This window comes from Passer domesticus, unplaced genomic scaffold, assembly GCF_036417665.1.
Source record: "Passer domesticus isolate bPasDom1 unplaced genomic scaffold, bPasDom1.hap1 HAP1_SCAFFOLD_44, whole genome shotgun sequence".
Taxonomy (NCBI): Eukaryota; Metazoa; Chordata; class Aves; order Passeriformes; family Passeridae; genus Passer; species Passer domesticus.
Window position 1 is genome coordinate 744,003 of NW_026990160.1, and position 69,421 is coordinate 813,423.

Here is a 69,421-nt window from a genome sequence, read left to right on the forward strand (position 1 = left end):
CTCAGGAGAGGAGTGAGGGGATTACATCAAGTGTCTGGGGCCAGTTGGGGTAGGAGGGTGGAGAGGATGGGTCACAAGGGCCAATGGGGCTTCCAGGAGTAGGGGAATTCCAAAGGGGAGTTGCAATCAGGGATTAGCCCAAAGGTTTGGGAACCAAGGGGCTGGGTTGCCTTGACAGGCAGGGAAAGAGCTGGAACAAGGGGTGGGGAAGGGCATGAGGGACAGTTTGGAGCGAGGGTAAAACCCACAGGTAAACCAACTCAGGAAAAACATGGGGGCACAACAGAGCCCTTAAACAAGACTTGAAATGGAATCAATACAATAAATTTGAACTGCAACAATCAAGAGCATCTTGAGGGATGCAGCCTGACCAGCAATGTTAGCAGGCAAAACAAAGTTTTTGCTGAGCAATGGCCCTTTGATGAAGCAAAACATTTACAATCAGGGCAGTCCATTCATGCGGAAGGGCGCACACTCTGGGGGTACAGCTGAGGCCATGAGGTCACAGCAGGGCTTTGGGGTCACAGCAGGTTGAGCTCTCAGCAGGCCCTGAGGTCACAGAGGTGCCAGAGGTGCCAGAGACCCGTGGTTGCACAGCAGCACAAGGAGCCAGCAGTCAGTCCCTGAGCACAACTGTTGCGGCAGCAGCGGCGGTGGCAGCAGCGGTGCTGACGTTGGGACAGCGGTGTCGGGACAGCGGTGGCAGCAAGAGCTGCGGGACTGGCGGAGGACAAGGCACCATGGCCCTTGCTCTGCGCCTCCTACTCCTGCTGCTCCTGGCCGTAGCCCTGCCTGCCAGGGCTGCCCAGGCTGCTCCGCTGCAAGCGCGGCGAGCAGGTGAGCCGGCAGCCTGGCTGCCCTTTCCCGGCACAGCGCTCCCTGCTCCCTGGGAAGCGCTGGGGATGGTTTTGCCCAGGGCTTTAGGGAGGGTTTCCTCTGTGGGAGGGAGAGAGACCCCACGGGCCCTGGGCTACTCCAGCCACCCCTCCAGAGATGTTGCAAAGGGCCTGCAAAGAGGTTGGAGAGTGACCAGGAGCCAGCCCAGAGCTCCCCAGGCCCCTGTGCAGCTTTGGCCATGTCCATTCCCATCTGGCTCCCACAGCCTTACCCAAGACCCCTGCAGTGCCCAGTTCCCTGTGGCAGAAGGGGATCCCAGCACACCATGGAAATGTTTCTGATCTCTGCTCCCTTCTAGACTGGAATTGTGACATGGGTTCTCAGGAAGTCCTGATGAATGATGGTTTGAAGTTCCTAGAGGATGCTGGAGGCAAGTTTTCATTCAGCCTTTCCTGAGTGAATAATCAGGATCAATGCAACAAAAGATCACTTATAAACCATTAATGTTATCATAATCTTAAGGTTGAAAGAATCTGGAAACCTTGCCCTGCTCCCTTCTGGAGGCCTGAGGGCTCCCACAGGATCACTGTCAGTGGGAGGAAGGAGCATTTAGCTTTCAATCTTCCTCCCGTGTGCAATGCCAGTGTGTCCTTCCGTGTGCTCTGTGCAGCCACAGAGAAGAGCAGAAAGAGAAGGGGCTGGGCCGGGGCCAGGGCTGTGCCCCAGGGCTGAGCCTTGTGGGCAGCCTGAGGATCTCCTGCAGTGCCACAGGAGCTCTTCTGTCCTGCCTTTCTTTGCAGCTGAACCTGCCGGTGAAGGTCCCACATCCAGGACTGAGGCTCTGGGAGATGCTGAGGGTAGGTCAAGGCCTTTCCCCTGGGAGAGCTGCCAGCTCAGAGCCCAAACTTGGCCACGGAGGCATTGCTGCAGGTGCCAGCACAGAACCATGCACGTGTGTGCCCTCGCCCTGCACGATCCCCTCACCGCTCCTGCGGCTCAGTGGTGCCCGTGCAGATCAGCAGAGATGGCAGAAGCTTCTGTGGCTGTTGAGTTACAGGTGTGTCTGCAGGGAGGACTTCTCCAGCTCCAGCGCTGGATGCTCAGCCCCAACCCAGCTCCCATGGCAGGGGTGAGTAGTGTGTCCCTGCTGACCACACAAGTTGAGCTCTGCTTTTGTGGGATCCATTCCTGGGAAATGGAAATATTTTTCTCTAAGGTTCTCCGACAGGGAAGATCCAAGACAGAACAGACCAGATATCCCTGGAACCCCCCAAACAGACGAAGCAAGAGCTGAAGGAAATGTGGCAGGGAGGACAAGGTGGGTGCATTTTCCTCATGCTTCCCCTGGGACTCAGCAGCCGGGGGCTTTGGCTACACATCTGGATGAGACTGTCCCGGCACAGCAGGAAGGGATCCATGGCCCATTCCCAATGAGGAATGTTTCCATCTGATCCAGCTGTGCCTTTTCCTTTTTCCAGAAATGAAAGGAGAGCCTGTGCACATGGAAGCATTACCCAGAGGAAGCAGTGGTTCCATGCCAGCCTCTGCTGCAGGAAGGGAGGCCATGACAGACCCAGGCATGGGAGGTAATCGCTGTGCCTCTGGGATTGAGCCCTGCTGAGGCTTGAGCTGCCCTCTCTGCTGCTTGGCAGTGCGGGCACAGCCTGGACTAGAGCGGCACAGCCCAGGGGAATTATCCCCAACAGGCTCAGGGCACTCGGGTACTGAGCAGTCCTGCTGGGGTCCCTCCTTGGGAGACATGTCCTGAAACCTGGCAGCGACTGCACGGGGTGCCCACGGTGGGGAAAGGACAGAGGGGGAGAGCAAGGCTCCAGTGTGTCCTGAGAGGACCTGGCTGTTTGCCCTTGGGATCTGGGAGCTGTCCCAGCAGAAGGAGGGCAGGAGGGAGGGAGGGAGGGAGGGAGGGAGGGAGGGAGGGAGGCATAGCTGTGGCACTGCCTGCTGCAGTTTTCCCCAGGGCTTTAGGGAGGATTTCTTCTGTGTATGAGGGAGAGAGTCCCAGGGCCCTGCATTTCTCCAGCCACCCCTCCCAGGGATGTTGCTGAGGGCAGGGAAAGAGTGTGGAGAGTGATCTGGAGGCAGCCCAGAGCTCCCCAGGCCCCTGTGCACCTTTGGCCATGTCTCTGTTCACATCTGGCTCCCACAGCTTTACCCTTGCAGTGCCCAGTTCCCTGTGGCAGAAGGGGATCCCAGCACACCCTGGAAAGTGTTCTCATCTGTGCTCCGTTCTAGATGAGGTTGCCGGGAAGGCTTCTCCATTAGCTTGGATGAATAAAGTTTCCAAGCCCTTGGAGCCTCCTGCAGGTATGTTCTCAGTGTGCCACCAAGGAAGAATTGTAGACAACTGGGCATGAACCAGGTGACAGAAGCTTCTGTGGCTGTTGTGTTACAGATGTGTCTACAGGGAGGACTTCTCCAGCTCCTACCTTGGAAGCTGCACAAAAGCCCAGCTCCCATCAGAGTGGTGAGTAGTGTGTCCTGCTGACCGCACATGCTGATCCCTGGTTTTGTAGGATCCATTCCTGGGAAATGGAAATATTTTACTCTAAGTTACTCCAACAGGGAAAATCCAAGATACAACAGATAAGATATCCCTGGAACCATCCAAACAGATGAGGCAAGAGCTGAAGGAACTCCTGCAGACAAGACAAGGTGGGTGCATTTCCCTCATGCTGTCCCTGGGACTCAGCAGCCGGGGGCTTTGGCTGCACATCTGGACTCGCCGTGCCCGGCACAGCAGGAAGGGATCCATGGCAGCCTCGCTGCCCCGCTGCTGCTTTCACACCCTGCAGGGTTGTTTCCCAGCCTGGCCTGGCTGCACTTCCTCCCCAGCCTCTGCAGGAAGGAATTTGGCATCAGCTGACAGGCAGCCCAAACTGTAACACACCCTGAGATCCCCCACTATATCCAGCCCTACAGATTAGGAAAGGGTGGCTGTTTGGAGGTGGAAGTGCTCACATCATGCCACTGTAACCTGCCCATTTTCCTGCTCCATAAATTTCACAAATATTACCTCAGATACCACCACCCAACTGGGAACAGCCCCATCTGATGCAGCTGTTTCCCTTCCTTTGTCAAGAGATGGACATAGTGCTTCAGTGGAAGGTGGCATTTCTTGAAGGAAGCACTCCATCTTCAGTGCCAGCCTCTGCTGCAGGAAAGAAGGCAATGCCAGACACGGGCACAGGCACAGCAGGTAATTGCTGTGCTGGGCTCAGCCCTGGCCGGGGCTGTGTGGCAGCAGCTCTTCCCCCAGGGCCTGCCCTTGCCCGGCCCGGCAGCAGCCAAAGCTGGAGGTGCCTGGGCTTCCAGGCCTCAGGAGCTCGTTCAGAGCCCTGGGAAACGGGACTGGTGCAGCAACGTCCCTCGCGCTGCAGCTGCTGCGGAGCTGGCCCTGAGTGCCCAGAGGCCCAAGGCACAGGAGCAGCCCCGAGCAGGAGCCCTGCTGCCAGCCCAGGGCCAGAGCCAGCCCTGGCACACAATGGAAACAGTTCTCATCTTGGTTTTCTTCCAGACTGGGATGCTGGGAAGGATTCTCCATTAGCCTGGCGCTATGAAGTTGTGAAACCCTCTGGGCATTCTGCAGGTATGTTCTCACTGTTCCACCAAGGCGTAATGTTTGACTGGTCAGGACCAGGTGACAGAAGCTTCTGTGGCTGTTGTGTTCCAGATGTGTCTGCAGGGACGACTTCACCAACTCCTACCTTGGATGCTGCACAAAAGGCCAGCTCCCATCACAGGAGTGAGTAGTGTGTCCCTGCTGACCCCTCAGGCTGAGCCCTGCTTTTGTGAGATCCATTCCTGGGAAATTGAACTACTTTCTCTTAAGGTCCTACGATAGGAGAGACCAAAGACATGGCAGGCAAGAAATTCCAGGACCCATTAGAAATCATGTGGCAAATGCTGAAGGAACGTCTGCAGAGAAAGCAAGGTGGGTGCATTTCCCTTGTGCTGTCCCTGGGACTCAGCAGCCATGGGCTTTGGCTGCACATCTGGACACGCTGTGCCCGGCACAGCGGGAAGGGATCCATGGCAGCCTCGCTGCCCCGCTGCTGCTTTCACACCCTGCAGGGCTGTTTCCCAGCCTGGCCTGGCTGCAGCTTCTGCCCAGCCTCTGCAGGAAGGAATTTGGCATCAGCTGATAGGCAGCCCTAATTGCACCATACTCCATGCCCACCCTCAGATCCTCTACAATTTCCTGGTGTCCAGGCAGATCAGATGTTGGAGCTGTTTGATGAAGGAAGCAGCCTTGGGTTGTCCCAAAATCCTGGGTGTTTTCTGATCCTTATCCATTCCTTTCACAAGTGATGCCTCCTGAAATTGTCCCCTACCCCATTTCCAGTGAGGAATGTTTCCATCTGATCCAGCTGTCTCTTTTCCATTCTCCAGAAATGAAAGGAGAGCCTGTGCACATGGAAGCACTTCCCAGAGGAAGCAGTGGTTCCGTGCCAGCCTCTGCTGCAGGAAGGGAGGCTGTACAAGGCACAGGCACAGGAGGTAATTGCTGTGCCTTTGCGCCTGAGCCCTGCTGAGGCTTGAGCTGCCCTCTCTGCTGCTTGGCAGTGCGGGCACAGCCTGGACTAGAGCGGCACAGCCCAGGGGAATTATCCCGAGCAGGCTCAGGGCACTCGGGTACTGAGCAGTCCTGCTGGGGTCCCTCCATGGGAGACATGTCCTGAAACCTGGCAGCGACTGCACGGGGTGCCCACGGTGGGGAAAGGACAGAGGGGGAGAGCAAGGCTCCAGTGTGTCCTGAGAGGACCTGGCTGTTTGCCCTTGGGATCTGGGGGAGCTGTCCCCACAGAAGGAGGGCAGGAGGGACAGAGGGAGGGAGGGATAGCTCTGGCAATGCCTCCTGCCGTTTTCCCCAGGGCTTTAGGGAGGATTTCTTTTGTATGTGAAGGAGAGAGCCCCGGGGCCCTGTGGTGCTCCAGCCACCCCTAGCAGGGATGTTGCTGAGGGCAGGGAAAGAGTGTGGAGAGTGACCAGGAGCCAGCCCAGAGCTCCCTAGGCCCCTGTGCACCTTTGGCCATGTCCATTCCCATCTGGCTCCCATGGCCTTAGCCGACCCCCTGGCAGTGCCCAGTTCCCTGTGGCAGAAGGGGATCCTAGAATGCCACTGATATCGTTCTGATATCTGCTCCCTTCTAGACTGGAATCATGACTTTGATTTTTTTGAAGCCTTGCCGGAAAATGGCTTGAAATTCCTGGAGGATGCTGGAGTCTATTCCTCCATGTGGCTTTCTTGACAGAATAATCAGTGTCAATGAGACAAGAGCTCACTCATAAGCCATTTCCCTTAACATTATGGAAGGGCTGAGGGATTCTGAGAATCTTGCCCTGCTCCCTTCTGGAGCCCTGAGGGATCCCACAGGATTGCTGTCAGTGGGAGGAAGGAGCATTTAGCTTTCAATCTTCTTCCCGTGTGCAATGCCAGTGTGTCCTACCATGTGCTCTATGGAGACACAGAGAAGAGCAGAGAGGGAAGGGGCCGGGCCCAGGGCTGTGCCCCGGGGCTGAGCTTTGTGGGCAGCCTGAGGATCTCCTGCAGTGCCACAGGAGCTCTTCTGTCCTGCCTTTCTTTGCAGCTGAACCTGCTGGTGAAGGCCCCACATCCAGGACGGAGGCTCTGGGAGATGCTGAGGGTAGGTCAAGGCCTTTCCCCTGGGAGAGCTGCCAGCTCAGAGCCCAAACTTGGCCACGGAGGCATTGCTGCAGGTGCCAGCACAGAACCATGCATGTGTGTGCCCTCGCCCTGCACGATCCCCTCACCGCTGCTGCGGCTCAGTGGTGCCCGTGCAGATCAGCAGAGATGGCAGAAGCTTCTGTGGCTGTTGAGTTACAGGTGTGTCTGCAGGGAGGACTTCTTCAGCTCCAGGGCTGGATGCTTGGCCCCAACCCAGCTCCCATGGCAAGGGTGAGTAGTGTGTCCCTGCTGACCCCACAGGCTGAGCCCTCCCCTTGTGGGATCCATTCCTGGGAAATGGAACCACTTTCTCTTAAGGTCCTCCAAAAGGAAAGACCCAAGATACTGCAGCCAAAAAGTCTCATGAGGCAGATGAATTCCTGAGACAAACACAGAAGGAAGCACCCGGAGGACAAGGTGGGTGCATTTCCCTCGTGCTTCCCCTGGGACTCAGCAGCCGGGGGCTTTGGCTGCACATCAGGACACGCCGTGCCCGGCACAGCAGGAAGGGATCCATGGCAGCCTCGCTGCCCCGCTGCTACTTTCACGCCCTGCACGGCTGTTTCCCAGCCTGGCCTGGCTGCAATTCCTCCCCAGCCTCTGCAGGATGGAATTTGGCATCAGCTGATAGGGTGCCCCAACTGTACCGTGGGCCTGAGATCCCCTGCCATTTCCCAGTCTCTGAGAAGATCAGGTGGTGCAGCTGTTTGCACAAGGGAGTGCACTGGCCCAGCCCCAATTACCTGGGCTTTTTCCTGATCTTTACCTGTGACTTAGACAAGCATTGCCTCCTGAAGGTGCCACCTCCCCAGTGGGGAATATTTCCATTTGTTCCTGTTGTCCCTTTTTTCCTTTTTCAAGTGATGGACCAAAAGGCTGTTCAGGAGGAGGAACAGCCAGGGAGAAGCAGTGGCTCATTGGCAGCCCTAGCTGCAGGAAGGAAGGCAATGACAGACACGGGCACAGGCACAGCAGGTAATTGCTGTGCCGGGCTCAGCCCTGGCCGGGGCTGTGTGGCAGCAGCTCTTCCCCCAGGGCCTGCCCTTGCCCGGCCCGGCAGCAGCCAAAGCTGGAGGTGCCTCGGCTTCCAGGCCTCTGGAGCTGGTTCAGAGCCCCGGGGAAACGGGACTGGTGCAGCAACGTCCCTGGCGCTGCAGCTGCTGCGGAGCTGGCCCTGAGTGCCCAGAGGCCCAAGGCACAGGAGCAGCCCCGAGCGGGAGCCCTGCCGCCAGCCCAGGGCCAGAGCCAGCCCTGGCTCCCGACTGGGCAGGGGCTGCGCTGGGTCCTGACAGGGCCTGAGCCTGTCCCCTGGGGCTGGGGGAGCTGTCACGGGGCAGGGAGGGCCAGGGGTGGCAGTGGCTGCTCAGGGATGGCTTTGGCCCGTGTCCCTGGCAGCAGCCACTGCCCAAGCAGCTGCGCTGCCCCCGGGCTCTCCTCCCGGCCTGCTGGGCTTTGTTGGCTGGCACAGCCTGTGCCAAGGGCCGGCAAGGTGCCTGCAGGCCCCAGCTCTGGGGGAAACAGAGAACGTCCTGCCCGTATCCACCGTGCTGCCATCTCAGCAGTGCAGCACAGCACGGGCTCACACTCCCCATCTCTCCCACAGATGCAGCCGGCACCACAAGACCTGTTCCCAATGCCCAGGATGGCCTCAGAAGGGGTTTCTGTCAGGGAACAGGCTGCTGGCTACTGTTACTGGCAAGCGTGCTTTGTTTGGGGCTTGCGTTCATGTTGTACTGCTTTGGAATCGGGTATTCCTGGAAGAGAAAACAGTGAGTGTTTTGTTGCTCTCCCCCTCAAACAGCTTCTTTTGAAAGTCTAACGTGGTCAGGCAACATTCCCATTGAGACTGCAGGGGGTTGTGGCAAGTCCATGATTGTCCAAATAACTCAGCTGAGGGTTCGGCTGCTGCCCAGTGCTTCCATTGGCCTCTCAATTGCTGGGCCTTGTCCTGGGGGCCCCGCTGGGGCTGCAGCCAGTGCTGGCTCCCACTGAGGCTGCCTGGCCAAGAGCAGCCCCAGGGGCACGGGGCAGAGGCAGAGGGTGGTGGGGAGGAGAAAGAGCAGGGCCGAGATTGCCCTTGAAAGGCAGAGGCGCTCTGGGGCCCGCTCCTGGCCAGGGACCCTGCCCAGAGCCGTGCCCTGCTGGCCGGGGCCTTGAGGGGCAGCTGTCCAGTGGGGCCCAGCTGTGCCAGCAGCTCCAGCCGTGCTGGGGAGCCTTGCCAGCTCTGGGCCCTGCTGTGCACGAGGGTCCCTGTGTGCCACTGGCAGCTGGGGCCTCCGCCACCTCCTCTCTGCACAGGAGCACCTCGGGACAGGAGTTGGAAGACGGTGGCTGCACCTCACAGCCAGACAGCGTGAGCAGCTCCTCCAGCAGCAGGAACAGCCTGGACAGCCCTCTCAAGTGTTCTGTGAAGAGGACCCCAGAACAACAGTCTACGAGGAAGCCTCTTATTGCCCCATAGATCCCACTGCCACCTGCTCTCCCCATGGGCCTCCCCAAGCTGCCTTCATCCCTTTTTTTTTCTCTGTCTGTCCCATCCCAGCCAACCCGAGTTCCTCTAGAGACCCCAGGACCAACCCAGCACCTTCCAGCCCTTCCTGAGACCAACACATCCCTTCCTCTGCCCCTGAGCCCTCTGGCCTTGCCCTCTAAGAAACACTGAAGGTGACACCCCACCCCACCCTCCCCGCCCTCCCCCCCCCCGCTTGCAGGGTAGGCAATGGCCAATTCCTCTGTTCAAATAAAGAGACGGATCTGTGTTGTGGTTTGAAAGCAAAACCAGTGAGAGACTCCAAGTCAGAAATACAATTTATTAGGAAAAGGGAAAAAAAACCAAAATACATGCAATAATACAAAAGAAAAACCACTGACAGGCTCAGAATACAGCCTGCTGACACCCTGCTAGTTAGGGTGGTGGTAGCAGTCCAGATGAAATGGACTTTTGGAAGTGGTGATCCTGTAGAAACCATCTTTTAGCTCTCATCCTCTGGAAAAGCAGTGGGTAAGGGCAGATGTTCCTCTGGGAATCCAGTGGAAAGACTGCTTGTTGTGTCCCAAAACCCAGATTATATCCAGCTGGGGATGCTTAGCTCCTCCCCCATGGGCAGAGCATCTCACAGTTGGCTGATATCATTCTGCCTCATGCTGTGGGTCCTTGATTAGCCATGAAACAGAAATGGCTCTGGGAGGGAGTTATCTCTGACTCATGTGGCAAGACATTGATGGGCCCATTAACAGGAGATAAGGAAGAAACAATGCCCCTCCTGGTTTCAGCAGCTGTTGAGGATGGGATTAGAATACATCTTTACACTGCAACCTAGGACAAGCGGTCGCCCCAGTGTCCAGGTGGCAGCAGCAGCAAAGCCCACCCAGCACCAGCACTGACTGAGCTCCATGCCCAGGAGGAGCCGTGGATGCCCACGGTGTGGGCAGGCAGAAGCCAGGCAGGGGTTGCTGTTGAAATGGAGGTTTTGGGGGGTTCAATTAAGTTAGCGATATATGGACTAAGCATTTAAATTTTAAATTGTAGAATTATGTGTTGAATTTTAACCTTTTACTTAAGAAACGTCTGCCATGGTACAAAGGGCATAGGAAAATGCAGATATCTGAAGCTTCTTGCTATGAAGGACAATACCAGCGTAATAAATAGGGCAGGAGATCTTTCTCCTTTATAATGCCTTTATTAAAATATTCAGCTCAGGTTGGGGAGAAACGACAGGTCGCCCGCACCCCCGCTGCTCCCAGGAGTGGCACGAAGGAGGAGGATGATGCAGCTGTGTCCGCTGGTATGCAGGCAGAGCTGGGGCTTCCGTCCTCGAGGGAGTAGTGGGAATTCTGCTTTTTTGGTCTAACATTTCAGGTCCTCTTTCTAGCTGACATCCTTTCAGGTTAGGGTGAGGAGTAAAAAGGATCTTAGCAGATACTGGATTAAGTTCCTCACATTTAGACATTACTTAGGTTTCTTAATTCCATGTTGACTTGTTTTTTTAGGGTTTCTTTTCCTGTAAAATTGCAAACTTTGGTGAAATGCATTCTCATCTGCATACTAGCTCTGACGTCACCCCCTCTACCCTGCTACCTGCAGGCTCTGGTGAAGCAGCAGGGGGACAATTACGCTTGATTTCTAACCATTAACAGGTAATTGAAGAAAAACTATTAATAAGAGGTGATTGCAACATGAAGCTATCAACAAGAAATAGTCAACACTTCAACTCTCAACAACTGGCCCAACCTGTTTAACTTTGCAGCCTTAAAAAAAAAATGGATAATTTGTGGGGGTGAACACACCAGGTGTGGAGACACGAGGCTTGACTCCATTTCAGAAGGTTGATTTATTATATATTCTATTAAAATACTACATTAAAACTACACTAAAAGAACAGAGAGGAAAAAATGACCAGAAGGCTACAAAGAAGAAGAATAGAATGGAATGCATAACAAAAATCTTGTGACTGCTCACAGGCTCAACACAGTTGGCTGTGATTGGTCATCAAGTGAAAACAATGCACATGGACCAATGGAAGATGCACCTGTTGCATTCCACAGCAGCAGCAGATAATTATTGTTTACATTTCTTTCCTGAGGCCCTCAGCTCCTCAGAAGGGGAAAAATCCTAGGAAAGGATTTTTAATAAAATATCATAGCTACAGATGACTTTTTTACTCATAACACCAGGAGAAGACCAGGGAATGCAAGAAGCCTAGACTAAGGAGCTCCTCTGTCTCCAAGCTGATCCAAACCAACAGACGTACTCAGATAAGCACCAAAGGACCACAGTGCACGCACACAGGAGAAAAGTTCAAAAGTTCAGTCATGAGCAAGACCACAGCCTTCGGCCTCAGAGACCACCAAAGACCCCAGTGTGACCACCACAGGAAACAACGTGTGCCCAGAAGGGCGTGGATCTCATCGCCATGTGAGGGGAGGACAGGCGGGGCCAGGGGTTGAATGTGCATGAAGAGATTGTGTAATGCATTGCATATGGAACAGGTTTGTGAACAAAGATGTGGCTCGGACCAGGGCTCGGGGCACAAGTTTTCACAAGAGCCATCTCGCCTGTGCCAGGCCCTGACATGCATCCCCACTTTATAACTACATCAGGTTGTGGAGTGTCACTATAGGACATGAAATAAAACAACACAGACACGCATCTCTCCAAGGTAAAAAAGAGGGCAGTTGAATTTCTGACTCCAACATTTACAGATTTCCAAAAGTGACAGTGGATTGGAGGGTGAAAGTGCCACCTCTCCAATGACACTGGACAAACCAACAGTCCATCAAATTTCTCCTCCTGCAGAAAAGAATGCATAACAATAAGTTATTTACCTAAAGTGCGTGAGAAAGTTTGTTACAAGAATGTAAACATCAGAAGGCTTAGAAGAAGAACTTGTCCTAGGGTGAGGTGATGATGCTTGCATCCCCAGTCGTGTGTTCTGTTAATGCTGGATATCACATACTGTGCCTTCACGACTGGCTCTGAAGAGCAAGGTTTGTTTTGGTTTGTTATCAGCCTGCTCCCCCACGGCTGGCAGGACAGACAGACGGCGCAGTACATAGTGCAGCTTTTGCTTTTTGCTTTGCTTTCTGTTGCTTGCTTTGCTCTTGCTTCTGCTCTGCTCCTGTTTTGCTTTTGCTTTTTGGCTTCTGCTTGTTAGTCAGTTTAGCTAAGCAATCCAGATTTTTCCCTGGACTGTTTTTCCTTTCCCTTTTTGGAACCACTCACACCTGCTCCAGACTGGGACCTGGGAAACACCGAGAGTTTGCATCCTGTGGCTGCAGCAGCTATCCCCAGCGCCGGAGGGAGCGACAACAGAGCCACCACTGCCAGGAAAGACTTTCTGAATTTGTCATCCTTTTCAGATCGGTGAAAGCATTGTCATCTGGTATTGTTCATTTTGTGTGCTGGGGGTGTTTTGCCTGTCAAATAAACAGGTTCTTTCCACTTCTCTCCAAGGAATCCTTCCCGAACCGCTGGGGGGAAGGGGCCATGTGGGTTTCCTTTCTGGGGGGCCCCTTTGGAGGTTTTCTCCCAGATTGACCCTAATCCAGGACAGAACATTAAAAACCAGGGCAACAGTGGAGTCTATTTATTCTGCAGATGGCTTCACTGTGACCAGCGGTGGGGCCCCGAGGGGATGGGGCAGCCCATGCTGAGCGTCCCTGGGCTGAGGGACATTTCCTTCCGTGGGATCATCTGGGCCCAGACCTCCTCCAGTGCCATGCCCAGGAAAAGAGGGAAGCTATCAAGAGTATCTCCAGGGACACAGCCTGACCAGCAATGTCAGCAGGCAAAACAAAGCTCCTCCCTAATTAACACACACTTGATAGGACCTAATTGTTGGGCTGTCACCAATCCAGGGTGCTGCACAGGGTCTGCTGCTCTCAGCGAGGGCCAGAAGGAAGGGAAGGGAAGGGAAGGGAAGGGAAGGGAAGGGAAGGGAAGGGAAGGGAAGGGAAGGGAAGGGAAGGGAAGGGAAGGGAAGGGAAGGGAAGGGAAGGGAAGGGAAGGGAAGGGAAGGGAAGGGAAGGGAAGGGAAGGGAAGGGAAGGGAAGGGAAGGGAAGGGAAGGGAAGGGAAGGGAAGGGAAGGGAAGGGCTGTGTGGCCTCCGGGTCCGACATGGCTGGTGAGCAGCCCCAGAGACACAACAACCCAGGTGCAACCAGGCTTGATTTCCAGGTCGAAACACACGGCATAGCTGGCCTGGACTTCCCTGTAGGGCACGTGGGGGCTTTGGAGTCCCCCTAAGCTGCACGAGGGGCTGGGGTCCCTTGTGACACACCCAGGGATATTTTAGGTTTCCTCTGAGGCATGGAGGGCACTGGGGTCCACTTCAAGTCATGCAAGGGATTTGGAATCCTGTGTGAGGCATGCAGAGGGTTTGGGATCTCTCCCAAGGTGTGCAGGGTGCTGGGATCTCTCCTGAGGCACATGTCACGGTTCTGGGGTCTCATTTCACATGTAGAAAGGGCTGTGGACTCTCGTAAGCGTGCAGGTGCTTTGTGTCCCTCCTGCTGCACGCAGTGGGGCTGGAGTGTCTGCTGAGGCACGCAGGGGACGGGGACCTCCGGCAGTCCCTCCCGGGCCCGTGCGGCTCGGGGCTGCCGCGGCCCAGGGCCAGCCGCCGTGCCGGGATGGCGGTGGCGAAGCGCCGAGGCGGAGCTGCCCCGCCGGGTCACGCTGCACCGACACGGCACGGGCGGTGCTGAGCGCCGGGCAGGCGGCACCACCAGCCCAGGGGCCACAGCCCCGGCCCTGCCTCTTTTGGGGCCGGGCACAGACAGCCCCGCGGGACGGGCACCGCTCAGCGCCCGAGGGGACGGAACAGATGCCAGAGGAGCCCCAGGAGCCCTGGACAGGGCCCTGGCGTTGCCCGCCCGGCTCCCCCGGGCCTGTGGCCATCCCGGGCAGCAGGGGCTCGCTCTGGGCCGTGCTCTCCCCGGCCAGCGGGGCTCCGGGCCAGCACCCGGCTCCTGCCACTGCCCTGAGAATGCTGAGGGGCTTTTGGGGCAGAACTGAACTTGACAGGGACAGAATTCATAGGAGACTTGTTTTGGCCTTTTACAAGGTTAACTGAGAAACAACTTAAAATCCCAGGCTAAATCGTCTGCTTTAACGCGTGGGAATTCCTTCAAGACCCTTCCTAACTCCCGTGGTGCCGGGCCGGGCCGCGTCCCAGCGAGCACCAACACCCAGCAGCTCGATGGATGCAGCACGGCTGGGACCAGGGAAGCGAGTCAGTATCCCTACAGCTGCCCGCTCTGCCTGCACGGCTGTCACACAACAGCAATGTTCCAGAAGGAACAGGCATTTTTACATCCTCACGACCGTGTGATCTTTGGTCCTGGTGGTGGATCAGAGAGAAAAGCCAAATGTGACAGACTAAACTTGACTGTAGGAGACCCTCAGCAGAGGGTCTGGGGACCTGTGGTGCCAGCCAGTGGCCCGGCACTCGGACACAGCAGGAAGACCTCAGACTATCACACTTCACCTGGGAAGGTAGAAAAGCTCAGGGGTTCTTTGTTCAAGGTCCCCCAGAGGCACCAGCTGAAGCCGCCACAGTTCCACCTTGATAAAATTGTTTAAAAAGATCCTGAGGTCTGACACTCTGCTGTGGAGGACATTCCACATGTTATATTTGCCCAATTATCCAATCAAAAAAATTAAATGTATCACCACTTTTAATTATGTAACTTAATATATATACACCATTGAATACACTCGAAACACTGACTATATATTTTGGTTTAAATTGCGAATAATTTGGTCCTGATAATAGCGTATGAGCAAAAACAACCATGCGGGGTATGCGTGAGGTACGGAATGCAGGGCTTTTGGACCCCTGTCACCTCACGTACTAGCGTGTCAAGCCAAAATTCCCCTTTTTATGCTGTATGTCATTACCATCTCCTCCCATTTTCGATTCGTCACACTTGTATCACTGCCCTCATCATCACCTTTACCACGCATGCTCCACACTTCTTTAAGTAAGTTGTACCACTCTTTGGGGATCTTCTTTGAGGAAGACCTCTCCTCTTCCTCCATGTCCTGTAGTTCACCTTTTGGATTACACACGCGCACCAAGATGCTACAGTATAAGCCAATATTGTGTTCTAACATTAAAGCAGTGGATCTCGTATAATCAACATTTGCCTGCTGTCCAACCAAATTCTCCTCTCTTCCAACTAAATTTAGTCATAGTTATCTCTTGCTTCCTCCTGTTCTGAACATCTGCAGGAGAACGGTGGGGAGAGGGGGGAACCCCTCCTCTCCCTTTCTTGCTTGATATTACACCTTTAACTGTTTTATTGTTTCCAAATATTAATTACTTTATCAATATTGATTACTGTTTCAATTTTGTCAGCATGAATCATACCTATTTACCACACACAGTTCTCATCTTTTGGGCATTTAGGAGCTTTTCATTTTGCTTTGCACCCAAGAAAAATATACCCCCAATTGTGCACAAATAACTCCTTTAGCATGTCCTCATTTTCAGCTGGTTTTTCCATTGTTCTCTGCTATCTTGTCCTCATCTTTCCACAATTCCTGTGTCTATTCAAGTCCAGCCTGGGACAGTGCACACATTTGCTTTAGTTCTGTAGTGATTTATGCCCGGGGATCCTGCCAACCACACCCATTTCAATGTTGCAACAACCTAACTCTGGGCTGCAGTATGTGAATCACACTCTGCTGTGTGAGCTGGCAGAGCACCAGAGCAGGCACTGAAGAAGGGGTATTCGGTACATTAGTGAAGTGAGTGCTGGAACCTGGGCTAGCTCTTAGAACTCCGGCACTACGGCAGGAGTCGGGAACTGCCTCGCTATGGGGATTTACCAGAGGCAGAACCTTTAGTGCCACTTGCTCTCCAGTGCCAGACACAAGCCACAACAGGGACGAGGCACAGGAGAAAGGAGGAGGCGTCCCGTCTTCAGGTTCCGCAAGGAACAGCTTAGTCCAGGTGAAGAGAACAGGATGAGAAGCCCCTAGCTGTACTGCCCAAGGGGTTTTGTACACATACAAGTCATGGGGTGGATGCAAACAATGAACCAATAGGGAATCCTCAGGAGAGGAGTGAGGGGATTACATCAAGTGTCTGGGGCCAGTTGGGGTAGGAGGGTGGAGAGGATGGGTCACAAGGGCCAATGGGGCTTCCAGGAGTAGGGGAATTCCAAAGGGGAGTTGCAATCAGGGATTAGCCCAAAGGTTTGGGAACCAAGGGGCTGGGTTGCCTTGACAGGCAGGGAAAGAGCTGGAACAAGGGGTGGGGAAGGGCACGAGGGACAGTTTGGAGCGAGGGAAAAACCCACAGGTAAACCAACTCAGGAAAAACATGGGGGCACAACAGAGCCCTTAAACAAGATTGAAATGGAATCAATAAAATAAATTTGAACTGCAACAATCAAGAGCACCTTGAGGGATGCAGCCTGACCAGCAATGTTAGCAGGCAAAACAAAGTTTTTGCTGAGCAATGGCCCTTTGATGAAGCAAAACATTTACAATCAGGGCAGTCCATTCATGCGGAAGGGCGCACACTCTGGGGGTACAGCTGAGGCCATGAGGTCACAGCAGGGCTCTGGGGTCACAGCAGGTTGAGCTCTCAGCAGGCCCTGAGGTCACAGAGGTGCCAGAGGTGCCAGAGACCCGTGGTTGCACAGCAGCACAAGGAGCCAGCAGTCAGTCCCTGAGCACAACTGTTGCGGCAGCAGCGGCGGTGGCAGCAGCGGTGCTGACGTTGGGACAGCGGTGTCGGGACAGCGGTGGCAGCAAGAGCTGCGGGACTGGCGGAGGACAAGGCACCATGGCCCTTGCTCTGCGCCTCCTACTCCTGCTGCTCCTGGCCGTAGCCCTGCCTGCCAGGGCTGCCCAGGCTGCTCCGCTGCAAGCGCGGCGAGCAGGTGAGCCGGCAGCCTGGCTGCCCTTTCCCGGCACAGCGCTCCCTGCTCCCTGGGAAGCGCTGGGAATGGTTTTGCCCAGGGCTTTAGGGAGGGTTTCCTCTGTGGGAGGGAGAGAGACCCCACGGGCCCTGGGCTACTCCAGCCACCCCTCCAGAGATGTTGCAAAGGGCCTGCAAAGAGGTTGGAGAGTGACCAGGAGCCAGCCCAGAGCTCCCCAGGCCCCTGTGCAGCTTTGGCCATGTCCATTCCCATCTGGCTCCCACAGCCTTACCCAAGACCCCTGCAGTGCCCAGTTCCCTGTGGCAGAAGGGGATCCCAGCACACCATGGAAATGTTTCTGATCTCTGCTCCCTTCTAGACTGGAATTGTGACATGGGTTCTCAGGAAGTCCTGATGAATGATGGTTTGAAGTTCCTAGAGGATGCTGGAGGCAAGTTTTCATTCAGCCTTTCCTGAGTGAATAATCAGGATCAATGCAACAAAAGATCACTTATAAACCATTAATGTTATCATAATCTTAAGGTTGAAAGAATCTGGAAACCTTGCCCTGCTCCCTTCTGGAGGCCTGAGGGCTCCCACAGGATCACTGTCAGTGGGAGGAAGGAGCATTTAGCTTTCAATCTTCCTCCCGTGTGCAATGCCAGTGTGTCCTTCCGTGTGCTCTGTGCAGCCACAGAGAAGAGCAGAAAGAGAAGGGGCTGGGCCGGGGCCAGGGCTGTGCCCCAGGGCTGAGCCTTGTGGGCAGCCTGAGGATCTCCTGCAGTGCCACAGGAGCTCTTCTGTCCTGCCTTTCTTTGCAGCTGAACCTGCCGGTGAAGGTCCCACATCCAGGACTGAGGCTCTGGGAGATGCTGAGGGTAGGTCAAGGCCTTTCCCCTGGGAGAGCTGCCAGCTCAGAGCCCAAACTTGGCCACGGAGGCAGCGCTGCAGGTGCCAGCACAGAACCATGCACGTGTGTGCCCTCGCCCTGCACGATCCCCTCACCGCTGCTGCAGCTCAGTGGTGCCCGTGCAGATCAGCAGAGATGGCAGAAGCTTCTGTGGCTGTTGAGTTACAGGTGTGTCTGCAGGGAGGACTTCTCCAGCTCCAGCGCTGGATGCTCAGCCCCAACCCAGCTCCCATGGCAGGGGTGAGTAGTGTGTCCCTGCTGACCACACAAGTTGAGCTCTGCTTTTGTGGGATCCATTCCTGGGAAATGGAAATATTTTTCTCTAAGGTTCTCCGACAGGGAAGATCCAAGACAGAACAGACCAGATATCCCTGGAACCCCCCAAACAGACGAAGCAAGAGCTGAAGGAAATGTGGCAGGGAGGACAAGGTGGGTGCATTTTCCTCATGCTTCCCCTGGGACTCAGCAGCCGGGGGCTTTGGCTACACATCTGGATGAGACTGTCCCGGCACAGCGGGAAGGGATCCATGGCCCATTCCCAATGAGGAATGTTTCCATCTGATCCAGCTGTGCCTTTTCCTTTTTCCAGAAATGAAAGGAGAGCCTGTGCACATGGAAGCATTACCCAGAGGAAGCAGTGGTTCCATGCCAGCCTCTGCTGCAGGAAGGGAGGCCATGACAGACCCAGGCCCAGGAGGTAATCGCTGTGCCTCTGGGATTGAGCCCTGCTGAGGCTTGAGCTGCCCTCTCTGCTGCTTGGCAGTGCGGGCACAGCCTGGACTAGAGCGGCACAGCCCAGGGGAATTATCCCCAACAGGCTCAGGGCACTCGGGTACTGAGCAGTCCTGCTGGGGTCCCTCCTTGGGAGACATGTCCTGAAACCTGGCAGCGACTGCACGGGGTGCCCACGGTGGGGAAAGGACAGAGGGGGAGAGCAAGGCTCCAGTGTGTCCTGAGAGGACCTGGCTGTTTGCCCTTGGGATCTGGGAGCTGTCCCAGCAGAAGGAGGGCGGGAGGGAGGGAGGGAGGGAGGGAGGGAGGGAGGGAGGGAGGGAGGGAGGGAGGGAGGGAGGGAGGGAGGGAGGGAGGGAGGGAGGGAGGGAGGGAGGCATAGCTGTGGCACTGCCTGCTGCAGTTTTCCCCAGGGCTTCAGGGAGGATTTCTTCTGTGTATGAGGGAGAGAGTCCCAGGGCCCTGCATTTCTCCAGCCACCCCTCCCAGGGATGTTGCTGAGGGCAGGGAAAGAGTGTGGAGAGTGATCTGGAGGCAGCCCAGAGCTCCCCAGGCCCCTGTGCACCTTTGGCCATGTCTCTGTTCACATCTGGCTCCCACAGCTTTACCCTTGCAGTGCCCAGTTCCCTGTGGCAGAAGGGGATCCCAGCACACCCTGGAAAGTGTTCTCATCTGTGCTCCATTCTAGATGAGGTTGCCGGGAAGGCTTCTCCATTAGCTTGGATGAATAAAGTTTCCAAGCCCTTGGAGCCTCCTGCAGGTATGTTCTCAGTGTGCCACCAAGGAAGAATTGTAGACAACTGGGCATGAACCAGGTGACAGAAGCTTCTGTGGCTGTTGTGTTACAGATGTGTCTACAGGGAGGACTTCTCCAGCTCCTACCTTGGAAGCTGCACAAAAGCCCAGCTCCCATCAGAGTGGTGAGTAGTGTGTCCTGCTGACCGCACATGCTGATCCCTGGTTTTGTAGGATCCATTCCTGGGAAATGGAAATATTTTACTCTAAGTTACTCCAACAGGGAAAATCCAAGATACAACAGATAAGATATCCCTGGAACCATCCAAACAGATGAGGCAAGAGCTGAAGGAACTCCTGCAGACAAGACAAGGTGGGTGCATTTCCCTCATGCTGTCCCTGGGACTCAGCAGCCGGGGGCTTTGGCTGCACATCTGGACTCGCCGTGCCCGGCACAGCGGGAAGGGATCCATGGCAGCCTCGCTGCCCCGCTGCTGCTTTCACACCCTGCAGGGTTGTTTCCCAGCCTGGCCTGGCTGCACTTCCTCCCCAGCCTCTGCAGGAAGGCATTTGGCATCAGCTGACAGGCAGCCCAAACTGTAACACACCCTGAGATCCCCCACTATATCCAGCCCTACAGATTAGGAAAGGGTGGCTGTTTGGAGGTGGAAGTGCTCACATCATGCCACTGTAACCTGCCCATTTTCCTGCTCCATAAATTTCACAAATATTACCTCAGATACCACCACCCAACTGGGAACAGCCCCATCTGATGCAGCTGTTTCCCTTCCTTTGTCAAGAGATGGACATAGTGCTTCAGTGGAAGGTGGCATTTCTTGAAGGAAGCACTCCATCTTCAGTGCCAGCCTCTGCTGCAGGAAAGAAGGCAATGCCAGACACGGGCACAGGCACAGCAGGTAATTGCTGTGCTGGGCTCAGCCCTGGCCGGGGCTGTGTGGCAGCAGCTCTTCCCCCAGGGCCTGCCCTTGCCCGGCCCGGCAGCAGCCAAAGCTGGAGGTGCCTGGGCTTCCAGGCCTCAGGAGCTCGTTCAGAGCCCTGGGAAACGGGACTGGTGCAGCAACGTCCCTCGCGCTGCAGCTGCTGCGGAGCTGGCCCTGAGTGCCCAGAGGCCCAAGGCACAGGAGCAGCCCCGAGCAGGAGCCCTGCTGCCAGCCCAGGGCCAGAGCCAGCCCTGGCACACAATGGAAACAGTTCTCATCTTGGTTTTCTTCCAGACTGGGATGCTGGGAAGGATTCTCCGTTAGCCTGGCGCTATGAAGTTGTGAAACCCTCTGGGCATTCTGCAGGTATGTTCTCACTGTTCCACCAAGGCGTAATGTTTGACTGACTGGTCAGGACCAGGTGACAGAAGCTTCTGTGGCTGTTGTGTTCCAGATGTGTCTGCAGGGACGACTTCACCAACTCCTACCTTGGATGCTGCACAAAAGGCCAGCTCCCATCACAGGAGTGAGTAGTGTGTCCCTGCTGACCCCTCAGGCTGAGCCCTGCTTTTGTGAGATCCATTCCTGGGAAATTGAACTACTTTCTCTTAAGGTCCTACGATAGGAGAGACCAAAGACATGGCAGGCAAGAAATTCCAGGACCCATTAGAAATCATGTGGCAAATGCTGAAGGAACGTCTGCAGAGAAAGCAAGGTGGGTGCATTTCCCTTGTGCTGTCCCTGGGACTCAGCAGCCGGGGGCTTTGGCTGCACATCTGGACACGCTGTGCCCGGCACAGCGGGAAGGGATCCATGGCAGCCTCGCTGCCCCGCTGCTGCTTTCACACCCTGCAGGGCTGTTTCCCAGCCTGGCCTGGCTGCAGCTTCTGCCCAGCCTCTGCAGGAAGGAATTTGGCATCAGCTGATAGGCAGCCCTAATTGCACCATACTCCATGCCCACCCTCAGATCCTCTACAATTTCCTGGTGTCCAGGCAGATCAGATGTTGGAGCTGTTTGATGAAGGAAGCAGCCTTGGGTTGTCCCAAAATCCTGGGTGTTTTCTGATCCTTATCCATTCCTTTCACAAGTGATGCCTCCTGAAATTGTCCCCTACCCCATTTCCAGTGAGGAATGTTTCCATCTGATCCAGCTGTCTCTTTTCCATTCTCCAGAAATGAAAGGAGAGCCTGTGCACATGGAAGCACTTCCCAGAGGAAGCAGTGGTTCCGTGCCAGCCTCTGCTGCAGGAAGGGAGGCTGTACAAGGCACAGGCATAGGAGGTAATTGCTGTGCCTTTGCGCCTGAGCCCTGCTGAGGCTTGAGCTGCCCTCTCTGCTGCTTGGCAGTGCGGGCACAGCCTGGACTAGAGCGGCACAGCCCAGGGGAATTATCCCGAGCAGGCTCAGGGCACTCGGGTACTGAGCAGTCCTGCTGGGGTCCCTCCATGGGAGACATGTCCTGAAACCTGGCAGCGACTGCACGGGGTGCCCACGGTGGGGAAAGGACAGAGGGGGAGAGCAAGGCTCCAGTGTGTCCTGAGAGGGCCTGGCTGTTTGCCCTTGGGATCTGGGGGAGCTGTCCCCACAGAAGGAGGGCAGGAGGGACAGAGGGAGGGAGGGATAGCTCTGGCAATGCCTCCTGCCGTTTTCCCCAGGGCTTTAGGGAGGATTTCTTTTGTATGTGAAGGAGAGAGCCCCGGGGCCGTGTGGTGCTCCAGCCACCCCTAGCAGGGATGTTGCTGAGGGCAGGGAAAGAGTGTGGAGAGTGACCAGGAGCCAGCCCAGAGCTCCCTAGGCCCCTGTGCACCTTTGGCCATGTCCATTCCCATCTGGCTCCCATGGCCTTAGCCGACCCCCTGGCAGTGCCCAGTTCCCTGTGGCAGAAGGGGATCCTAGAATGCCACTGATATCGTTCTGATATCTGCTCCCTTCTAGACTGGAATCATGACTTTGATTTTTTTGAAGCCTTGCCGGAAAATGGCTTGAAATTCCTGGAGGATGCTGGAGTCTATTCCTCCATGTGGCTTTCTTGACAGAATAATCAGTGTCAATGAGACAAGAGCTCACTCATAAGCCATTTCCCTTAACATTATGGAAGGGCTGAGGGATTCTGAGAATCTTGCCCTGCTCCCTTCTGGAGCCCTGAGGGATCCCACAGGATTGCTGTCAGTGGGAGGAAGGAGCATTTAGCTTTCAATCTTCTTCCCGTGTGCAATGCCAGTGTGTCCTACCATGTGCTCTATGGAGACACAGAGAAGAGCAGAGAGGGAAGGGGCCGGGCCCAGGGCTGTGCCCCGGGGCTGAGCTTTGTGGGCAGCCTGAGGATCTCCTGCAGTGCCACAGGAGCTCTTCTGTCCTGCCTTTCTTTGCAGCTGAACCTGCTGGTGAAGGCCCCACATCCAGGACGGAGGCTCTGGGAGATGCTGAGGGTAGGTCAAGGCCTTTCCCCTGGGAGAGCTGCCAGCTCAGAGCCCAAACTTGGCCACGGAGGCATTGCTGCAGGTGCCAGCACAGAACCATGCATGTGTGTGCCCTCGCCCTGCACGATCCCCTCACCGCTGCTGCGGCTCAGTGGTGCCCGTGCAGATCAGCAGAGATGGCAGAAGCTTCTGTGGCTGTTGAGTTACAGGTGTGTCTGCAGGGAGGACTTCTTCAGCTCCAGGGCTGGATGCTTGGCCCCAACCCAGCTCCCATGGCAAGGGTGAGTAGTGTGTCCCTGCTGACCCCACAGGCTGAGCCCTCCCCTTGTGGGATCCATTCCTGGGAAATGGAACCACTTTCTCTTAAGGTCCTCCAAAAGGAAAGACCCAAGATACTGCAGCCAAAAAGTCTCATGAGGCAGATGAATTCCTGAGACAAACACAGAAGGAAGCACCCGGAGGACAAGGTGGGTGCATTTCCCTCGTGCTTCCCCTGGGACTCAGCAGCCGGGGGCTTTGGCTGCACATCAGGACACGCCGTGCCCGGCACAGCAGGAAGGGATCCATGGCAGCCTCGCTGCCCCGCTGCTACTTTCACGCCCTGCACGGCTGTTTCCCAGCCTGGCCTGGCTGCAATTCCTCCCCAGCCTCTGCAGGATGGAATTTGGCATCAGCTGATAGGGTGCCCCAACTGTACCGTGGGCCTGAGATCCCCTGCCATTTCCCAGTCTCTGAGAAGATCAGGCGGTGCAGCTGTTTGCACAAGGGAGTGCACTGGCCCAGCCCCAATTACCTGGGCTTTTTCCTGATCTTTACCTGTGACTTAGACAAGCATTGCCTCCTGAAGGTGCCACCTCCCCAGTGGGGAATATTTCCATTTGTTCCTGTTGTCCCTTTTTTCCTTTTTCAAGTGATGGACCAAAAGGCTGTTCAGGAGGAGGAACAGCCAGGGAGAAGCAGTGGCTCATTGGCAGCCCTAGCTGCAGGAAGGAAGGCAATGACAGACACGGGCACAGGCACAGCAGGTAATTGCTGTGCCGGGCTCAGCCCTGGCCGGGGCTGTGTGGCAGCAGCTCTTCCCCCAGGGCCTGCCCTTGCCCGGCCCGGCAGCAGCCAAAGCTGGAGGTGCCTGGGCTTCCAGGCCTCTGGAGCTGGTTCAGAGCCCCGGGGAAACGGGACTGGTGCAGCAACGTCCCTGGCGCTGGAGCTGCTGCGGAGCTGGCCCTGAGTGCCCAGAGGCCCAAGGCACAGGAGCAGCCCCGAGCGGGAGCCCTGCCGCCAGCCCAGGGCCAGAGCCAGCCCTGGCTCCCGACTGGGCAGGGGCTGCGCTGGGTCCTGACAGGGCCTGAGCCTGTCCCCTGGGGCTGGGGGAGCTGTCACGGGGCAGGGAGGGCCAGGGGTGGCAGTGGCTGCTCAGGGATGGCTTTGGCCCGTGTCCCTGGCAGCAGCCACTGCCCAAGCAGCTGCGCTGCCCCCGGGCTCTCCTCCCGGCCTGCTGGGCTTTGTTGGCTGGCACAGCCTGTGCCAAGGGCCGGCAAGGTGCCTGCAGGCCCCAGCTCTGGGGGAAACAGAGAACGTCCTGCCCGTATCCACCGTGCTGCCATCTCAGCAGTGCAGCACAGCACGGGCTCACACTCCCCATCTCTCCCACAGATGCAGCCGGCACCACAAGACCTGTTCCCAATGCCCAGGATGGCCTCAGAAGGGGTTTCTGTCAGGGAACAGGCTGCTGGCTACTGTTACTGGCAAGCGTGCTTTGTTTGGGGCTTGCGTTCATGTTGTACTGCTTTGGAATCGGGTATTCCTGGAAGAGAAAACAGTGAGTGTTTTGTTGCTCTCCCCCTCAAACAGCTTCTTTTGAAAGTCTAACGTGGTCAGGCAACATTCCCATTGAGACTGCAGGGGGTTGTGGCAAGTCCATGATTGTCCAAATAACTCAGCTGAGGGTTCGGCTGCTGCCCAGTGCTTCCATTGGCCTCTCAATTGCTGGGCCTTGTCCTGGGGGCCCCGCTGGGGCTGCAGCCAGTGCTGGCTCCCACTGAGGCTGCCTGGCCAAGAGCAGCCCCAGGGGCACGGGGCAGAGGCAGAGGGTGGTGGGGAGGAGAAAGAGCAGGGCCGAGATTGCCCTTGAAAGGCAGAGGCGCTCTGGGGCCCGCTCCTGGCCAGGGACCCTGCCCAGAGCCGTGCCCTGCTGGCCGGGGCCTTGAGGGGCAGCTGTCCAGTGGGGCCCAGCTGTGCCAGCAGCTCCAGCCGTGCTGGGGAGCCTTGCCAGCTCTGGGCCCTGCTGTGCACGAGGGTCCCTGTGTGCCACTGGCAGCTGGGGCCTCCGCCACCTCCTCTCTGCACAGGAGCACCTCGGGACAGGAGTTGGAAGACGGTGGCTGCACCTCACAGCCAGACAGCGTGAGCAGCTCCTCCAGCAGCAGGAACAGCCTGGACAGCCCTCTCAAGTGTTCTGTGAAGAGGACCCCAGAACAACAGTCTACGAGGAAGCCTCTTATTGCCCCATAGATCCCACTGCCACCTGCTCTCCCCATGGGCCTCCCCAAGCTGCCTTCATCCCTTTTTTTTTCTCTGTCTGTCCCATCCCAGCCAACCCGAGTTCCTCTAGAGACCCCAGGACCAACCCAGCACCTTCCAGCCCTTCCTGAGACCAACACATCCCTTCCTCTGCCCCTGAGCCCTCTGGCCTTGCCCTCTAAGAAACACTGAAGGTGACACCCCACCCCACCCTCCCCGCCCTCCCCCCCCCCGCTTGCAGGGTAGGCAATGGCCAATTCCTCTGTTCAAATAAAGAGACGGATCTGTGTTGTGGTTTGAAAGCAAAACCAGTGAGAGACTCCAAGTCAGAAATACAATTTATTAGGAAAAGGGAAAAAAAACCAAAATACATGCAATAATACAAAAGAAAAACCACTGACAGGCTCAGAATACAGCCTGCTGACACCCTGCTAGTTAGGGTGGTGGTAGCAGTCCAGATGAAATGGACTTTTGGAAGTGGTGATCCTGTAGAAACCATCTTTTAGCTCTCATCCTCTGGAAAAGCAGTGGGTAAGGGCAGATGTTCCTCTGGGAATCCAGTGGAAAGACTGCTTGTTGTGTCCCAAAACCCAGATTATATCCAGCTGGGGATGCTTAGCTCCTCCCCCATGGGCAGAGCATCTCACAGTTGGCTGATATCATTCTGCCTCATGCTGTGGGTCCTTGATTAGCCATGAAACAGAAATGGCTCTGGGAGGGAGTTATCTCTGACTCATGTGGCAAGACATTGATGGGCCCATTAACAGGAGATAAGGAAGAAACAATGCCCCTCCTGGTTTCAGCAGCTGTTGAGGATGGGATTAGAATACATCTTTACACTGCAACCTAGGACAAGCGGTCGCCCCAGTGTCCAGGTGGCAGCAGCAGCAAAGCCCACCCAGCACCAGCACTGACTGAGCTCCATGCCCAGGAGGAGCCGTGGATGCCCACGGTGTGGGCAGGCAGAAGCCAGGCAGGGGTTGCTGTTGAAATGGAGGTTTTGGGGGGTTCAATTAAGTTAGCAATATATGGACTAAGCATTTAAATTTTAAATTGTAGAATTATGTGTTGAATTTTAACCTTTTACTTAAGAAACGTCTGCCATGGTACAAAGGGCATAGGAAAATGCAGATATCTGAAGCTTCTTGCTATGAAGGACAATACCAGCGTAATAAATAGGGCAGGAGATCTTTCTCCTTTATAATGCCTTTATTAAAATATTCAGCTCAGGTTGGGGAGAAACGACAGGTCGCCCGCACCCCCGCTGCTCCCAGGAGTGGCACGAAGGAGGAGGATGATGCAGCTGTGTCCGCTGGTATGCAGGCAGAGCTGGGGCTTCCGTCCTCGAGGGAGTAGTGGGAATTCTGCTTTTTTGGTCTAACATTTCAGGTCCTCTTTCTAGCTGACATCCTTTCAGGTTAGGGTGAGGAGTAAAAAGGATCTTAGCAGATACTGGATTAAGTTCCTCACATTTAGACATTACTTAGGTTTCTTAATTCCATGTTGACTTGTTTTTTTAGGGTTTCTTTTCCTGTAAAATTGCAAACTTTGGTGAAATGCATTCTCATCTGCATACTAGCTCTGACGTCACCCCCTCTACCCTGCTACCTGCAGGCTCTGGTGAAGCAGCAGGGGGACAATTACGCTTGATTTCTAACCATTAACAGGTAATTGAAGAAAAACTATTAATAAGAGGTGATTGCAACATGAAGCTATCAACAAGAAATAGTCAACACTTCAACTCTCAACAACTGGCCCAACCTGTTTAACTTTGCAGCCTTAAAAAAAAAATGGATAATTTGTGGGGGTGAACACACCAGGTGTGGAGACACGAGGCTTGACTCCATTTCAGAAGGTTGATTTATTATATATTCTATTAAAATACTACATTAAAACTACACTAAAAGAACAGAGAGGAAAAAATGACCAGAAGGCTACAAAGAAGAAGAATAGAATGGAATGCATAACAAAAATCTTGTGACTGCTCACAGGCTCAACACAGTTGGCTGTGATTGGTCATCAAGTGAAAACAATGCACATGGACCAATGGAAGATGCACCTGTTGCATTCCACAGCAGCAGCAGATAATTATTGTTTACATTTCTTTCCTGAGGCCCTCAGCTCCTCAGAAGGGGAAAAATCCTAGGAAAGGATTTTTAATAAAATATCATAGCTACAGATGACTTTTTTACTCATAACACCAGGAGAAGACCAGGGAATGCAAGAAGCCTAGACTAAGGAGCTCCTCTGTCTCCAAGCTGATCCAAACCAACAGACGTACTCAGATAAGCACCAAAGGACCACAGTGCACGCACACAGGAGAAAAGTTCAAAAGTTCAGTCATGAGCAAGACCACAGCCTTCGGCCTCAGAGACCACCAAAGACCCCAGTGTGACCACCACAGGAAACAACGTGTGCCCAGAAGGGCGTGGATCTCATCGCCATGTGAGGGGAGGACAGGCGGGGCCAGGGGTTGAATGTGCATGAAGAGATTGTGTAATGCATTGCATATGGAACAGGTTTGTGAACAAAGATGTGGCTCGGACCAGGGCTCGGGGCACAAGTTTTCACAAGAGCCATCTCGCCTGTGCCAGGCCCTGACATGCATCCCCACTTTATAACTACATCAGGTTGTGGAGTGTCACTATAGGACATGAAATAAAACAACACAGACACGCATCTCTCCAAGGTAAAAAAGAGGGCAGTTGAATTTCTGACTCCAACATTTACAGATTTCCAAAAGTGACAGTGGATTGGAGGGTGAAAGTGCCACCTCTCCAATGACACTGGACAAACCAACAGTCCATCAAATTTCTCCTCCTGCAGAAAAGAATGCATAACAATAAGTTATTTACCTAAAGTGCGTGAGAAAGTTTGTTACAAGAATGTAAACATCAGAAGGCTTAGAAGAAGAACTTGTCCTAGGGTGAGGTGATGATGCTTGCATCCCCAGTCGTGTGTTCTGTTAATGCTGGATATCACATACTGTGCCTTCACGACTGGCTCTGAAGAGCAAGGTTTGTTTTGGTTTGTTATCAGCCTGCTCCCCCACGGCTGGCAGGACAGACAGACGGCGCAGTACATAGTGCAGCTTTTGCTTTTTGCTTTGCTTTCTGTTGCTTGCTTTGCTCTTGCTTCTGCTCTGCTCCTGCTTTGCTTTTGCTTTTTGGCTTCTGCTTGTTAGTCAGTTTAGCTAAGCAGTCCAGATTTTTCCCTGGACTGTTTTTCCTTTCCCTTTTTGGAACCACTCACACCTGCTCCAGACTGGGACCTGGGAAACACCGAGAGTTTGCATCCTGTGGCTGCAGCAGCTATCCCCAGCGCCGGAGGGAGCGACAACAGAGCCACCACTGCCAGGAAAGACTTTCTGAATTTGTCATCCTTTTCAGATCGGTGAAAGCATTGTCATCTGGTATTGTTCATTTTGTGTGCTGGGGGTGTTTTGCCTGTCAAATAAACAGGTTCTTTCCACTTCTCTCCAAGGAATCCTTCCCGAACCGCTGGGGGGAAGGGGCCATGTGGGTTTCCTTTCTGGGGGGCCCCTTTGGAGGTTTTCTCCCAGATTGACCCTAATCCAGGACAGAACATTAAAAACCAGGGCAACAGTGGAGTCTATTTATTCTGCAGATGGCTTCACTGTGACCAGCGGTGGGGCCCCGAGGGGATGGGGCAGCCCATGCTGAGCGTCCCTGGGCTGAGGGACATTTCCTTCCGTGGGATCATCTGGGCCCAGACCTCCTCCAGTGCCATGCCCAGGAAAAGAGGGAAGCTATCAAGAGTATCTCCAGGGACACAGCCTGACCAGCAATGTCAGCAGGCAAAACAAAGCTCCTCCCTAATTAACACACACTTGATAGGACCTAATTGTTGGGCTGTCACCAATCCAGGGTGCTGCACAGGGTCTGCTGCTCTCAGCGAGGGCCAGAAGGAAGGGAAGGGAAGGGAAGGGAAGGGAAGGGAAGGGAAGGGAAGGGAAGGGAAGGGAAGGGAAGGGAAGGGAAGGGAAGGGAAGGGAAGGGAAGGGAAGGGAAGGGAAGGGAAGGGAAGGGAAGGGAAGGGAAGGGAAGGGAAGGGAAGGGAAGGGAAGGGAAGGGAAGGGAAGGGAAGGGAAGGGAAGGGAAGGGAAGGGCTGTGTGGCCTCCGGGTCCGACATGGCTGGTGAGCAGCCCCAGAGACACAACAACCCAGGTGCAACCAGGCTTGATTTCCAGGTCGAAACACACGGCATAGCTGGCCTGGACTTCCCTGTAGGGCACGTGGGGGCTTTGGAGTCCCCCTAAGCTGCACGAGGGGCTGGGGTCCCTTGTGACACACCCAGGGATATTTTAGGTTTCCTCTGAGGCATGGAGGGCACTGGGGTCCACTTCAAGTCATGCAAGGGATTTGGAATCCTGTGTGAGGCATGCAGAGGGTTTGGGATCTCTCCCAAGGTGTGCAGGGTGTTGGGATCTCTCCTGAGGCACATGTCACGGTTCTGGGGTCTCATTTCACATGTAGAAAGGGCTGTGGACTCTCGTAAGCGTGCAGGTGCTTTGTGTCCCTCCTGCTGCACGCAGTGGGGCTGGAGTGTCTGCTGAGGCACGCAGGGGACGGGGACCTCCGGCAGTCCCTCCCGGGCCCGTGCGGCTCGGGGCTGCCGCGGCCCAGGGCCAGCCGCCGTGCCAGGATGGCGGTGGCGAAGCGCCGAGGCGGAGCTGCCCCGCCGGGTCACGCTGCACTGACACGGCACGGGCGGTGCTGAGCGCCGGGCAGGCGGCACCGCCAGCCCAGGGGCCACAGCCCCGGCCCTGCCTCTTTTGGGGCCGGGCACAGACAGCCCCGCGGGACGGGCACCGCTCAGCGCCCGAGGAGACGGAACAGATGCCAGAGGAGCCCCAGGAGCCCTGGACAGGGCCCTGGCGTTGCCCGCCCGGCTCCCCCGGGCCTGTGGCCATCCCGGGCAGCAGGGGCTCGCTCTGGGCCGTGCTCTCCCCGGCCAGCGGGGCTCCGGGCCAGCACCCGGCTCCTGCCACTGCCCTGAGAATGCTGAGGGGCTTTTGGGGCAGAACTGAACTTGACAGGGACAGAATTCATAGGAGACTTGTTTTGGCCTTTTACAAGGTTAACTGAGAAACAACTTAAAATCCCAGGCTAAATCGTCTGCTTTAACGCGTGGGAATTCCTTCAAGACCCTTCCTAACTCCCGTGGTGCCGGGCCGGGCCGCGTCCCAGCGAGCACCAACACCCAGCAGCTCGATGGATGCAGCACGGCTGGGACCAGGGAAGCGAGTCAGTATCCCTACAGCTGCCCGCTCTGCCTGCACGGCTGTCACGCAACAGCAATGTTCCAGAAGGAACAGGCATTTTTACATCCTCACGACCGTGTGATCTTTGGTCCTGGTGGTGGATCAGAGAGAAAAGCCAAATGTGACAGACTAAACTTGACTGTAGGAGACCCTCAGCAGAGGGTCTGGGGACCTGTGGTGCCAGCCAGTGGCCCGGCACTCGGACACAGCAGGAAGACCTCAGACTATCACACTTCACCTGGGAAGGTAGAAAAGCTCAGGGGTTCTTTGTTCAAGGTCCCCCAGAGGCACCAGCTGAAGCCGCCACAGTTCCACCTTGATAAAATTGTTTAAAAAGATCCAGAGGTCTGACACTCTGCTGTGGAGGACATTCCACATGTTATATTTGCCCAATTATCCAATCAAAAAAATTAAATGTATCACCACTTTTAATTATGTAACTTAATATATATACACCATTGAATACACTCGAAACACTGACTATATATTTTGGTTTAAATTGCGAATAATTTGGTCCTGATAATAGCGTATGAGCAAAAATAACCATGCGGGGTATGCGTGAGGTACGGAATGCAGGGCTTTTGGACCCCTGTCACCTCACGTACTAGCGTGTCAAGCCAAAATTCCCCTTTTTATGCTGTATGTCATTACCATCTCCTCCCATTTTCGATTCGTCACACTTGTATCACTGCCCTCATCATCACCTTTACCACGCATGCTCCACACTTCTTTAAGTAAGTTGTACCACTCTTTGGGGATCTTCTTTGAGGAAGACCTCTCCTCTTCCTCCATGTCCTGTAGTTCACCTTTTGGATTACACACGCGCACCAAGATGCTACAGTATAAGCCAATATTGTGTTCTAACATTAAAGCAGTGGATCTCGTATAATCAACATTTGCCTGCTGTCCAACCAAATTCTCCTCTCTTCCAACTAAATTTAGTCATAGTTATCTCTTGCTTCCTCCTGTTCTGAACATCTGCAGGAGAACGGTGGGGAGAGGGGGGAAACCCTCCTCTCCCTTTCTTGCTTGATATTACACCTTTAACTGTTTTATTGTTTCCAAATATTAATTACTTTATCAATATTGATTACTGTTTCAATTTTGTCAGCATGAATCATACCTATTTACCACACACAGTTCTCATCTTTTGGGCATTTAGGAGCTTTTCATTTTGCTTTGCACCCAAGAAAAATATACCCCCAATTGTGCACAAATAACTCCTTTAGCATGTCCTCATTTTCAGCTGGTTTTTCCATTGTTCTCTGCTATCTTGTCCTCATCTTTCCACAATTCCTGTGTCTATTCAAGTCCAGCCTGGGACAGTGCACACATTTGCTTTAGTTCTGTAGTGATTTATGCCCGGGGATCCTGCCAACCACACCCATTTCAATGTTGCAACAACCTAACTCTGGGCTGCAGTATGTGAATCACACTCTGCTGTGTGAGCTGGCAGAGCACCAGAGCAGGCACTGAAGAAGGGGTATTCGGTACATTAGTGAAGTGAGTGCTGGAACCTGGGCTAGCTCTTAGAACTCCGGCACTACGGCAGGAGTCGGGAACTGCCTCGCTATGGGGATTTACCAGAGGCAGAACCTTTAGTGCCACTTGCTCTCCAGTGCCAGACACAAGCCACGACAGGGACGAGGCACAGGAGAAAGGAGGAGGCGTCCCGTCTTCAGGTTCCGCAAGGAACAGCTTAGTCCAGGTGAAGAGAACAGGATGAGAAGCCCCTAGCTGTACTGCCCAAGGGGTTTTGTACACATACAAGTCATGGGGTGGATGCAAACAATGAACCAATAGGGAATCCTCAGGAGAGGAGTGAGGGGATTACATCAAGTGTCTGGGGCCAGTTGGGGTAGGAGGGTGGAGAGGATGGGTCACAAGGGCCAATGGGGCTTCCAGGAGTAGGGGAATTCCAAAGGGGAGTTGCAATCAGGGATTAGCCCAAAGGTTTGGGAACCAAGGGGCTGGGTTGCCTTGACAGGCAGGGAAAGAGCTGGAACAAGGGGTGGGGAAGGGCATGAGGGACAGTTTGGAGCGAGGGAAAAACCCACAGGTGAACCAACTCAGGAAAAACATGGGGGCACAACAGAGCCCTTAAACAAGACTTGAAATGGAATCAATACAATAAATTTGAACTGCAACAATCAAGAGCATCTTGAGGGATGCAGCCTGACCAGCAATGTTAGCAGGCAAAACAAAGTTTTTGCTGAGCAATGGCCCTTTGATGAAGCAAAACATTTACAATCAGGGCAGTCCATTCATGCGGAAGGGCGCACACTCTGGGGGTACAGCTGAGGCCATGAGGTCACAGCAGGGCTTTGGGGTCACAGCAGGTTGAGCTCTCAGCAGGCCCTGAGGTCACAGAGGTGCCAGAGGTGCCAGAGACCCGTGGTTGCACAGCAGCACAAGGAGCCAGCAGTCAGTCCCTGAGCACAACTGTTGCGGCAGCAGCGGCGGTGGCAGCAGCGGTGCTGACGTTGGGACAGCGGTGTCGGGACAGCGGTGGCAGCAAGAGCTGCGGGACTGGCGGAGGACAAGGCACCATGGCCCTTGCTCTGCGCCTCCTACTCCTGCTGCTCCTGGCCGTAGCCCTGCCTGCCAGGGCTGCCCAGGCTGCTCCGCTGCAAGCGCGGCGAGCAGGTGAGCCGGCAGCCTGGCTGCCCTTTCCCGGCACAGCGCTCCCTGCTCCCTGGGAAGCGCTGGGAATGGTTTTGCCCAGGGCTTTAGGGAGGGTTTCCTCTGTGGGAGGGAGAGAGACCCCACGGGCCCTGGGCTACTCCAGCCACCCCTCCAGAGATGTTGCAAAGGGCCTGCAAAGAGGTTGGAGAGTGACCAGGAGCCAGCCCAGAGCTCCCCAGGCCCCTGTGCAGCTTTGGCCATGTCCATTCCCATCTGGCTCCCACAGCCTTACCCAAGACCCCTGCAGTGCCCAGTTCCCTGTGGCAGAAGGGGATCCCAGCACACCATGGAAATGTTTCTGATCTCTGCTCCCTTCTAGACTGGAATTGTGACATGGGTTCTCAGGAAGTCCTGATGAATGATGGTTTGAAGTTCCTAGAGGATGCTGGAGGCAAGTTTTCATTCAGCCTTTCCTGAGTGAATAATCAGGATCAATGCAACAAAAGATCACTTATAAACCATTAATGTTATCATAATCTTAAGGTTGAAAGAATCTGGAAACCTTGCCCTGCTCCCTTCTGGAGGCCTGAGGGCTCCCACAGGATCACTGTCAGTGGGAGGAAGGAGCATTTAGCTTTCAATCTTCCTCCCGTGTGCAATGCCAGTGTGTCCTTCCGTGTGCTCTGTGCAGCCACAGAGAAGAGCAGAAAGAGAAGGGGCTGGGCCGGGGCCAGGGCTGTGCCCCAGGGCTGAGCCTTGTGGGCAGCCTGAGGATCTCCTGCAGTGCCACAGGAGCTCTTCTGTCCTGCCTTTCTTTGCAGCTGAACCTGCCGGTGAAGGTCCCACATCCAGGACTGAGGCTCTGGGAGATGCTGAGGGTAGGTCAAGGCCTTTCCCCTGGGAGAGCTGCCAGCTCAGAGCCCAAACTTGGCCACGGAGGCAGCGCTGCAGGTGCCAGCACAGAACCATGCACGTGTGTGCCCTCGCCCTGCACGATCCCCTCACCGCTGCTGCAGCTCAGTGGTGCCCGTGCAGATCAGCAGAGATGGCAGAAGCTTCTGTGGCTGTTGAGTTACAGGTGTGTCTGCAGGGAGGACTTCTCCAGCTCCAGCGCTGGATGCTCAGCCCCAACCCAGCTCCCATGGCAGGGGTGAGTAGTGTGTCCCTGCTGACCACACAAGTTGAGCTCTGCTTTTGTGGGATCCATTCCTGGGAAATGGAAATATTTTTCTCTAAGGTTCTCCGACAGGGAAGATCCAAGACAGAACAGACCAGATATCCCTGGAACCCCCCAAACAGACGAAGCAAGAGCTGAAGGAAATGTGGCAGGGAGGACAAGGTGGGTGCATTTTCCTCATGCTTCCCCTGGGACTCAGCAGCCGGGGGCTTTGGCTACACATCTGGATGAGACTGTCCCGGCACAGCGGGAAGGGATCCATGGCCCATTCCTAATGAGGAATGTTTCCATCTGATCCAGCTGTGCCTTTTCCTTTTTCCAGAAATGAAAGGAGAGCCTGTGCACATGGAAGCATTACCCAGAGGAAGCAGTGGTTCCATGCCAGCCTCTGCTGCAGGAAGGGAGGCCATGCCAGACCCAGGCCCAGGAGGTAATCGCTGTGCCTCTGGGATTGAGCCCTGCTGAGGCTTGAGCTGCCCTATCTGCTGCTTGGCAGTGCGGGCACAGCCTGGACTAGAGCGGCACAGCCCAGGGGAATTATCCCCAACAGGCTCAGGGCACTTGGGTACTGAGCAGTCCTGCTGGGGTCCCTCCTTGGGAGACATGTCCTGAAACCTGGCAGCGACTGCACGGGGTGCCCACGGTGGGGAAAGGACAGAGGGGGAGAGCAAGGCTCCAGTGTGTCCTGAGAGGACCTGGCTGTTTGCCCTTGGGATCTGGGAGCTGTCCCAGCAGAAGGAGGGCGGGAGGGAGGGAGGGAGGGAGGGAGGGAGGGAGGGAGGGAGGGAGGGAGGGAGGGAGGGAGGGAGGGAGGGAGGGAGGGAGGGAGGGAGGGAGGGAGGGAGGCATAGCTGTGGCACTGCCTGCTTCCGTTTTCCCGAGGGCTTCAGGGAGGAGTTCTTCTGTGTATGAGGGAGAGAGTCCCAGGGCCCTGCATTTCTCCAGCCACCCCTCCCAGGGATGTTGCTGAGGGCAGGGAAAGAGTGTGGAGAGTGACCAGGAGCCAGCCCAGAGCTCCCCAGGCCCCTGTGCACCTTTGGCCATGTCTCTGTTCACATCTGGCTCCCACAGCTTTACCCTTGCAGTGCCCAGTTCCCTGTGGCAGAAAGGGATCCCAGCACACCCTGGAAAGTGTTCTCATCTGTGCTCCGTTCTAGATGAGGTTGCCGGGAAGGCTTCTCCATTAGCTTGGATGAATAAAGTTTCCAAGCCCTTGGAGCCTCCTGCAGGTATGTTCTCAGTGTGCCACCAAGGAAGAATTGTAGACAACTGGGCATGAACCAGGTGACAGAAGCTTCTGTGGCTGTTGTGTTACAGATGTGTCTACAGGGAGGACTTCTCCAGCTCCTACCTTGGAAGCTGCACAAAAGCCCAGCTCCCATCAGAGTGGTGAGTAGTGTGTCCTGCTGACCGCACATGCTGATCCCTGGTTTTGTAGGATCCATTCCTGGGAAATGGAAATATTTTACTCTAAGTTACTCCAACAGGGAAAATCCAAGATACAACAGATAAGATATCCCTGGAACCATCCAAACAGATGAGGCAAGAGCTGAAGGAACTCCTGCAGACAAGACAAGGTGGGTGCATTTCCCTCATGCTGTCCCTGGGACTCAGCAGCCGGGGGCTTTGGCTGCACATCTGGACTCGCCGTGCCCGGCACAGCAGGAAGGGATCCATGGCAGCCTCGCTGCCCCGCTGCTGCTTTCACACCCTGCAGGGCTGTTTCCCAGCCTGGCCTGGCTGCAGCTTCTGCCCAGCCTCTGCAGGAAGGAATTTGGCATCAGCTGATAGGCAGCCCTAATTGCACCATACTCCATGCCCACCCTCAGATCCTCTACAATTTCCTGGTGTCCAGGCAGATCAGATGTTGGAGCTGTTTGATGAAGGAAGCAGCCTTGGGTTGTCCCAAAATCCTGGGTGTTTTCTGATCCTTATCCATTCCTTTCACAAGTGATGCCTCCTGAAATTGTCCCCTACCCCATTTCCAGTGAGGAATGTTTCCATCTGATCCAGCTGTCTCTTTCCCATTCTCCAGAAATGAAAGGAGAGCCTGTGCACATGGAAGCACTTCCCAGAGGAAGCAGTGGTTCCGTGCCAGCCTCTGCTGCAGGAAGGGAGGCTGTACAAGGCACAGGCACAGGAGGTAATTGCTGTGCCTCTGCGCCTGAGCCCTGCTGAGGCTTGAGCTGCCCTCTCTGCTGCTTGGCAGTGCGGGCACAGCCTGGACTAGAGCAGCACAGCCCAGGGGAATTATCCCGAGCAGGCTCAGGGCACTCGGGTACTGAGCAGTCCTGCTGGGGTCCCTCCATGGGAGACATGTCCTGAAACCTGGCAGTGACTGCACGGGGTGCCCACGGTGGGGAAAGGACAGAGGGGGAGAGCAAGGTTCCAGTGTGTCCTGAGAGGGCCTGGCTGTTTGCCCTTGGGCTGTGGGAGCTGTCCCCACAGAAGGAGGGCAGGAGGGACAGAGGGAGGGAGGGATAGCTCTGGCAATGCCTCCTGCCGTTTTCCCCAGGGCTTTAGGGAGGATTTCTTTTGTATGTGAAGGAGAGAGCCCCGGGGCCCTGTGGTGCTCCAGCCACCCCTAGCAGGGATGTTGCTGAGGGCAGGGAAAGAGTGTGGAGAGTGACCAGGAGCCAGCCCAGAGCTCCCTAGGCCCCTGTGCACCTTTGGCCATGTCCATTCCCATCTGGCTCCCATGGCCTTAGCCGACCCCCTGGCAGTGCCCAGTTCCCTGTGGCAGAAGGGGATCCTAGAATGCCACTGATATCGTTCTGATATCTGCTCCCTTCTAGACTGGAATCATGACTTTGATTTTTTTGAAGCCTTGCCGGAAAATGGCTTGAAATTCCTGGAGGATGCTGGAGTCTATTCCTCCATGTGGCTTTCTTGACAGAATAATCAGTGTCAATGAGACAAGAGCTCACTCATAAGCCATTTCCCTTAACATTATGGAAGGGCTGAGGGATTCTGAGAATCTTGCCCTGCTCCCTTCTGGAGCCCTGAGGGATCCCACAGGATTGCTGTCAGTGGGAGGAAGGAGCATTTAGCTTTCAATCTTCTTCCCGTGTGCAATGCCAGTGTGTCCTACCATGTGCTCTATGGAGACACAGAGAAGAGCAGAGAGGGAAGGGGCCGGGCCCAGGGCTGTGCCCCGGGGCTGAGCTTTGTGGGCAGCCTGAGGATCTCCTGCAGTGCCACAGGAGCTCTTCTGTCCTGCCTTTCTTTGCAGCTGAACCTGCTGGTGAAGGCCCCACATCCAGGACGGAGGCTCTGGGAGATGCTGAGGGTAGGTCAAGGCCTTTCCCCTGGGAGAGCTGCCAGCTCAGAGCCCAAACTTGGCCACGGAGGCATTGCTGCAGGTGCCAGCACAGAACCATGCATGTGTGTGCCCTCGCCCTGCACGATCCCCTCACCGCTCCTGCGGCTCAGTGGTGCCCGTGCAGATCAGCAGAGATGGCAGAAGCTTCTGTGGCTGTTGAGTTACAGGTGTGTCTGCAGGGAGGACTTCTTCAGCTCCAGGGCTGGATGCTTGGCCCCAACCCAGCTCCCATGGCAGGGGTGAGTAGTGTGTCCCTGCTGACCCCACAGGCTGAGCCCTCCCCTTGTGGAATCCATTCCTGGGAAATGGAACCACTTTCTCTTTGGTCCTCCAAAAGGAAAGACCCAAGATACTGCAGCCAAAAAGTCTCATGAGGCAGATGAATTCCTGAGAGAAACACAGAAGGAAGCACCCGGAGGACAAGGTGGGTGCATTTCCCTCGTGCTTCCCCTGGGACTCAGCAGCCGGGGGCTTTGGCTGCACATCAGGACACACCGTGCCTGGCACAGCAGGAAGGGATCCATGGCAGCCTCGCTGCCCCGCTGCTGCTTTCACGCCCTGCACGGCTGTTTCCCAGCCTGGCCTGGCTGCAATTCCTCCCCAGCCTCTGCAGGATGGAATTTGGCATCAGCTGATAGGGTGCCCCAACTGTACCGTGGGCCTGAGATCCCCTGCCATTTCCCAGTCTCTGAGAAGATCAGGCGGTGCAGCTGTTTGCACAAGGGAGTGCACTGGCCCAGCCCCAATTACCTGGGCTTTTTCCTGATCTTTACCTGTGACTTAGACAAGCATTGCCTCCTGAAGGTGCCACCTCCCCAGTGGGGAATATTTCCATTTGTTCCTGTTGTCCCTTTTTTCCTTTTTCAAGTGATGGACTAAAAGGCTGTTCAGAAGGAGGAACAGCCAGGGAGAAGCAGTGGCTCATTGGCAGCCCTAGCTGCAGGAAGGAAGGCAATGACAGACACGGGCACAGGCACAGCAGGTAATTGCTGTGCCGGGCTCAGCCCTGGCCAGGGCTGTGTGGCAGCAGCTCTTCCCCCAGGGCCTGCCCTTGCCCGGCCCGGCAGCAGCCAAAGCTGGAGGTGCCTCGGCTTCCAGGCCTCTGGAGCTGGTTCAGAGCCCCGGGGAAACGGGACTGGTGCAGCAACGTCCCTGGCGCTGGAGCTGCTGCGGAGCTGGCCCTGAGTGCCCAGAGGCCCAAGGCACAGGAGCAGCCCCGAGCGGGAGCCCTGCCGCCAGCCCAGGGCCAGAGCCAGCCCTGGCTCCCAACTGGGCAGGGGCTGCGCTGGGTCCTGACAGGGCCTGAGCCTGTCCCCTGGGGCTGGGGGAGCTGTCACGGGGCAGGGAGGGCCAGGGGTGGCAGTGGCTGCTCAGGGATGGCTTTGGCCCGTGTCCCTGGCAGCAGCCACTGCCCAAGCAGCTGCGCTGCCCCCGGGCTCTCCTCCCGGCCTGCTGGGCTTTGTTGGCTGGCACAGCCTGTGCCAAGGGCCGGCAAGGTGCCTGCAGGCCCCAGCTCTGGGGGAAACAGAGGACGTCCTGCCCGTATCCACCGTGCTGCCAGCTCAGCAGTGCAGCACAGCACGGGCTCACACTCCCCATCGCTCCCACAGATGCAGCCGGCACCACAAGACCTGTTCCCAATGCCCAGGATGGCCTCAGAAGGGGTTTCTGTCAGGGAACAGGCTGCTGGCTACTGTTACTGGCAAGTGTGCTTTGTTTGGGTCTTGTGTTCATGTTGTACTGCTTTGGAATCGGGTATTCCTGGAAGAGAAAACAGTGAGTGTTTTGTTGCTCTCCCCCTCAAACAACATGTTTTGGAAGTCTAATTTGGACGGGGAACATTCCCATTGAGGCTGCAGTGGAGTTGTGGCCAGTCCATGATTGTCCAAACAACTCTGCTGAGGGTTCGGCTGCTGCCCAGTGCTTCCATTGGCCTCTCAATTGCTGGGCCTTGTCCTGGGGGCCCCGCTGGGGCTGCAGCCAGAGCTGGCTCCCACTGAGGCTGCCTGGCCAAGAGCAGCCCCAAGGGCACAGGGCAGAGGCAAGGGAGGTGGGGCGGAGAAAGAGCAGGGCCGAGATTGCCCTTGAAAGGCAGAGGCGCTCTGGGGCCCGCTCCTGGCCAGGGACCCTGCCCAGAGCCGTGCCCTGCTGGCCGGGGCCTTGAGGGGCAGCTGTCCAGCGGGGCCCAGCTGTGCCAGCAGCTCCAGCCGTGCTGGGGAGCCTTGCCAGCTCTGGGCCCTGCTGTGCACGAGGGTCCCTGTGTGCCACTGGCAGCTGGGGCCTCAGCCACCTCCTCTCTGCACAGGAGCACCTCGGGACACGAGTTGGAAGACGGTGGCTGCACCTCACACCCAGACAGCGTGAGCAGCTCCTCCAGCAGCAGGAGCGGCCTGGACAGCCCTCTCAAGTGTTCTGTGAAGAGGACCCCAGAACAACCGTCGACGAGGAAGCCTCTTATTGCCCCATAGATCCCACTGCCATCTGCTCTCCCCATGGGCCTCCCCAAGCTGCCTTCATCCCTTTTTTTTTCTCTGTCTGTCCCATCCCAGCCAACCCGAGTTCCTCTAGAGACCCCAGGACCAACCCAGCACCTTCCAGCCCTTCCTGAGACCAACACATCCCTTCCTCTGCCCCTGAGCCCTCTGGCCTTGCCCTCTAAGAAACACTGAAGGTGACACCCCACCCCGCCCTCCCCCCTCACCGCTTGCAGGGTAGGCAATGGCCAATTCCTCTGTTCAAATAAAGAGACGGATCTGTGTTGTGGTTTGAAAGCAAAACCAGTGAGAGACTCCAAGTCAGAAATACAATTTATTAGGAAAAGGGAAAAAAACCAAAATACATGCAATAATACAAAAGAAAAACCACTGACAGGCTCAGAATACAGCCTGACACCCTGCTAGTTAGGGTGGTGGTAGCAGTCCAGATGAAATGGACTTTTGGAAGTGGTGATCCTGTAGAAACCATCTGGTAGCTCTCATCCTCTGGAAAAGCAGTGGGTAAGGGCAGATGTTCCTCTGGGAATCCAGTGGAAAGACTGCTTGTTGTGTCCCAAAACCCAGATTATATCCAGCTGGGGATGCTTAGCTCCTCCCCCATGGGCAGAGCATCTCACAGTTGGCTGATATCATTCTGCCTCATGCTGTGGGTCCTTGATTAGCCATGAAACAGAAATGGCTCTGGGAGGGAGTTATCTCTGACTCATGTGGCAAGACATTGATGGGCCCATTAACAGGAGATAAGGAAGAAACAATGCCCCTCCTGGTTTCAGCAGCTCTTGAGGATGGGATTAGAATACATCTTTACACTGCAGCCTAGGACAAGCGGTCACCCCAGTGTCCAGGTGGCAGCAGCAGCAAAGCCCACCCAGCACCAGCACTGACTGAGCTCCATGCCCAGGAGGAGCCGTGGATGCCCACGGTGTGGGCAGGCAGAAGCCAGGCAGGGGTTGCTGTTGAAATGGAGGTTTTGGGGGGTTCAATTAAGTTAGCAATATATGGACTAAGCATTTAAATTTTAAATTGTAGAATTATGTGTTGAATTTTAACCTTTTACTTAAGAAACGTCTGCCATGGTACAAAGGGCATAGGAAAATGCAGATATCTGAAGCTTCTTGCTATGAAGGACAATACCAGCGTAATAAATAGGGCAGGAGATCTTTCTCCTTTATAATGCCTTTATTAAAATATTCAGCTCAGGTTGGGGAGAAACGACAGGTCGCCCGCACCCCCGCTGCTCCCAGGAGTGGCACGGAGGAGGAGGATGATGCAGCTGTGTCCGCTGGTATGCAGGCAGAGCTGGGCCTTCCGTCCTCGAGGGAGTAGTGGGAATTCCGCTTTTTTTGGTCTAACATTCCAGGTCCTCTTTCTAGCTGACATCCATTCAGGTTAGGGTGAGGAGTAAAAAGTATCTTAGCAGATACTGGATTAAGTTCCTCACCTTTAGACATTACTTAGGTTTCTTAATTCCGTGTTGGCTTGTTTTTTCAGGTTTTTTTTTCCTGTAAAATTGCAAACTTTGGTGAAATGCATTCTCATCTGCATACTAGCTCTGACGTCACCCCCTCTACCCTGCTACCTGCAGGCTCTGGTGAAGCAGCAGGGGGACAATTACGCTTGATTTCTAACCATTAACAGGTAATTGAAGAAAAACTAATAATAAGAGGTGATTGCAACATGAAGCTATCAACAAGAAATAGTCAACACTTCAACTCTCAACAACTGGCCCAACCTGTTTAACTTTGCAGCCTTAAAAAAAAAAAGGATAATTTGTGGGGGTGAACACACCAGGTGTGGAGACACGAGGCTTGACTCCATTTCAGAAGGCTGATTTATTATATATTCTATTAAAATACTACATTAAAACTATACTAAAAGAACAGAGAGGAAAAAATGACCAGAAGGCTACAAAGAAGAAGAATAGAATGGAATGCATAACAAAAATCTTGTGACTGCTCACAGGCTCAACACAGTTGGCTGTGATTGGTCATCAAGTGAAAACAATCCACATGGACCAATGGAAGATGCACCTGTTGCATTCCACAGCAGGAGAGAGTTATTGTTTACATTTCTTTCCTGAGGCCCTCAGCTCCTCAGGAGGGGAAAAATATGATATTTATTTAATAAAATATCATAGCTACAGATGAATGTTTTACTCATAACACCAGGAGAAGACCAGGGAATGCAGGAACCATAGACTAAGGAGCTCCTCTGTCTCCAAGCTGATCCAAACCAACAGACGTACTCAGATAAGCACCAAGGGACCACAGTGCATGCACAAAGGAGAAAAGTTCAAAAGTTCAGTCATGAGCAAGACCACAGCCTTCGGCCTCAGAGACCACCAAAGACCCCAGTGTGACCACCACAGGAAACAATGCGTGCCCAGAAGGGCGTGGATCTAATCGCCATGTGAGGGGAGGACAGGTGGGGCCAGGGGTTGAATATGCATGAAGAGATTGTGTAATGCATTGCATATGGAACATGTTTGTGAACAAAGATGTGGCTCGGACCAGGGCTCGGGGCACAAGTTTTCACGAGAGCCATCTCGCTTGTGCCAGGCCCTGACACGCATACCCACTTCATAACTACATCAAATTGTGGAGTCCATTTATTCCGCATATCGCTTCATTTGGCGACCCAGATGGGACTAACTCTGCTCACCTGCTGTTCCGGCTGGGCACAGACCCTCTCAGGTGTGCCACGGGACTCTTCCCCGGGAGAGACTCTGTGCCTTGGCTGTACACTGCGGGGAGCAGACCACAGCGCATTGAGACTGTGGACAGAAGTGGTATGTATTCCTTTATTTTTTATAGGGTTGGCTACCGATAAGTCGCATAAGAGACGTCTTTGTGTGCAGTTTTGCACAAGCAGTTTGCAAGCAATCATCTGCCGGGGAGAAGCCGGTGGCGGGCGTCCCCAGCTGACAGAGCAGCTGGCGGAGCGTTGGTTTGAACTGTGATTGTGTATGGTTATCACGTCCGGACGTGCGTGCTTGTGTGTGTGCGTGGGTGTGAGTGAACGGTGAAACATGCTGCGGGAATGAAGTCTTGGTTTAGTTTCTCTGGTAACTGTGGTTTTTCAAAGAACATTTCAAGGGCGCCGGGTCGCCGTGAGCGTGGCGCCGGTCGGCGCGGCGGGCAGAGGCGGCGCAAAGCCGGGGCAGCGGCGGCCAGCCGGCAGCGCCTGGGAGAGCAAGCAGCGCATGCCCAGCGCAGGCAGCCCCTGGCCGGCAGCACATGCGTGGTGCAGGGCGGCTCTAACGAGCGGGGCCAGCGCGGTGCAGGGGCATGAGCCGGGGCTTGCCAAATTGCTCTCAGCGCAGCGGGCACTCGGGGCATAAGCCGCGGTTTGTAGGGTTGCTTTGAACACCGCTAGCTGATAGCACAGCTAGCAAGAGCACGGTACAAATTGGCATTTGCAAGCAAGCACCGCTGGTTGGTAAGGGGCAGGAACCACCTGCAGGCAGCCAGCAAGCCCACCTGGACTAAGAGTTAAGTGTTTGCTGTGCGATAACACTGCCCTTCAGTCTTGACAGCTGTTACTAGGAGAGCCTTTGCATTAAGGGTTTTGCTGCTGCTTTTTTTTTTTTTTTTTTTTTGGTACAAGCTGAAATAAATGGGCAGGAGATCTTTCTCCTCTTTAATGCCTTTATTTAAAAGGATGAGCTCAGGTGGAGAGCAATCGACAGGTTGTGCCCACGCCGCTGCTGCTCCCAGGAGTGGCACAGAGGAGGAGGGTGATGCAGCTTTGTCCGCTGGTCTGCAGGCAGAGCTGGGGATTCCATCCTCTTGAGAGATTAGGAGATTCCACCTTTTTGGTCCATCACCTTGGTTCCTCTCTCTAGTCAAGATTCTTTCAGGTGAGGGTGAGAAGCAAAAAGGATCCAAGCAGGCATTGGACTATGCTCCCATCCTTAGACATGACCTACGTACCCATAGTTCTATGTTGGCTCGTTGTTTTTAGGGGTTTCCCTGGAACACTGCAAAATTTGGTGCAATGCATTTGTCATCTGCATACTCGCTCTGATGCCACTCCCATTCTCCTGGTACTTGCAGGGTCCCGGCATCCCTCCCTGGCAAGCCTCAGGGGGACAAGGGTTAAACGGTAACCATTAACAGGTAATTGAAGAAGAACTCTTAACAATGAAGCTAACTTAACAGCAACTGGTCCAACTTGTTTTAACTCTGCAATCTGAAAAAAAATAGATAACAATTTATTCATAACACAAGCGAGAGGTGATTTGCCCATGGTTGCTGCCTAACTTCAAGCCTGGGCTGGGAAAGCCCGGCCTCCGAGACATGCTCTACACAGCTGGTTTCAGCTTGAACCGAGTCAGTCTCTTCATCCATCAGGGGCTGGGTAGTCATAGAATGGGAGGATGGAGGGAGAGACAGAGTGTTCTTGGGAGGGATATACCACAGTTCAACACGTTGCTATCGAGCCTTTGACTGGGAACACCCCGCAGCTGAAAGAGTGCTTAGAAATGCCTTGACCTGGGGGCTTGAAGGGGTGATTCCCTGTCTTGAGTGCAGACTGACAGCTTTTCACTGGGAGCCAGACTGGCACACAGCTTGGGTTCTCCTTCAGTGCAGAAAGTGTCAGAGGAGGTGGTATTGTGTTTCATATAGACAGAGACCTGCATGCCGTGCATGTACCCCTGAACTCCCAAGATACCATAACCAAGAGGTACATGCAAGGTGTGAAATAGTGAATTTAATCTGTGGAAAAAGTCACCTAGACCCTGAGACATGGGAAGACATCTTTGAAGAGGGTTGGGAAAGGATAAAGGAGTGGCACAGCCGCATCAAAAGGAAGGATTGAGGAATTTTTTTCTTTTCTTTTCTCCCCAGTGGTTTGGATTGTACCCATAGGAGTTTGTAACTTTGTGTGGGACTGAGCAAACAACAAACAAGTAAAAGTTAATGGTGGATTGTTATATATTAATTATGAAAGTAATTTGTATTTAATGTTAATAACACTTAATTAATTAAAGTATTCTTGATTGTTAAATTGGTTATTAATATTTTTATACATTGATTATTTGATTAATTATTACTTTTTAAAAATAACTCTGAAGAAGGGGAAAAAAAGGAATTTTGATTTGAGACTCACATCTGGACATTCGGAACTGAGTAAGCTAAAGCTTGCTCTAAAAAGACATCATGGGAACAAGGCAGAGTTAGGAAGTACCTAAAGCCAGCCCATTCGGGTGTGTCTTAGCACATTGGAGAGAAATAGCAGGCAAAGGGGGCAGACCAAATTTTTAAAAAGCCTAATTATATATTGCTCCCATTGGTGGCCATTCTATCACCTGGAGGATGGGGCAAGGTGGCCTCCTACAGGTACATTGGAATAGAATACCCTGTTACAGCTAATGTTGTTTCTATGGAGGGAAGGGAAATGGGAGGAGGTTTCTTATTGTGATATGCTTTTCTCCCTCCAAAATAACCCTGATTGGCAAAGGGACTGTGGCCTCAGAGCCCCCTCTGACCCCCTCGTTTTGGCTCTTGAAAGAGAAAACAGAAGCAAAATGGGAGAACTGAAATGGGGCTGCTCGGCCTGTAGCATAAGACAGAGATGCAGCAGGACAGATAAAGTTTATCGCACAGCACTAGAGGAACAAGAACAAGATCTAGCTGACCTATTTAGCCCTCACTTGGGAGGGCAGAGGGGAAGGGGTAGAGACTTGGGAGGGGCTCCATCTACACCACCTCCACCACCTCCACCACCTCCACCACCTAGTCAACCTCTTCCACTACTACTCCTACTCCTACTCCTACTCCTCCTCCTTTGGAGAGGACACCAGCTCCAACCCCCCCAGGCATCCCAATAGCATCCCGAACCAGAGGACAAATACTGCAGGCCCCTTTGCAGGAGCCAGTAAAACCAGGCAGAGAAATGATATTAGTTAAGGTGCCCTTCTCCACCCTTGGTTTGGAAGCATGGGAAAGGGTTGCAGGAAAGTACCAAAGTTACTCCATTTCCCACCCCACTCATTCTGTGCACTTTGTATCTTTCACTATTTACTCCTGTGAAAACTTTTCCCCTCCCATCCCTCTCCATGTAGCTGTGCACAAAAAGTGTAACTTTCCCCAGAGATCTCGCACTAGCCCTGGTGTCCCTCTGCTGGTGGTTACCCGAACCTGCTGTCTCTCCGGTCCACCGTCTGTCCCTCAGCCTACCCTCCATGTATTCCTATCCTTTTTGGACCCTGCAATAAATCAGTTGAAATTATCCAGGACTCGAGCTGCCCTCCTTCTATCTGGTGAAGAGAAACATCTAGCCGGGTTCCAGCGGGTCAAAATCCTGACCCCGGCAGTTGGCGCCCTGGAACAGGGACTCTGGACTCTGTCTCCTTTGTCCTGGAGAGCGTCTCCTGAAAACCGAAATTCTGCGAGAAGCGATTTTTGGGAAATAAGCGCCGTTCCGAGCCAGCCCTTCAGGAGTGAAGCTTTCGTTAAAGGAAGCCATCTCCCCGAGGCTGCAGTGACGACTGGACGTTTGTGAGTTTCCACATCGACTTGAGAGAGCAGGTATTCTACAAGCTGATGGATCACTGTGCTTCACCAGCCTTTTCTGAGGACTTTTCGCAAGCAGCGTGTTACTATTGTTCCGGTGTGGTGAGTTTGCAGCAGGGTGCTGCATGTTATCCTGGGGGGGTGGGGATGAGCACTGCTCGTGTGTTTTTTACTTTCTGTTTTGTGTTTTACCTCAGAAAAGAGCAATTTAAGCGGTGAGAACAATGGGAAACAAACTTTCTCCTTCTGAGAAGAAGTTTTATACCCAAATTAGAGCTTCTGTTTTGTTAGAAAATATTTCTGTTAAGAAGAGAGAGCTGAAAGCCTTTGTTAAGTTGTTGTTCATGCATTTTCCAAATGCGGGTAGAGAGGAAGTGTTATCAGTTGCCTTTTGGGGAAAGGTGGGGCATTGCATTTATCAATGGCAAGTGTCGAGGGACTTGGGAGTGGCAAACTTTTACCCTGTTTTCGACGTCATATATGAGTTTGTGAAAAGGAAGGAAGGAGTTAAGAACCCTAGTTTGCCTTCCCTGTGTTCCTCCCCTTCCGATCCTATTCCCTCTTCCCCCAAGGACCAGACAGGACTCAGATCTTGCCCAAAGCTTGCACAAGGTGGTAACCTGCTCCCTGCTGGCTCCTGCCTGGCTCAAATCCCTCGTCCAGCTGATGCTGGCCACGTCAGTTTGGATCCTGCCCTTACCCTCGCTCCTAAATCCCCTGATTCCGGTTTGGATTCCTGTTGTAATGTTTATAGTTGTCCCGATTTGGGGTCACAAAATGGCTGCCCTCCCTGATTTAAGGGTGAAAAATGATGGCTCATCTTTTCCAGTTTTGTCCTCAGTCCCAGCCACCACCTCTGAGGCTTTTCCAGTTGTGTGCTCCTTCCCTGCGTCGGGTTCCCCCCTTCACTCGCATTGTCGGGATTTGCCCCCTCTGCCCCTCCCCTCTCTGACGTGTTACTGGGAAAGCCTTCGGGGGCAGCTCAGTTTCTTCAGATAGTCACACCCCATGGGGTGGATCTAGCCATTCGTCATCGGGCCACACCTCGGGGGAAGGGACAGATTGCGCGTCGGCAGAACCCACCCCTTCAACCCCTCCTACTCCTTCCCTTTCCCACGGTGCCCGTGACGGGAAGGCAGTCACCTTGGTCGGCAAAAATTCCAGCCATCGGTCCCCGACAGCCAAAGCAAAAATCCACGCGCTCTCTCACTCTGCTTCATCCGGTGAGGATGAGGACAGAAGCAGCCCCGGTAAAAACCTCCAGCCGCATGAGAACTGGGGCAGGATCTGGGAAGAAGCAGTAAGGGATGGAGACCTGGAGTTAGTGAGAGATTTAGATTTGTTAGCCGCGCCATTCGTCTATGACACCAATGACCAAGCGCGGTGGGAATCTATTCCATACACAGAGTTAAAAGAGCTGGAAAAAATTACTTAAACCTTTGATTAAAAAACACTACCACCTAGCACAGATTTTCGAAGAGGATGACATTTTAAAGGCATTGGCAGGGGAGGGTGAATATTCTAAGCCTGCAGTACAAGCAGAACTCCCTGCTGAAATCTTAAATGACGTAAAAGCTGCTGGCAAATCTGCATTGCCGAGAATCCGAGATGGGAGCAGCCCTTTGCATAATTTCTCTGCCATTGTGCAGGGAGTGGTTGAATACTTAATAAAATTTGTAGATCAATTGCATGAAGCTATCGAGAGACAAACTGACAACAAACAAGCCAGAGACGAATCAATACGCAAAATGGCAATGACAAATGCTAATGCAGAAAAAAAAAGATTTAAGAGCATCACCTCAGGATCCTGAGTCAACCATAGCCCAAATGGTTGACGCATGCACAAAAGCATCATCCCTAGAGACTACACTTGCCTTTGCAGTGAGCAAGGGAGTGGGAGAAGCCATGACAAACATTAGCAATGTCCGTTGCTTTTACTGCGGCCAACTTGGACATTTCCAGAAAGACTGTTCTCATCTTCCTTTTGGGCAATTTATTAACTATTTATTAACTATTAACCTCCTAGGCCTCCTCCTTTCCAACAGCCCTATCGGCCCACATACAACTTTCAGCAGCAATATTATCAGCCGATCCAGGGAAACGCTTGGCAGAGCGCGGGGCCACACTGCGCGACAACAGCAAATTACCGGCCTTGCCTGCAAAGCCCACCTCAGCTGCCAGCCATCCAGGAGTCCCCCGCCCCAACAGGCTCCTCGCAGAGGACCGCAGTCATGAGGACAGACTCCGGTTGTTCCGCAGAACCCAGAACTTTTCCCAAAGCCTCCGACCAGTGTTAGTAAGTTCTGTCCATCTGCTTTTCCCCGACGAACATCTAGTTTGAGTTCCAGCTGGGTACCTTGAGCCCCCTGTCCACCATCAACCAACTACAGTCCTGCTGTTTGGGGACAGTGAACACACTCCAGATCAGATAAGTATATTACCAGAAGCTGTGACTGTAAATCCAGGCAATGAAATTACTGTGTCAGTTGTTTGTTACAATCCACCATTTACACTGTTCAAATTCTCACCTTTTCCACAAATGTTAATTTTACCCCACCAGGATTCAGAGGTTGACCCTGATTCCAATTTTGATGTGTTTGCATGTCACTTGATTTGTAAAGACAAACCCCTGATTGATTCTTGTATTTCCAAAAATGGGAAATCCATTGAACTTCGTCTCATGGCTGACACAGGAGTGGATGTTACTATCCTCCCCAGGGCAAAGTGGCCCCGTGACTGGGCGCTGGTGTCCCCTTGTGGCACAATCTCCAGTGTTGGTGGAGCTGTCAATTCCATGAGAAGATCTCATCTGGTAAGCATAGAGGGGCCTGAGGGGCAAGTCTCCACCATCTGACCGTTTGTTGTGTCATCCAATATCTCCCTATTAGGCAGGGATGTTTTATCCCAGTGAGGTGCCCGCCTTGATATCCCTGACCCCAAGTGGGATTTTTAGCATGGGCCACTGCAGAGTGAACTTCCTGAATTTCACTGAATTGGAAAACCAATGTTCCGATGTGGATGGATCAGTGGCCCCTCCCATTAAACAAATTAAATGCGCTCATCGAATCAGTCGAGGAGCAAGAACAACACGGGCATTTAGTTCCATCAACTAGCCCGTGGAATACCCCAGTTTTGTCATCGGAAAGCATGGCAAAGACAGCTGATGTCTACTCCAAGACCTTTGAAAAATTAATGAGGTTATTAAGGATATGGCCCCGTCAGCCTGGTAAAGAGAATGGACAGTGACACCAGAGCCAGCATGCAAATGAGAAATGCCTTGCACCCTGGGTTTTTACAGTTTTACAATTTTTACAAGAAAAACCCCTAAAATCACGAGCCAACAAGTGACTTAAGTGGAGTCTAAGGATGGGAGCATAGTCCCGTACCTGCTTGGACCTTTTTGTTTCTCACCCTAACCTAAAAAGATACTGATTAAAGAGACACCCTGGGTTTTTAAACAAACAAGCTAGGACTCTATGACTCTCCCGTGAGGACAGAGTCCCCAGCTCTGTCTGCAGACCAGCGGACAAAGCTGCATCATCCTCCTCCTTCGTGCCACGCCTGGGAGCAACGGCGGTGTGGGTGCGACCTGTCAATTTCTCCCCACCTGAGCTGATTCTTATTAATAAAGACATTAAAAAGGAGAAAGATCTCCTGCCCATTTATTTCACTGCACACCTTGGGAGAGATCCCAAACCCTCTCCATGCCTCACACAGGATTCCAAATCCCTTGCATGACTTGAAGTGGACCCCAGTGCCCTCCATGCCTCAGAGGAAACCTAAAATATCCCTGGGTGTGCCACAAGGGACCCCAGCCCCTTGTGCACCTTAGGGGGACTCCAAAGCCCCCACGTGCCCTACAGGAAAGTCCAAGCCAGCTACGCCGAGTGTTTTGACCTGGAAATAAAGTCTGGTTGCACCTGGGTTGTTGTGTCTCTGGGGCTGCTCGCCAGCCCTGTCGGACCCTGAGGCCACACAGCCCTTCCCTTCCCTTCCCTTCCCTTCCCTTCCCTTCCCTTCCCTTCCCTTCCCTTCCCTTCCCTTCCCTTCCCTTCCCTTCCCTTCCCTTCCCTTCCCTTCCCTTCCCTTCCCTTCCCTTCCCTTCCCTTCCCTTCCCTTCCCTTCCCTTCCCTTCCCTTCCCTTCCCTTCCCTTCCCTTCCCTTCCCTTCCCTTCCCTTCCTTCTGGCCCTGGCTGAGAGCAGCAGACCCTGTGCAGCACCCTGCATTGGTGATGGCCCATCAATTAGGTCCTATCAAGTGTGTTAATTAGGGAGAAGCTTTGTTTTGCCTGCTGACATTGCTGGTCAGGCTGTGTCCCTGGAGATACTCTTGATGGCTTCCCTCTTTTCCTGGGCATGGCACTGGAGGAGGTCTGGGCCCAGATGATCCCATGGAAGGAAATGTCCCTCAGCCCAGGGACGCTCAGCATGGGCTGCCCCATCCCCTCGGGGCCCCACCGCTGGTCGCAGCAGCCCCTGCCTGGCTCCTGCCTGCCCACACCATGCCCATCCCCAGCTGCCCCTGGGCACGGAGCTCAGCCAGTGCTGGTGCCAGGTGGGCTTTGCTGCTACTGCCATCAGAGACTGGGGTGACAGCTCCATCTCTTTATTACAAGGGAAGAGGTGATTTTGGAAGCTCTCAGACAGTGCTAACTTGAGCACTTCTAAATCCTGTTCTAGGGCTTTCACCTTCAGCCCTGCAAGGAGTGCTGGGCCTGTCGCCTCAAAGCACCACAGGGGTTGGAGGGGCAAATATACACTCATCAGACTCATCATCAGACTCAGAGCTGCTGCTATTGCTCTTCTGGCTGTAGAGGTCTCGTGACCAGCCACTAGCTTTCAGCTTTTCTTCAAGGTGGTGCCTGTGAAGAGAGGAGGTGGCTGAGGCCCCAACTGCCAGTGGCACACAGGGACCCTCGTGCACAGCAGGGCCCAGAGCTGGCAAGGCTCCCCAGCATGGCTGGAGCTGCTGGCACAGCTGGGCCCAGCTGGACAGCTGCCCCTCAAAGCCCCGGCCAGCAGGGCACGGCTCTGGGCAGGGTCCCTGGCCAGGAGCGGGCCCCAGAGCGCCTCTTCCTTTCAAGGGCAACCTCGGCCCTGCTCTTTCTCCTCCCCACCTCCCTCTGCCTCTGCCCCGTGCCCCTGGGGCTGCTCTTGGCCAGGCAGCCTCAGTGGGAGCCAGCTCTTGCTGCAGCCCCAGCAGGGCCCGCAGGACAAGGCCCAGCAATTGAGAGGCCAGTGGAAGCACTGGGCAGCAGCAGAACCCTCAGTAGAGTTATTTGGAGAACCATGGACTGGCCACAACTCCACTGCAATCTCGCTGGGAATGTTCCCTGTCTGCAGTAGACTTTCAAAAGAAGCTGTTTGAGGGGGAGAGCAACAAAACATTCACCGTCTTCTCTTCCAGGAATACCAGATTCCAATGCAGCACAACGTGAAGACAAGCTCCCCACCAGCCACAATGGCCATTAACTCCAACAAACAGCGAGTTCCCTGACACAAACCGCTTCTGAGGCCCTTCTGGGCATCGGGAACACGTGTTGTGCTGCCAGCTATATCTGTGGGAGCAATGGGGAGCGTGAGCCCGTGCTGTGCTGCACTGCTGAGCTGGCAGCACGGTGGATACGGGCAGGACATTCTCTGTTTCCCCCAGAGCTGGGGCCTGCAGGCACCTTGCCGGCCCTTGGCACAGGCTGTGCCAGCCAACAAAGCCCAGCAGGCCGGGAGGAGAGCCCGGGGGCAGCGCAGCTGCTTGGGCAGTGGCGGCTGCCAGGGACACGGGCCAAAGCCATCCCTGAGCAGCCACTGCCAGCCCTGGCCCTCCCTGCCCCGTGACAGCTCCCCCAGCCCCAGGGGACAGGCTCAGGCCCTGTCAGGACCCAGCACAGCCCCTGCTCAGTCGGGAGCCAGGGCTGGCTCTGGCCCTGGGCTGGCGGCAGGGCTCCCGCTCGGGGCTGCTCCTGTGCCTTGGGCCTCTGGGCACTCAGGGCCAGCTCCGCAGCAGCTGCAGCGCCAGGGATGTTGCTGCACCAGTCCCGTTTCCCCGGGGCTCTGAACGAGTTCCAGAGGCCTGGAAGCCGAGGCGCCTCCAGCTTTGGCTGCTGCCAGGCTGGGCAAGGGCAGGCCCTGGGGGAAGAGGTGCTGCCACACAGCCCCGGCCAGGGCTGAGCCTGGCACAGCAATTACCTGCTGTGCCTGTGCCCGTGTCTGGCTTTGCCTTCTTTCCTGCAGCAGGGGCTGCCAATGAGCCACTGCTTCTCCCTAGGTGTTCCTCTATCTGCACAGCCTTTTGGTCCATCACTTGAGAAACATAAAACAACAGCTGGATCAGATGGAACAATTCACCATTTCTTTGGTGCCATCTTCAGGGCAGCCTGATAATCAAAAATGGGGATAAGATTCACAAAATATCTGGGCTTTTGGGGCTGGGCCAGGGCCCTCCCTCCTCCAAACAACTGGTAGTGCTGAGCATAAATTGTGAGGGGCAAGCGTAGGATGAGTCAAACACGTGCATTGTTTTGTGCTGTCACCTGCAGCTCTGTCTCGCTGGCCAAGTTTTGGGCTCATGAGCTGGCAGCTCTCCTAGGGAGGAAAGCCTTGACTTACCTTCACCATCTCCCAGAGGCTCAGTCCTGGACATGGGTTGGGAAGCCAGATCATTTTCACCAACCGAGTTAGCTGCAAAGAAAGCCAGGAGGCAACAGCTCCTGTGACCCTGCTGAAGATTCTCCTTCAGGCCTGAGTGGCAGTGAGGGCACCTGGGTGATTGGTGCCCTCCAAAGCACTCCCTCAGCTCTGCCTTCCACTCTGGAGCAGGGGCAGGGGGACCTCGTGCCTGCAGTGGCCCCACACTGGGATGGAAGGAGCCCCTTGCAGGGCAGTTGGGGCAGAAAGGACTCCCTGGAGCTGCCAGCAGCTCTAAACCCAGAACCGGGAAGGGCCAGGGCTTGGCAGTGGCAGCAGGAGCAGCTCAGGCTCCGTGGGGCTGGCAAAGGAGCTGCCAAAGGCTCAGCCCTGGGGCACAGCCCTGGGCCCGGCCCCTTCCCTCTCTGCTCTTCTCCCTGGCTGCACAGAGCACATGGAAGGACACACTGGCATTGCACACAGGAGGAAGATTGAAAGCTAAATGCTCCTTCCTCCCACTGACAGTGATCCTGTGGGATCCCTCAGAGCTCCAGAAGGGAGCAGGGGAAGATTTCCAGATTACTTTAACCCTGAGATTATGTGAAAGGGAAATGTAGCATGAGCAAGCTCTTGCACATGGACATTGATTATTCTGTCAGGAAAGTCACATTGAACTTGCCTTCGGCATCCTCCAAGGACTTAAAATGGTTATGCACCAGGACTTCCAAATAATCCATATCAGGATCCCAATCTAGAAGGGAGCAGAGATCAGAACGATATCAGTTGCATGCTGGGATCCCCTTCTGCCACAGAAGACTGGGCACTACAAGGGGGTCGGGTAAGACCGTGGGAGCCAGATGTGAATGGACATGGCCAAAGCTGCACAGGGGCCTGGGGAGCTCTGGACTGGCTCCTGATTACCCTCCACACTCTTTCCCTGCCCTCAGCAACATCCCAGGGAGGGGTGGCTGGAGCAGCACAGGGCCCCGAGGCTCTCTCCCTCACACACAGAGGAAATCCTCCCTAAAGCCCTGGGGAAAACTGCAGCAGGCAGTGCCACAGCTATCCATCCCTACCTCCCTCCCTCTGTCCCTCCTGCCCTCCTTCTGTGGGGACAGCTCCCAGATCCCAAGGGCAACAAGCCAGGCCCTCTCAGGACACACTGGAACCTTGCTCTCCCTCTCTGTCCTTTCCCCACCGTGGGCACCCCGTGCAGTCGCTGCCAGGTTTCAGGACATGTCTCCGATGGAGGGACCCCAGCAGGACTGCTCAGGACCCAAGTGCCCTGAGCCTGCTCGGGATAATTCCCCTGGGCTGTGCCGCTCTAGTCCAGGCTGTGCCCGCACTGCCAAGCAGCAGAGAGGGCAGCTCAAGCTTCAGCAGGGCTCAGGCCCAGAGGCACAGCAATTACCTCCTGTGCCTGTGCCTGGCATGGCATCCCTTTCTGCAGCCGAGACTGGCACGGAACCACTGCTTCCTCTGGGGAGTGCTTCCATCTGCACAGGCTCTACTTTCATTTCTGGGGAAAGGAAGAGGGACAGCTGGATCAGATGGAGGTACTCCCCATTGGATAGGTGTCATCTTCAGGTGGGAATGCTTGTCGAAGTCATGGATAGGCTTCAGGAAATCAGATGGGCTTTGGGGTCTCTCCCTAAAACCCTTCCTCCTCCAAACAGTTGTGCCTCCTGATCTCCCTGGACACCAGGAAATTGTGGGGAATCTCAGGGTGAGCATGTCCTGTTGTGCAATTGGAGCTGCCTGTGAGCTAATGCCCAATGCCTTCCTGCAGGGGCTGGGCAGAAGCTGCAGCCAGGCCAGGCTGGGAAGCAGCCCTGCAGGGCGTGAAAGCAGCACCGGGGCAGCGAGGCTGCCATGGATCCCTTCCCGCTGTGCCGGGCACGGAGTGTCCAGATGTGCAGCCAAAGCCCCTGGCTGCTGTGTGCCAGGGGAAGCATGAGGGAAATGCACCCACCACGGCGTCTCTCCAGATCATTCAGCATCTGGTCCACAAGTTCAGAAGGCGTCAGGGACTCATTTTCTCCTTTAGCGTGGGTCTGTCCTGTTGGAGGACCTTAAGAGAAAGCACTTTGATTTCCCAGGAATGGATCCCACAAAAGCAGGGCTCAGCCTGTGGGGTCAGCAGGGACACACTACTCACCCCTGCCATGGTAATCGGGCTTGTGTGCTTCATCCAGCCCAGGAGCTGGAAAATTCCCCTCGGCAGACACATCTGTAACACAACAGCCACAGAAGCTTCTGTCACCTGGTTCTTGCCAGATTGTCAATTACTATTCTATGGTAAATATAGATATCTTACCTGGATCCAATCTATCTTCCAGCCAAGGTGCCAGAAAAACATTTCTAGCATCCCAATCTACAAGGGAGCACAGATCAGAATCATTTCTGTGGTATCAACTGACAGAATGAGAGGACACAGTCCTAAGCTTGCCAAGAGAAATATACGCTGGATATTAGGAAAAAGCATTTTACAGAAAGCGTGGTGAAGTACTGGAACAGTTTGCCCGGGGAGGTGGTGGAGTTATCATTCCTGGATGTGTTTTAAAAAAGACTGGAAGTGGCACTCCATGCCATAGTGTAGTTGAGGTTTTAGGGATGGGTTGGACTTGATGATCTTGATGGTCTCTTCGAACCCAGTGATTCCGTGATTCTGTAATTCATAGTGTGCTGGGATCCCCTTCCGTCTTAGGGAACTGGGCACTGCAGGGGGCTGGGTAAGGCCATGGGAGTCAGATGTGAATGGACATGGCCAAAGCTGCACAGGGGCCTGGGGAGCTCTGGGCTGGCTCCTGGTCACTCTCCACACTCTTTCCCTATCCTGTGCAACATTCCAGGAGAGGAATATGGGGTTGCCCAGGGCCTATTGGGACTCTCTCCCTCACACACAGAGAAAACCATCCCCAGCGCTTCCCAGGGAGCAGGGAGCGCTGTGCCGGGAAAGGGCAGCCAGGCTGCCGGCTCACCTGTTCCCTGCGCTTGCAGCGGAGCAGCCTGGGCAGCCCTGGCAGGCAGGGCCACGGCCAGGAGCAGCAGGAGTAGGAGGCGCAGAGCAAGGGCCATGCTGCCTTGCCCTCTGCCAGTCCCACAGCTCTTGCTGCCACCGCTGTCCCGACACCGCTGTCCCAACGTCAGCACCGCAGCTGCCACCGCCGCTGCTGCCGCAACAGTTGTGCTCAGGGACTGACTGCTGGCTCCTTGTGCTGCTGTGCAACCACGGGTCTCTGGCACCTCTGGCACCTCTGTGACCTCAGGGCCTGCTGAGAGCTCAGCCTGCTGTGACCCCAGAGCCCTGCTGTGACCTCATGGCCTCAGCTGTACCCCCAGAGTGTGCGCCTGTCTGCATGAATGGACTGCCCTGATTGTAAATGTTGTGCTTCATCAAAGGGCCATTCCTCAGTGAAACCTTATTTTTCACCTACTGACATTGCTGGTCAGGCTGTGTCTCTGGAGGAGCTCAGAATTCATACAGAATTCACAGAATGACCAGGTTGGAAGAGACCTTCAATATCATCCAGTCCAACCCATGTCCCAACACCACAACTAAACCATGGCACTGAGTGTCACATTCAGTCTTTCTTTTAAACCCATCCAGGGATGGTGACTCCACCACCTCCCCTGGCAGGCCATTCCAGAATTTTATCACTCTTTCTGTGGAAAACATTTTCCTAATATCCAACCTACATTTCCCTTGATGCAGCTTGAGACTGTGTCCTCTGGTTCTGTCAGAGCTGCCTGGAGAAAGAAACCAACCCCACTTGACTACAACTACCCTTCAGGGAGCTGTGGAGTGATAAGGTCACCTCGGACTCTCCTTTTCTCCAGGGTAAACACCCCCAGCTCTCTCAGTCATTCCTCACCAGGGCTTGTGCTCCCAGCCCCTCACCATCCTCGTTGCCCCCTCTGGATGTGCTCGAGCGACTCAATGTCCTTCCCAATCTGATGGCCCAGAACTGGACACAGCACTCGAGGTGCGGCCTCACCAGTGCCAAGAACAGGGACAGAATGACCTCCCTGCTCCTGCTGGCCACGCTGTTCCTGACACAGGCCATGAGCCATTGGCCTCCTTGGCCACCAGGCCACACTGCTGGCTCATGTTCAGCTGGCTGTGACCGGTGCCCCCAGGTCCCTTTCTGCCTGGCCACTGTCCAGCCACACTATCCCCAGCCTAGAACACTGCAGGTGCTTCTTGTGGCCAAAGTGCAGCACTGGGCACTTGCACCTACTGAGCTTCATCCCACTGGACTCTGCCCATCGCTCCAACCATTCCAGGTCTCCCTGCAGAGCCCTCCTACCTTCCGACAGATCAACACACTCTCCCAGCTTAGTGTTGTCTGCAGATTTGCTAATGAAAGACTCAATCCCCTCATCCATGTTGTCAATAAAAGCATTGACCAGAGCTGGCCCCAGCACAGAGCCCGCAGGGACACCACTGGTGACTGGCTGCCAGCTGGGTGCAGCACCGTTCACCAGCCCTCTCTGGGCCAGCCATCCAGCCAGTTCTGAGTCCAGCAAAGAGTGTTCCTCTCCCGGCCCTGGGCTGCAGCTTTTCCAGGAGCGTGCTGTGGAAGACAGTGCAAAGGCCTTTCTGCAGTCCAAATAGACACATCCACAGCCTTTCCTGCATCCACCAGGCAGGTCACTTGCTCATGAAAGGAGATCAGGTTGGTCGGACACGACCTACCCCTCCTAAACCCCTGCTGGCTGGGTCTGATATCCTGGCCATCCTGTAAGTGCTGTGTGATGGCACTCAGTATAAACTGTTCCATCACCTTACTGGGTACTGAGGTCAGACTGACTGGCCTATGATTACCAGGATCCTCCTTCCCACCCTTGTTGTACGTGGGTGTCACATTGGGCAGCTTCCAGTCATCTGGAACCTCACCAGTGAGCCAGGACTGCTGATAAATGATGGAGAGCGGCTTCACCAGCTCATCTGCCAGCTCCCTCATCACCCTGGGGTGGATCCCATCTGGCCCCATAGATTTAGGAACATCCAAGCAGCTCAGCAGTTCTCTGGCTGCCTCCTCTTGGCTAACAGGGGGCCCATTCTGCTCCCTGACACCATCTACCAGCCCAGCAGGACACTTGTCCTGAGGACAAGTTGTCTTCCTACTAAAGACTGAGGCAAAGAAGGTGTTCAGCGCCTCTGCCTTGTCCTCATCTGCAGTTCCTAAGTTCCCTCCCACATCAAACAAAGAACAAAGGTTGGTCTAACCCTTCCTTTTATCGGTGATATATTTGTAAATACATTTTTTTATTATCAGAACAGAAGTCGCCATTTACAGAAGTCGCCATTTAAATTTCAAACTGAGCTTTGGCCTCCCTAATTTTTTTTTTTCCTACGTGCTCTAGCAGCTCCTTTAAAAACTTCCTGAGAGACTTGACCCTCCTTCCAAAGATGACACATCCTCTTTTTATTCCTAAATTCCTCCAAAGCCTCCTTGCCCATCCAGGCTGGGCGTTTGCCTCATTGACTCATCCTTTGGCACCCAGGGACAGACTGTTCCTGTGCCCTCAAGATCTCTGTTTTGAAGCATGCCCACCTTTCCTGGACTCCTTGGTTTTTAAGGGCTGCTTGCCAAGGAACTCTCTGAAGAAGTCTCCTAAACAGGCCAAAGTCTGCCCTCTGAAAGTCATGTGTAAAAGTCTTATTGATGTTCCTCCTGTTTTCACAAAATACCAAGAATTCTTGATGCATTGGTGTTCCCCTGTCTGAGACATAACATACAACAGACCACTCGTGTTTCCTCAGAAAAACAGCCTTGTTTATTGTCTGGAGTGTTCTTTTATAGCCCATTCAAATCTCCTGGGCCGAGACAGCTCATTGGTCTATCTGTGTGCCCCCAGACTCTGAACCAAGACAATGTCTGCATCCTAGGAGAGTTCCCACTGCATGTGAGCTTCTGTCAGTCAGACACAGAGGCTAGTTCATGGAGCTGAGCTGGACTGCTTCTTAGAACTTGATTAATGCTGACTACAGATCAGCTTGCAATGCAACAAATTCTATCATTTCATGATCACTGTGCCCCAAGCGTCCTCCAGCCACCACATGTCCCCCCAGCCCACCTCTATCTGCAAACAGCAGATCTAACATAGTCCCTCCCCTGCTGGGCTCACCCACCAGCTGCAACCAACACTTGTCCTCCACACACTCCACAAATTTCCTGGGCTGCTTTTTTTCTGTTGTATTAAGTTCCCAGCAGATGTCTGGCAAGTTGAAGTCACCTACAAGAACAAGGGCTGATGATCCTGAAACATCCTCTAGCTGTTTATAGAATGAGCTGTCCACCACTTCTTCCAGGTTGGGTGGATGATAGCAGACTCCCAGTAGGATGTCAGCCTTGTTGGCCTTCCCCCTAATGCTCACCCATAGGCATTTCACCTCATCATCATTAATTTCAATATCCATGGTGTCCAAAGCCTCCCTAATATAAAGAGCCACGCCTCCACCTCTTCTCCCTTTCCTGTCTCTCCTGAAGAGCTTGTAGCCAGCCAGTGTAGTGCTCCAGCCATGTGAGGCATCCCACCACGTTTCTGTGATGGCAATGACATCACAGCTCTGCTGCTGGACCATGGCCTTCAGCTCTTGCTGTTTGTTACCCATGCTGTGTGCACTGCTATCCATGCACCTCAGCTGGGCTGCTGATTTCATCCCTAACTCAGGCTTACCACCCTTGGGCCTGCTTCCAGACAGCCCAGCCGCATCCCGTTCCCTCTTCAAACCTACTTTAAAGCCCTCTCAACAAGTTCTGCAAGCTCATCAGCTAAAAACCTTCTGCCCTTAACAGAGAGCTGGAGCCCATCTGGTTCCAGCAGGCCAGGTGCCATCAAAGCTGCACCATGATCAAAGAATCCAAAATTCTGCCAATGACACCAGCCCTTGAGCCACTTGTTGATGATATGAGCTCTCCTATTGCTTTCACCATTTTTCTCAGCCACCAAAGGGACTGAGGAAAAAACTACCTGTGTCCCTGTCCTATCAACCACTTGTCCCTGTGCCCTAAAGTCCCTTTCAATGGTCCTGACACTCCTCTTCTCAATCTCATCACTGCCAGCCGGGAGTTTCAACAGTGGATAATAATCAGAGGACTGAATCAGCCCAGGAAGTCCCTCAGGAATATCCTGCACCTGGGCCCCAGGGAGGCAGCAGACCTCTCTGTGGGGTGGGTCCAGTTGACATGGGGCCCTCTGTTCCCCTCAGAAGGGAGTCACCCACCACGATTACCCTTCTCTCCTTTTTGATGTTAGAGCTGGCAATCCAAGTTACAGATTAATCATAATTAGGAGGCTCTCCGGACAGATAATTTTCTTCTTGATCATTTGGCTGACTCTCTAGATCCAGGGGCTCATACCTTTTCTGAAGGGGCCCCTGGCTAGGGGACGGGGGTTGGGACGAATTTTTATCATAACCTCCCTTTGCAGGGACCATTTCCACTCCCCTTCATCTACCAGGTGTCTTTCTCTTGCCTGACAGTGTGCGGCATAGGAGTCCTGTGACTCTTGCTGGGCCTTCCGTAAGGATGGAAGGGCTGAACTCCACCAATCTATTTCCCTTTCACTTTCCCTGATACTCCTTAGTCTTTAAACTTCCTCCCTAAGCTCAGCCACCAGTGAAAGGAGATCATTCACCTGTTCACACCGCAGGCAGCTTTTCTCCGCACTGCCCCCTGAAACCACTGCTAAGCTCAAACACTCTGCATAGGAATGGGTCAGGACAGATACATCCTTTTTGGAGGGTTCCACCTAGTTACATGCACTTGTACTAACTACAGTTTTCGATTGCGTAAAAGCCATTACTACCAGAAAGTCCAAAGCCAAGCAACCAACAGAAACACTGCAAACAACACACAGTAAACCTCCCTAGCAAGAAAACCTGCAACCCTGCCTGCTTGCCCTGCCTGTGCAAGCTGCCTCGTGAATTGTCCCTCAGAGACATGCCATGGCCCTGTTTGCCCACTCCTGTTTGCCGTAAACCCTAGAGGCCTCTTTTAATCCGCTGGCTAACCAAGGAGGGAGGAAGCTGCACCCCATCCCTGCGTAACTCACAGGCTCTTGATGGCTTCCCTCTTTTCCTGGGCATGCCACTGGAGGAGGTCCAGGCCCAGATGGTCCCAGGGAAGGAAATGTCCCTCAGCCCAGGGACGCTCAGCATGGGCTGCCCCATCCTCCCCGGGGACCCGCCACTGGTCACAGCAGCCCCTGCCTGGCTCCTGCCTGCCCACACCGTGGCCATCCACAGCTGTTCCTGGGCACGGAACTCAGCCAGTGCTAATCCTGGCTGGGCTTTGCTGCTGCTACCACTCGGACACTGGGGTGACAGCTCCATCTCTTTAGTGCAAGAGAAGAGCTGGGCCAAGCCCTGCCCACCTTCAGTAGGGGCCAGAGAGCAGGGCCAGTGCCTTCAGGGGGAGAGGACCTTGTCTGGCTGGAGGCAGCATCTGCACAGCAACAAGCTGTTAAAGCAGCTGGGACAGGGACATCGGGCATGGGCATGGAGATGTGCGATGCAATTAGAGGTCCAGTTCTCCCTTAGGTGTTTGGCAGGACATATGAAGGGAGAAAGATACAACTGTGAAAGAGGCCATGGCAAGTGACACAGTGAACAGAGGCTCTGCTATACCTATCATGCACTGCTTGTGCCCATCCTGCAAGCAGAAAATCATTGGGATTCATCAAAGTGGAATCAGGGCATTTGTTCCTGTCTTGCTTTGAACCTCTACAAGATCCGTGGGGAGAGTGAGCCCGTGCTGTGCTGCACTGCTGAGCTGGCAGCACAGTGGATACAGGCAGGACGTTCTCTGTTTCCCCCAGAGCTGGGGCCTGCAGGCACCTTGCCGGCCCTTGGCACAGGCTGTGCCAGCCAACAAAGCCCAGCAGGCCGGGAGGAGAGCCCGGGGGCAGCGCAGCTGCTTGGGCAGTGGCTGCTGCCAGGGACAGGGGCCAAAGCCATCCCTGAGCAGCCACTGCCACCCCTGGCCCTCCCTGCCCCGTGACAGCTCCCCCAGCCCCAGGGGACAGGCTCAGGCCGACTAAGGACACACTGGAGCCTTGCTCTCCCCCTCTGTCCTGTCCTCACCATGGTCACCCCATGCAGTCACTCCCAGGTTTCAGGATGTGTCTCCCATGGAGGGACCCCAGCAGGACTGCTCAGAACCTGAGTGCCCTGAGCCTGCTTGGGATAATTCCCCTGAGATATGCCGGTCATGCCTGGGCTGTGTAAGACTAAACATTAAGAATTAAAAGCAATTTTACTTTTTATTGCCAAAGTGTCAGAAGATTCTAGGTTTCCCTGACTGTAAAGCTACTTTATCAATTACAGAACTGTTGGAGGAAAGGGGAACAAATATCTGGTGTCCGTATTCTATGAAAAACTCTCCTCAATGCTACAAAGGAAAAATATATCTAAATGTTTTAAAATGAAAGACAAAGATAACATGAGGGTGCTGTTGGTCTGATGAGCCCCATGCCCAGCTGCTGCCTGCCCATGCCTGGCTGTGCCCAGACGAGCAGCTCCGCCAGTGCTGGTGGTAGCACACAGACACCTGAGCTGAAGCTGGGCTCGAGCCTGTGATAGATGAATAATGCGACAGTTGACTCTCACAATAAAGGAGAAATATCATGTATATTTGTTAAGAGAAGTTTTATATATAGATAGATATGTTTTACCCCTTGTTTTGTTGTTATCTTGGGATTACCTGAGTTTGAGACATTTAAGAGGGTCACCTTGCTACGACAGCAGCACCTGACCTCCAAGCGAGATGTAAGGAAGTAAACTCCAGCACTGGGCATCAAAGAAGGAGTCGATGGACAGAACTTTAAGAAGGGCAAAAGAGTTAAAAGGTGAGACCTCCATTGTGTGGATGAGAATGTGGTGGGAAAAATCCTCTACTCCCGGCACAGTAACATTGTCTTTATTCAGTGTCCTGTTATATTTCTAATAAGGTTTTTAATAAACATCTAAAATTTTTACAAGTAAATATAACTTTTCGAATAATCCATTCCCTGGCTAGAGGGCTGCACCTCCTGTCCTGGATGGGCAGCTAGGCCAGTCCCTTCAGGGAGAGATGGATCTGTTCTAGGCAGTGGTTGTAGCATACTTCCAGCTATGAGCTGGTAATACACCTGTGGAAGGGACAACGGATACTAGCACGGAGATGCATGATGACAGGCCAAGTTCCCCATGACTGAGGTATATGGCTGGACTAGGGAAGTTCCAGAGGTGCTCCTGTGGAGAGAGGAGGTGTCTGAGGCCCCAGCTGCCAGTGGCACACAGGGACCCTCGTGCACAGCAGGGCCCAGAGCTGGCAAGGCTCCCCAGCACGGCTGGAGCTGCTGGCACAGCTGGGCCCAGCTGGACAGCTGCCCCTCAAGGCCCCGGCCAGCAGGGCACGGCTCTGGGCAGGGTCCCTGGCCAGGAGCGGGCCCCAGAGCGCCTCTGCCTTTCAAGGACAATCTCGGCCCTGCTCTTTCTCCTCCCCACCTCCCTCTGCCTCTGCCCCGTGCCCCTGGGGCTGCTCTTGGCCAGGCAGCCTCAGTGGGAGCCAGCACTGGCTGCAGCCCCAGCGGGGCCCGCAGGACAAGGCCCAGCAATTGAGAGGCCAGTGGAAGCACTGGGCAGCAGCAGAACCCTCAGCAGAGTTGTTTGGAGAACCATGGACTGGCCACAGCTCCAATGCAGCCTCATTGGGAATGGTTCCTGTCTACATTAGACTTTCAAAAGAATCTCTTTCAGGGAAAGATGACCACTCACCATTTCTTCTTCCAGTTACACCAGATTTTGACACAGCACAACATGAGAATAAGGTCCAAAAACAGCAGGCCTGCCATTAAGCCTGCCCAGCAGCCTGTTCCAATATAGAAGCCCCTTCTGAGGCCCTTCTGGGCATCGGGAACACGTGTTGTGGTGCTGGCTGCATCTGTGGGAGAAATGGGGAGCGTGAGCGCGTGCTGTGCTGCACTGCTGAGCTGGCAGCATGGTGGATACGGGCAGGATGTTCTCTGTTTCCCCCAGAGCTGGGGCCTGCAGGCACCTTGCCAGCCCTTGGCACAGGCTGTGCCAGCCAACAAAGCCCAGCAGGCCGGGAGGAGAGCCCGGGGGCAGCGCAGCTGCTTGGGCAGTGGCTGCTGCCAGGGACAGGGGCCAAAGCCATCCCTGAGCAGCCACTGCCAGCCCTGGCCCTCCCTGCCCCGTGACAGCTCCCCCAGCCCCAGGGGACAGGCTCAGGCCCTGTCAGGACCCAGCGCAGCCCCTGCCCAGTCGGGAGCCAGGGCTGGCTCTGGCCCTGGGCTGGCGGCAGGGCTCCCGCTCGGGGCTGCTCCTGTGCCTTGGGCCTCTGGGCACTCAGGGCCAGCTCCGCAGCAGCTGCAGCGCCAGGGACGTTGCTGCACCAGTCCCGTTTCCCCAGGGCTCTGAACCAGCTCCAGAGGCCTGGAAGCCGAGGCGCCTCCAGCTGTGGCTGCTGCCGGGCCGGGCAAGGGCAGGCCCTGGGGGAAGAGCTGCTGCCACACAGCCCCAGCCAGGGCTGAGCCCGGCACAGCAATTACCTGCTGTGCCTGTGCCCGTGTCTGTCATTGCCTTCCTCCCTGCAGCAGGGGCTGCCAATGAGCCCCTGCTTCCTTGGGGAAACACCTCCTTCAGCCCTGCCTTTTGGTCCATCACTTGAGAAACAAAAAAGGACAGTTGGATCAGGTGGAACCATTCCCCATTCCTTTGCTGGCATCTTCAAGGCAGCATGCTTATCAAAAATTGGGAAATGATTTACAAAGTATCTGGGCTTTTGTGTCTGGGCCAGGGCCCTCCCTTCCCCAGACAGCTGCCAGTGATGAGCAGAAATCATGAGGGGATCGTGCAGGGCAAGAGGACACACGTGCATGGTTCTGTGCTGGCACCTGCAGCGCTGCCTCTGTGGCCAAGCTTTGGGCTCTTGAGCTGGCAACTCTTCCAGGGGAAAGGTCTTGACCTACCCTCAGCATGGCCCAGAGACTCAATCCTGAACGTGGGTTGGGAAGCCAGATCACTTTCACCAACCGGGTTAGCTGCAAAGAACGGCAGGACAGAAGAGCTGCTGTGACCCTGCTGAAGATTCTCCTTCAGGCCTGAGTGGCAGTGAGGGCACTTGGGTGACTGGTGCCCTCCAAAGCACTCCCTCAGCTCTGCCTCCCACTCAGGAGCAGGGGGACCTCGTGCCTGCAGTGGCCCCACACTGGGATGGAAGGGGCCCCTTGGGGGGCTGTGTGGGCAGAAAGGACTCCCTGGAGCTGCCAGCAGCTCTAAACCCAGACCTGGGAAGGGCCAGGGCTTGGCAGTGGCAGCAGGAGCAGCTCAGGCTCCTTGGGGCTGGCAAAGGAGCTGCCAAAGGCTCAGCCCCGGGGCACAGCCCTGGGCCCGGCCCCTTCCCTCTCTGCTCTTCTCCCTGGCTGCACAGAGCACATGGAAGGACACACTGGCATTGCACACGGGAGGAAGATGGACAGATAAATGCTCCTTCCTCCCACTGCCAGCAATCCTGTGGGATCACTGTAGGGTACAAGAGTAGAAATTTGGAGGCTAGGATTTCCACAATCCATCAAACTTCAGAGGATCTCAAGGGAAATGACAGAGGAATATTACTCTGGACAATGATTACACTTGGACAATGATTGCTATGTTAGCAAAGTGTTGCTGAAAACCTACCATCACCAAGCTCCAACATCCTTAAACTGTGCTTTAACAGCGTTTCCCAGTGATGGAAGTCACGTTCCCAATCTAGAAAGGAGCAGAGATGGGAACTGTTCCATGCTGTGCTGGGATCCCCTTGTATAGGGAACCGAGCACTGCAAGGGGGTCAGGTAATGCTGTGTGCCTGCACTGCCAAGCAGCAGAGAGGGCAGCTGAAGCCTCAGCAGGGCTCAGGCCCAGAGGCACAGCAATTACCTCCTGGGCCTGTGCCTGGCATCGCCTCCCTTCCTGCAGCAGAGGCTACCATGGAGCCACTGCTTCCTCTGGGAAACTCAGCCTTCAGCACAGGCTCTCCTTCCATGTCTGCAGAAAGGAAAAAGGACAGGTGAATTAGGTGGGGTTGTTTCCCAATGGAAATGTGGCATCCTCAGGAGGCAATGCTTGTCTAAGTAATGGATAAGATTAAGGAGAAAGACCAGGGCCCTGCCTCCTCCAAAGAGCTGCCCCTCCAGATGCGCTCACAGACTGGGAAAGTGCAGGGGATCTCAGGGTGGGCCATGGTGCAGTTTGGGCTCCCTGGCAGCTGATGCCAAATGCCTTCCTGCAGAGGCTGGGCAGAAGCTGCAGCCAGGCCAGACTGGGAAACAGCCCTGCAGCGCGTCAAAGCAGCAGCAGCAGCATGGGGCAGCGAGGCTGCCATGGATCCCTTCCCGCTGTGCCGGGCACGGCGTGTCCAGATGTGCAGCCAAAGCCCCTGGCTGCTGAGTCCCAGGGGAAGCATGAGGGAAATGCACCCACCACGTTGTCTCTCCAGGTCACTCCAGATCCTGTCCATCTGTTTGGATGCCTCCAGGGACTTGCTGTCTCCTCTAGGTTTGTTCCTCCCTCTCGGAGGACCTTAAGAAAAGCATTTGCATTTCAGGTGAATGGATCCCACAGAACCAGGGCTCAGCCTGTGGGGTCAGCAGGCACACACTACTCACCCCTGCCATGGGAGCGGGGCTTGTGTGCAGCAACCAGGAAAGGAGCCTGAAAAGTCTTTCCTGCAGACACACCTGTAATTCAACAGCCACAGAAGCTCCTGTCACCTGCTTCCTGCCAGGTTCTCAATGATTATTATTTTAGCAACATTGACAACATACCTGCTGGAGGGTTAAGAGCCTGGAAATCTTCATTAAGCCAAGCTGCTGAAGAAGCCTTCCTAGTATGCTCATCTAGAGGGGAGCACAGATCTGATCAGACCCATTTCCATGGTGTGCTGGGATTCCCCTCTCCCTTAGAGAACTGGGCACTGTAAGGGGGTCGGGTAAGGCCTTGGCTGCCAGATGTCAGTGGACAAGGCCAAAGCTGCACAGGGGCCTGGGGAGCTCTGGACTGGCTCTGGTCACTCTCCACCCTCTTTGCAGGCCCTGTGCAACATCCCTGGATGGGTGGCTGGAGGAGCCCAGGGACCATGGGGGCTCTCTCACTCCCACACAGGAAACCCTCCCTAAAGCCCTGGGCAAAACCATCCCCAGCGCTTCCCGGGGAGCAGGGAGCGCTGTCCCGGGAAAGAGCAGCCAGGCTGCCGGCTCACCTGCTCGCCGCGCTTGGAGTGGAGCAGCCTGGGCAGCCCTGGTAGACAGGGCCACGGCCAGGAGGAGCAGGAGGAAGAGGCGCAGAGCAAGGGCCATGCTGCCTTGCCCTCTGCCAGTCCCGCAGCTCTTGCTGCCACCGCTGTCCCGACACCGCTGTCCCAATGTCAGCACCGCTGCTGCCACCGCTGCTGCAGCCGCAACAGTTGTGCTCAGGGACTGACTGCTGGCTCCCTGTGCTGCTGTGCAACCACGGGGCTCTGGCGCCTCTGTGATCTCAGAGCCTTCTGTGACCTCAAGGCCAGGGTGGAATTGTTTTTGGAGCTGGATCTGCCTTCTTCGGAAGGGAGCTCATCCTGCCCAGCTGCTCTGCCCAAGGGCTGTGACACAGTCCCACCTCAGCTGATCTCACTGGTTGGGGCATGAAGAGATGCAGAGCAGCCCTGCCGAGAAGGACTTGATGTTGCAGCCAGATGAGAGGCTGGAGATGAGCCAGCCATGTGCTTCCAAAGGAGAGTGCCCAGCAGGTTGAAGGAGGTGATTCCACCTCTCTGCTCAGGTAAGACCCTACTGGGAGTACTCTGGAAGGGGTTTTATAGTGATTTCTGTGAGCCATCAAGAAGTTTGATAACAAGATCCATGTTTACCCCTGAAAGAATTTCCTACCAATGTTTTTGACATGAAAACCAAGAAAGAAAGATAAATAAGAGAAACCTGCAACTCCCTATTCCATTGAGCATTTTGCTTGTCTCTTGTGACCAATGAATAAAGTGTAAACATAAGAGCTTTGTAAGAATGCAGAAAAAGCATGCAGGCTAGAATAAAAACAGGGTTTGAAGCCTTCTGGAAATGGACTGTGTTGCTTTGTAGTGTCTCGGTCTCTACCACGACAGAGTACTGCATCCTGCTCTGGGTCCCCAAGGCAGGAAGGACATGGACATGTTGGATCTAGTCCAGAGGAGGGGCAAAATGCTCTGAGGGCTGGAGCCCTTCTGCTTTGGAGACAGGCTGGGAGAGCTGACAGTGTTCAGCCTGGAAGAGAGAAGACTCCAGGGACACCTGATTGCTGCCTTTCAGGGCCTTCTGAGCGCTTGTAAAGAGATGGGACAGAATTTTTAGTAGAGTCTTTTGTGACCAAACCGAGGGGGAATGGTTTTAATCTAAAAGATGGTAAATTCAGACTAGATGAAAGAAACACATTTTTTACACTGTTTGTTATGAAAACCTGGCACAGGTTGCCCAGAGAGCTGGACATCCATCCCTGCAGACATTCAAACTCCTGCTCAGAGCAACCTGACCTAGTTCAAGGTGTCCCTGCTCACTGCAGGCCATTGGGACTAGATGGCCTTTAAATGTCCCTTCCAACCCAAGCCATTCTGTGCTCCTGTGCACCATCAAAGCAGTGCTGCATTAGTGCTGGGCTGATTATGCTGGCACCTGTATTTTGGTACTTGTGCCATTTAGCAATTGGCCACGAGAGGATTGATGGGCTGGGCAGTGAAGTCTGCAAATAACAGTGTGCTCAAGGAGAAAAAGGAGAGCAACACGGCTTCCAGTTCAGATAAATGCCAGCATTTTGCTGCCCATTCCTGGTTAGAGAAATAAAGGAATGTCCTGAAGATCCCTTCATGTGGGTTCATTATTGGCCGTATCAGTACTTGTGTTCTGTAAAACAGGTTAAGTTGTTACAGCTTCTTGCCACATTTATCCCTGGATAAAACCCAAATACTGCATTGCTCCTTGTCTACTTTCTTCCAAGTCAAGGCAAATTTTGTTCATTACTGTGTGGGACATATTCATGTGTTCACAAGCAAATTCCTCTTGCCACTCACACAATGGCAAGACTGCTTTGTTGATTTGCTCTAATTGGACTGTAATTAAGGCTACCTCTCACTAGAATTAAAGCTGATGCATTGGGAGGCAAAGTGTTGAGACATTTCTCCTGGAAT

General features: G+C 54.4%; 5 long non-coding RNA genes across 8 annotated transcripts; all 5 read left to right on the top strand.

Annotated features, from left to right (window-relative positions):
- Window positions 1-6,702: 6,702 nt before the first annotated feature.
- On the top strand, window positions 6,703-9,235 carry LOC135292774 (uncharacterized). Its single transcript, XR_010354934.1, has 5 exons — window positions 6,703-6,775; window positions 6,863-6,961; window positions 7,406-7,519; window positions 8,148-8,313; window positions 8,843-9,235. It is a non-coding gene; the product is annotated as an uncharacterized LOC135292774 (long non-coding RNA).
- An 8,730-nt stretch (window positions 9,236-17,965) lies between these two features.
- Window positions 17,966-18,525, top strand: LOC135292779 (uncharacterized). The gene is made up of 3 exons (XR_010354942.1): window positions 17,966-18,068; window positions 18,156-18,257; window positions 18,418-18,525. It is a non-coding gene; the product is annotated as an uncharacterized LOC135292779 (long non-coding RNA).
- A 4,339-nt stretch (window positions 18,526-22,864) lies between these two features.
- LOC135292775 (uncharacterized) lies at window positions 22,865-25,397 on the top strand. Its single transcript, XR_010354935.1, has 5 exons — window positions 22,865-22,937; window positions 23,025-23,123; window positions 23,568-23,681; window positions 24,310-24,475; window positions 25,005-25,397. It is a non-coding gene; the product is annotated as an uncharacterized LOC135292775 (long non-coding RNA).
- An 8,736-nt stretch (window positions 25,398-34,133) lies between these two features.
- On the top strand, window positions 34,134-35,871 carry LOC135292773 (uncharacterized). Of its 3 annotated transcripts, none has more exons than XR_010354931.1 (6): window positions 34,134-34,236; window positions 34,324-34,425; window positions 34,586-34,693; window positions 35,335-35,492; window positions 35,581-35,652; window positions 35,751-35,871. It is a non-coding gene; the product is annotated as an uncharacterized LOC135292773 (long non-coding RNA). The 3 variants fall into 3 exon arrangements; XR_010354932.1 differs by having other exon boundaries at window positions 35,349-35,492; XR_010354933.1 differs by having other exon boundaries at window positions 35,421-35,492.
- Window positions 35,872-37,943: 2,072 nt separating this feature from the next.
- On the top strand, window positions 37,944-40,262 carry LOC135292785 (uncharacterized). Of its 2 annotated transcripts, none has more exons than XR_010354950.1 (3): window positions 37,944-38,009; window positions 38,454-38,567; window positions 39,196-39,539. It is a non-coding gene; the product is annotated as an uncharacterized LOC135292785 (long non-coding RNA). The 2 variants fall into 2 exon arrangements; XR_010354949.1 differs by lacking the exon at window positions 37,944-38,009 and adding an exon at window positions 39,891-40,262 and having other exon boundaries at window positions 38,304-38,567; window positions 39,196-39,361.
- Window positions 40,263-69,421: the final 29,159 nt, after the last annotated feature.